The sequence below is a fragment of the Gavia stellata genome, chromosome 1 (assembly GCF_030936135.1).
Source record: "Gavia stellata isolate bGavSte3 chromosome 1, bGavSte3.hap2, whole genome shotgun sequence".
NCBI lineage: Eukaryota > Metazoa > Chordata > Aves > Gaviiformes > Gaviidae > Gavia > Gavia stellata.
In genome coordinates, this window is record NC_082594.1 from 70868952 (window position 1) to 70941040 (window position 72089).

The following is a 72089-nucleotide window of genomic DNA, read 5'->3' on the forward strand; positions in this document are numbered from 1 at the left end:
ATCATCCACCTTTGCCTTTCCTACCTCTCCTGCACCAGAAAAAAATATTTTCTGTTCCTAGATGGCAGACAGTCAGAAAACAGATCTGCCTCAGAAATAACCGGCCAAGAGGAACAACAAAAGTACAGTTATTTTTTAGCTGGTTTCGTTCTTGGGTAGGTTTCACAGACAGGCAGCTGTGCTGGCACAATAGAAAGGGCAGCCTTGGAGCGGGTCTGGGCAGACAGAAAGAGCAGGACAGTCCAAACTAGTGAGGACAGGGAATAAGCACCTGTCAGACCATGCCAGAAGAATAGAAAAAAGGTCTCACAGCTCTCCTGATATCCAGCTGCACTGGATGGCCACACTAGCATGGTGCCTGCAGACCTTTCTCTGGTAACTTGTTGCATGCATGTTTGCTAACCAAGAACCGGTGAGGAACGCTATTTTCTTCAAGAGAAAAGTTGAATGTTTTAATACCTCTCAGAGTCCAAAGTCACCTTAATAAGGAAAGACATCTCTATTGTTTTTCTCGGGGAGGATGTGGTTAATTGTGTTATACAATAACAACAGACCAACTCAGCATTATTATATCTGAATGGAAATAAGCTCCACTCTGTGTGGTTTTCAAGGCTTACAGAACAGTGTTTGGGTTCTGACACTTCATCCTGGGGACTTTCTTTCCCACCAATAGCAACAGACTTTGCAGGAAGCACAGAAACCTCTTTTTCACTCTCAAGAGAGAAAGTCAACAGCCTACCCGAGTCTAAATATTTGCTGAGTAAGCTTGGTAAAAGCATCTCACTGTAAATACACAACTTCATTTGACACCTGTTGCTACAGGCAGTGGAAAAATGCCATGAAATACTGGAGCAACACAGTCCAAACAAGCTACACAAAACCCAGCAGGTTTTTGTTTGTTGCTACAGAGGTGAAAAGGAAGCAAGATACTAAAGAAACTTCAGGGTCCAGACACCAGAATGTTATCCTAATCCCAGGGTTTCAGTGGAGCTCAGCTTTCACATCTTGAGTGCTAGGGATAAAATCCATGTAGTCTGAATTAGCCATGGCCCAGCACCTGCAAATGTGCACAGCTCCCTGCTGACATTTGTAGGCAAACAGGCAGACAGGAGACGAAAGCACACTGAGAGCTCAGAGCACCCCAAGATCTCCAGGAGTGCTTATATGACCATGTCACTCGGTTTTGTTCAACCACGACTGCGTTCTGAAACTTCCGATACTAAAACAGCCCAGCTAGTCTTGGCTAACAGCTAGTGGGGACAAAACCCATTAGCCTGCCAGCACAAGGTGTCTCTACAACCAATGCTGCAGCTTGGTAAGGCCAGATCAAGCAAGAGAAACAAGACTTCATGGGGAAGCATCTCTGGTCTACAGGAAAGGCTCTTTTTAGGGACCTGCCTGCTGTTGGCTCCATTCCTTGGCCTTGAGGGAGTGCATGAGGAAGCCCTAAGGATGACAGGCCCAGAATCAGACCTGAGACACTGCCTGAGCAGCCTACAGGATGGTCACAGCACAGAAGTGACACGGCCATGGCACAGAGCCAAGCTGGCTTGAGCTGATAGCAATGAGAGGCGCAGCTGGAGCCAGCACCCTTAGCAGGCTGTTCTTGCAGAGGTGCAGCACCAGAGCAAGGGTGGCTTCTGTTTGAATGCCAAACCGAGTCCTCAGAAATGTCGCGCAAAGCTGGAGCACACTGAGGCTGCGCAGAGAAGGGAGAAGGTAACAGCAGCAACCTACTTGTCTGCCCTCCCTTGGGGCAGCTGCCAGGGCTCCTGTTGAGATATCGGTCAGATGTTCAGCAGCTCCTTTTGCTGTTGTGAAGACAAAACGCCTGGCTCAGCCGGCTGCTGGACTGACTCTGCAGAGCATTTCTCGTGCTCTTCCTCAGCGTTTGTTGTTCCTCTTTTTTCCCAGCAGCCCTTGTAAGTAAACTGGGTCCTTTGGCTGTGAGACAGCTCTTGGCCCAAGGAATTGGTCAGCTGGAGCTACTGCAGCCGGCACGTCTCCCTCCAGCCCTTACGAGTTGCTAGCCAGAGGAAAACGCAGACTTGCAGCGTCTGTAACCAAACTTCATCACATGTCAAAAGCCTTGTTTTCCTCCCCAAGGCATTTAGGATCACCTGCAGGTGGGTACATCCTGCACTCCATTATGAAATACAGGTGCAGGTTTTCAGTGTAGGTCAAAAATGACTGCTTCCACAGCTGAATCCCTGCACAGTCTGTAAAGTCTCTGCTCCCCTCCCCCTCAAAAGTGCTCTGTACTCACTGCTTGAAAAGACTTTGCTGACAACAAACCAGCAGCTTTCAGGGGAAGAAAAAATCTGCTCTGCATCTAAGGCAAAGGAAGTTCCACAACACCGGATCTTTTGAGAGGAACATGGTGATCCAGGAGGTAGTCTCACTCAGGAAATCAGAAGATCATCAGACTTATCTTCAAAGAGAAATGCCAAAAGCAGTGAAATATGCCTATAGTAAGAACATTTGTGGTTAGAGAGGTACATACAAAGATAAAACAGCACTTTGCTGCTTCACATGTCTCACAAGTAGCTCAAAATGCTACACATGATCTTAATCAGTAATTATGTAGGGTGCTGCTGGCTTTATTTCTTCTCACCTCCTCCCTTCTCCTCCTCCAGGCCAGGCCAGGCCACAAAGACTTTATAATTCTGCTGGGTCTAGGTCAAATCAGCTAAACACTTTTAAAGCACTACATGGATTTTTTTCCAATTAGCCTCTTACTCAGTTGAGATGGTATTTAGCTGCCAAAGAAAAAGTTGTACAGTTATTTTTAAAAATGGCATGTTTTCTTTTGCAAAATATGCACTTTGATTTACCCCCCCCACCACCCCATTGCAATATGGCCAAGAGCGCTCTTTTTATTTCCTGTGAAAGACCATCTCATACCACCACCAGGACCCTACTCTGTAAATGGAAATAGCCACTACACTGTATTATTCACATCCTTGAGAGAAATGCATTAGTAACTGCCTTCTCAAGAGCTCTAGCCCAATTCCAGCTAGGATGTGTTGTAACTGACAAGTGCAGCCGCATGAGTAAGGTTGTTTTTTGTGAGAAGCAGCTGTGTGCCACTTGAGTACAAGGTAAGTAAGAGGCAGCCTCTTTTGCTGGGTTTCACGGAAAAGAGAGAGACTGAAGAAGAAGAGAAACAAGTACATGGCCTGACTCCCAGATACCTGAAGCCCCACCAAACCCACTGAGCCCCACTCTTCTCGTAACTCCCAGCCTCCCGCAGGATACCAGTGACTGCTCGTAGCCTCCCCACAGCTGGAGCAGAAAATTTCAGCTTTGGCAGCACTGTACGTTTGAGGACCACACAAAGCGTGCCTGGGGCTGCTCTTTGACCCTTCGGTCATTAGATGACCTTCGTGTATCCTAACACATATACTACACTTTAAGAATTGTGATCTGAGTGCTTGCTACAAAATCCAACTACTACGGACAGCTCTTTGAATTGATGATAGCATTACGAACCACTCTGCCACAGACAGCCTGTCCTAATTGCTTTAATCGCTTTCTGCAAAGTCTCATCTTCACCATGAGTTCTGGAACTCAGAATCTATGTTTTGCCTGAGCCATGGCAGGATCTTTTGATTTGGCTGCATTTTTAATTCTATTATTGTTAAGACAAGCATTAATCCAAGTAAAAAATTTTGCTCCACAGAGATTTTATCAAAGGTTCTAGATAGGCTTTGAAATCACCCAATCACTTCCATTTTGCAAACTCGCTTCAACTTACAAATCATATGGTTGTAGATTAAAAAAAAAAGAAGAAAAAAAAAAGGCTATATACCAGCAGTGAAAAGAGGGTTTGCTGGGTCCCTTGAGACCTGGGCACATCCTCCAAGGAAAGCATTGGGGATTAATCATTTCAGGTGGCAGAGACACTGCCTGGGAAATTAGAGTCCCAAATCTTCATAGCCAGGGAGAATTGGACAGTGCTTCCTGCTCCCAGGAGCGTTGTGATGTTTGGTTTTGGAAGGTCTTCATGATGCACCCAATGGCTCATCTCTGATGGCAGCCCTGAGCCAATTCTTCTTCAAGGACTCCAGGACCACTGAATCTTGCCTACTGTCCATGTGCAGACCAGGATCCTACAAACACTTCAGCATCCCAGACTCCAAGATTTTTTCACCATTGGATCCATTTGTTCCCAGCTCAGTGGGCTAGATAGTTAAGTTAGGCACAAATTCTCCGTAGTTCACTATGTCAAGTGAGCTGTGGGACTCTCAATTGCCTGGGGAGCACACAGTTGGTAACGGTCCTCCAGCCATCACGCACGGCTGATCTGCTGGAATACAAATCCCAGAAGAAATGGTCTCCATTCATAGTCTTTTTCTTGGAATAATCAATGGGAAGTGTCGCTCAACATAGAGCAGTCAGGTCTAACTGACATGTGCTGGAGGCTGATAAATACAGCTCTACGGAGGACAACTCCTCCCAATTCCCAATTAATTCTGAGGCACTGAATTAACAGATATACAGATTCAAAGGCCAAAAACCTCATTTTCCACTAAATTCCTTGCTAGTTCCTACAAAAGACAGGGAAAGCACTAAAAATAGTAATTACAGCATAATTCAGAACAGCAGTCATCAGAATATCTTCTTTTTTTGACTCCCTCTTGGTGGTGGGTTGTTTGGTTTTTTTTTAGTGTTGTGGCTTGGCATTATTAGCAACAGAACTTCGTTATGATCTTATGCAAACAGAGTGGCTTTTTTTAAAAGGGGAGAGCTTCAGTCTCAGGCATCACTAGGTGGAGGCACCGCACAGAGCAATGCCAGTGCAGCTCACTGCTTTGGGGTTTAGGGATCCCCACAGCCACTTTCTATGGCAGATGTTATTACACCCTCACCAGCCCTCGCCCTGGCACCCCTGATCTTTTCCCATCCTCAGTTGTTTGCTCTCTTGCACATGACCCTTTCCTCAATAATAAGCTAGTTCATCTCCTAAATTAGGTACCCAACTATTTGGCCCAACCCTCCAAAAACGTCAAACATGCCAAAGTTAGCGGTTTTTAAAAAGTGACAGCAGACGGTGCTGGCACATCCTTGGCTCATTTAAATACGTATGTGTACCAAGCCATTCAGATTTAGGCTGAGGAGACATATTTTTATGAAAAACTTGGCTTTTCTTGCAGAAGTCAGCATGTGTTCTATTCTTTTCAGTCTCTGAGGAGAATCAAGTCCCGTGTACTCTAAAAATACAGGAATCAGAGCCAGATATCAAGCAGAACCAGATGTCACGACCCAGAAGACAGCGTACACAGATGGTAGGGATACATATGGCACACAAGTTCTTTCCCACTGTGAGTGTCCCTGTCAAGGCAGCTCTTCAGCTTTTTCGCTATTTGTTCGTGTAGGCAATATGGAGGGGAGTTAACTGCCTTTTTTTTTTCCTGTTTTAAAGGGACAGATGAATCCTATTTCTTGTAACTCCCAAATATCCTGCTTATTTACTGTTTCAGAAGTGGGAGAATTTATAACCTTCTTTACCTGTCTGTAACGTCTTTACTCATACAAAGATGCATTTGTCCTGCCACTTCTCCTGTACTCCATTTGAAGTGATGTGGTTGTGGCACACCTTACCCAGAAAGTACAGACCAAGTTGATACAATCTGAGTGTGCTTCCCTAGGAGTGAGAGGTAGGGTGAGAGTACATAGCTCAAATTTCTTTCCAAATCCAACTGCTTGTCCAAGTCACCCACTTCCATGGCACAGAAGAAATAGTTACGCATATTTGAAAAACAGAAAACAAACGAAGAGTATGGGTATTAGAAACAACGTGCTCAAAGAGAGAAAAAAATATCTTCTTAAGGACTTGAATGTGGCCCTTCCCATCTTTCAGGAAATTTGTATATATTCACAGTATATAAACTGAGCACAAAAGTGCAAAAGATCAAAATCAGCATTAGAAATTGGAGGAGACACGAAGCAGCACTGGCGTGTGTTACCACGGACAACACAGAAGGAAGCACTCCCCTGATACATATTGCTGGTGAGATAAGGGAAAGAGAAAACACGGATTTTAATAATTGCCAACAGAAATAAAGCCCATCAGGGAAACTGCTTAGTGGGGAAAAAAAAAAAATTTCTAATGAGACAGTGTTTAAAATTCCCCTTCTACTACAGCCACTGCTGTGCTCAAAAAAAATTTGGGGCAAGATCAAATGAGTGGCTAGGGGCAAAAATGAACCAGAAGAACAATTTACACATCTAGGTCACCTGATCTGGAGCAGCAATTCAAACCCAACCTTCCTGGAGCAGAAAATTCACCTTAATGACTTGGTGAGCTTTCTACCATTCTTCAGGGTGAAATACCAACTCCTGATAGTCACTGTAATTGCCAAGCAGGGCTCCAGCTTCAGCTGTAATGCCACAGTGACCTGGGTGCTCTCTCAGAGGAAGTCACACATGAACTGTGCTTTTTAACTGTGCCCCCTGATGTCCAGCAGACATCAGATTCCTTTTTCCAATTGATTTCAACACGGGAAGCAATCTTAGAGCGTGCTGAGGACACAACTGGTTTGTACTACTTTCTAGCTCACTTTTACTAACTAACTTTCAGTTTGTCTCAACAAATGCATCAAGTCCTGGTTAATATCATCCCATCTTGAAAAAGAACAAGCATACATGTCAAGTGGTGTACTTTGCCTTTACTCGCGGGAATAATGAGTGTAGGGATGAGATGAGGAAACTCTATGGATCCTGTGTTCATGTGTTGTAGCATCTATGACTAGAGACCTGGGAGTACTCTGGAGTAAAGCTCCTAGCCACTGATTTTACCTACATGTATTCTGAAGCTTTACAATGTAATACAACCTTAAGTATTTCTAGGGAAAAAAAGTCTCTCCTTAGCCCAGATTTTTATAAACATTAACTGTACTCTGCCTGCTTCATCTTCAAGCTGACTGCAGCTATGGAAGGAGGTACAGTAGTTAAACCAGCATAGCCTCTGAACAAAAGGCAGAATGAGCTTCCTCCTCTAGCAGAAGCTCAAGGCAGCAAGATAAAGGGGAAAAATGTGAAATCACCTTTGTGCTTTTCTACCTGCTAGGATGCAATACAGAGGTAAATTAAAAGGAAAAAAAGAAAAAGTCAGTCAGGGCTGTCCTGTCTGGGGCCATCGTATAGACTCCACCAGGTTGTAAGAACTCGTTCTGGGTTTAGGCTCAGAGCTCATGATCTTCCCCATTACATAAGCCTCTCTATCCATGAATTAATACAATCATAGATGTGTACATTAAAACATGAAACAGGCTATATCTCAGCACTAGCTGACATAAAGGCAAAGAAGTGGGATATGGCAGCAAAATTTCCAAAGGAAGAAAGTCCCACAGAAAAAAAACTAGCCTTACAGTATGGATGGAAAGATGCAGTGGAATTAGAAAATCTCAGACAAGTTAATCACAAGGGAAGAAAGAGAAGGGGCAATCTGGAGTGCCAAATAAATTGACAGGAACAAGCCAACAAAAGAAGTATCACATAGTAATAGGTAAAGTAAGTAAAAAATGGTGCAGAGAATGTTTTCTATGTATCTTACACCACATAACATTCAGACTGTTTTCTCTCTCAGCATAGATACACAATAAACTGAAATATATCTACCACATTGAGGTGAACAAATACTTTTTCACGGATTACATTGCATTTGCCTTTTCCTTCTGAAGCTACCAAGTTCCCAGAAGCAGGCCTCTAGCCAACTAATAGTTGGGTTTTTTTTTAAATAAAGAGCAATCAGCACATCTGTTTCTATGGGAATTCTTTTATTGTACCACAAAAAACAGTTTGTTTTCCCATGTGACTTGCAAAAAAAGTTTCCAAGGGGAGAAAACAGACAAAATTCAGCTTCAAAATAAAGTCCCATGATAAAACGATAAGCTACTTTGTGTCATGCTATATTCAAGTAGTTAGCTAACAATTAACCACCATAACTGAAACCTTTCTCCCACACTCATTTTCACACCAGAAAACTAAAATGCCTAAATAATCATACTAAATGTGGTTGTTTAAAAGAAAGTATCAGGTAGATAAATGCTGACTCACAATCATCTGTCTTCACTTAGGAGTCTTTAGGAGTCTGGTTTAGTGGGAAAACGCTTGTCTTGAATATTGTAGCAAACCTCTGAAAAGAGCTATGAAAAAAGTGGCCAGAAATCATAATGGCACTTTCACAGAAGAAACAAAAAATACCAGCACAACTCCATGCAAATCAATGTACTTATCTGTACTACTGCAAAACCTAGAGTTATTGGTATTTTTTTTATTTCAAAGCATATGAAATTAGGAAGTTGAAAAAAAAAAATCTACGACAGTTTCAATATCTTTTCTTTATTATTTCTCTCATTCTACATGGAAATAAGAGGATTCTGTTTTTAAACGCAGTATCTTTGCAGGAAAGTATATTTTTCAACACTTTTCTGAGCAAATCTAAGTCTAAACACATTTAAAATTTGACAATAATGATTAACTAAACTCTCTGGATTTCTAGTTTATTTTTTTAAGGTTCCAGCCTAAACATTATGCATCTCCAAAGAAGACTGATTCAACATCTACTAGAACAATAGTACCTCATCTGATGGATCTATCCTGTTCTCAGTTTTCATGGTGATATCTCAGAAGTCTCTAGTCAATGGAGGCTGTGGAAAATTACACAGCTGTGAACCCCACAGCCAGGAGAATGACACACCACTCATAAGGAGTATTGCTAGACCTTCTCAAAGAAAAAGGTACCATGAAATGCTATTGCAATTTTTTCAGTTTAAATGTATGTTCCACTCCTGGACCTTGCTTTCTCTCCCATCAATACAGCCCAGCGAAGAATATATTCTACAGCATACACACTTCTGAGAACCAGCTGAAAGGAATTCAGTGACAGATGATATCCTGGCAATAAAGATAATGTAAGAACCTACTTAACTTCAGAAAAGAACAAAAAAGCAAGCAGAAATCACATTTGCATTCAATCACATTTGCTCTTCAAGGCTGGAGACTGAAAACTCTTGCCACTTCAGCCTACCTTGAAAAGGAAGCAGCGTGTCATTTTGTCATGGTGGTGCACACAGAACAATGGATTGAGGTCCAGAAATACCAAGCTACTCCCACGCAGGCTGATATAGCCACATGCCTCCATTTTTTTCTTTCACAAGTAGAGAAAATGTTATCTCCTGCCATTAGCACCTGGTCATATTTCAGAACTGGCCATTTTCCACCCTCTCCAGGATACCCAGCCCAAGCACAGTCCTTTGATAGATGCTTAGTGAATTTCTGTGCTTGTAGTTAGCACAGTTGAGACACAGAATGAGAACATCTGGTTTCCAGAGTAGCAGCACAGTCTAGAAAGCTTCCAGTTTTACAGAATCACAGAATCATTAAGGTTGGAAAAGACCTGTAAGATCATTAAGTCCAACTGTCAACCCAAAACCGCCATGCCCACTAAACCATGTCCTGAAGTGCCACGTCTACACGTTTTTTGAACACCTCCAGTGATGGTGACTCCACCACCTTCCTGCGCAGCCTGTTCCAATGCTTGACCACTCTCTCAGTAAAGAAATTTTTCCTAATATCCTATCTAAACCTTCCCTGGTGCAACTTGAGGCCATTTCCTCTCATTCTATCGTTAGTTACATGGGAGAAAAGACTAACACCCACCTCACCACAACCCCCTTGCAAGAAACCTGAAATATTTTCAGTTTCCTGACCATTTCAAGAGACTAAGTTTAGAAACACCCCATAGACCAGATATCACAGAATTATTCAATAAATGTCTAAAAAGCCACGGATTCCATTCCACTTGCTGAACACATTTGGTACGAACTGTTCAGCTGAAATACATTTAGTGTTGTGAGGAGCTTTAAATATACCTGCCATGTCACATATTTCCTCAATCCCTTCAAGAAGCAGGGATAAGGCATGTTGCTCAGGAGAGGACCACATAGCTTGCACAGTGCTGATTCTTGCAGTAATGAGGAAATCAGACAATCACAGAGAGGCAAGAAGAACTGAATGACTAAGAAAATGCTGACAACAGAAACAGAGTTTTAATTTATCAACTGTAGTTTCAATTTGAAAAAATGGACTTCACAGCTGCTTCTTCAGTGGATATTCTATTTATGTGGACCATGACTATTTAATAGCCTACCACCATCAGCAACGTTTACTTCTCGTATCTGTGTGAGACTAACATAATAAATTATGTCACTATCCAAAACCCAGAACAGAAATGAAGTTGCACAGAGTTTTTCTTTTAGGGTGTAATTTGGGGAAGGAATGAGCAGTTTTTACTCCTTGAAAAAAAACATTCACTTTGTTATATCATGAATTTGTGTAAAAAACCACCACATTTCAGAATTACATTCTCAGTATTATTTTAATAAGGGCATCTTAACTTCCCTTTGCTGCAGAATTGTTCAAAGTTAGGGGCAACAAATACACTTCAGAGTAAGATACCTTTTTCCTGGATGGCATTTGATAGCGCACTTTTTTCCAGAATCTTGTATTTGCTGAACAAGATTTCTCTGAGAAGTCCCCTTTCCATTGGATAGCTCCATGTTTTTGCTTAATGTATCTGATTGATTCTGGCATGTTTGTGTAGTCCTGTATTTCATCCATTTCTATAAGAATCACTTGAATCCCATCACGGATGAGAGCATTATACATAGCTAGTTGTTGTTCAGAGGTGTCTTCTAACAGGCAGCAACTAGATGTTTCTGATCCCAAAATAATCATCAGTCTTCTGCTTTGCTTAAGGGTTTCATCAGCAACACTGACCACAGCTGTAAGTAATGAAGGAACAATCAAAGTTTGCACAGAAACTTTACAACTGATGTAAAATATTTCTTAATTTTAAAATTGCATATATATGGAGCAGTGTCTAGCTCAGAGGACAGGTAGGTTTAAGATCTCCCAAATGTCATTCATGATTCATGATCCATTGCACAGAATTCCTGATAAAAATTGTCTTCTTCAGTCCCCAGGAGCAGATACCATTTGAAGAACCTCAACAATATTAATGCTGCTGAATCCCCATTCATTCATCACTAAAAGATAAGTGCAGACCCTCATAATAACAGAACAGAATTTTTTGTAAGAAACAAAAAAAATTAAAAATAAAAAAATTGTCCTTTGGACAAATTATCCATTAAAAATAAACAAATATAGCTTTGTTTTCCAAAAATAGGTGGTTTTTAATTGTATATATAATCTTCTAACCCAAGAACAATGTGTCAAAAGACAACCTATTAACTCTACTAATTAAAGCATACCTTCTCCCGGTAAATCATCCCTTCCTAATACAAAGAGATTATATCCACATTGTTGTTCTAAAACATCAGGAAGTATTCTACGAACAAAGGTTTCCAGATGATAGAAGCTTCTGCCTCCGCTGCTTTTTGTGTACAGGACGTACGCATCGTAAATTTTCCCATCTAAAACAAACACAGAAGTTTCTATTAAAAAACTAACAACCAGCAACATGCCTTTATTGCAAGGTTTCATTTTGGACCGTTTAAAAACAGTAATGAGGGGCTGATTCACCTATCTGACAAAATAACGTCATAGCACTAAAATGCTCTACAAATCAAAAGGAAGATGATCAGCCACAGAACCTGACTTCTTTTCCCAGCATGGAGATGGTGCCAGCAAGTGAGCTGGATGCAGGACCTGGGACCTCCAGGAAGAAGCGCCCAACCCCAGAGGTGCCAAGACATTAAGAAAGTGTCCTCTTGCAGGACTTTCTTCACCACCTCTCCTGAAACAAACTCAACAGCAGTTATCTCCACTTCTGACTAACCAAGAGAGAGGGTGGAAAATGGCAATTCTTTCTTGTAATAATTCTGTGAGGGAAAGGCAGGTAGAAGAAAAAGCCAGAAGGCAGCTGAGGTTTTGAGAGTTAAAATAATAAACAAGAATGAAGAAACAAACCCAAATCAGATTTAACTCAACAAGTTAAGTTTAGCTCAACAAGCGACAAAACATAGTTTCTTTGATTTTTTTTCCCCCCCATTAGAATGCTATTACAGTGTTCTAGGAAAACTGAATTTTTAACCAAAAGCTGCAATTACTTTTCTTTGAAAACATTTAGAAAAGCCATGAGTAAATGTTAACTATCTCAATGCACGTAATCCATTTACTTTCAAGCTATGGGGAACTTCAGACAGTCTAATTCTGAGGGCGGCCACACAAAATATCCATAATGTTGCAAATTCCAATTTTTTCACACCTGTCCAATGTATTTGTCTACACCACAGCAATAAAAACACATAAGAATCACAGAATAGAGAACTAGTAACATTTTTTCCTCTTTGGCATGTAACCATCATAATTGACAGGATTTAGAAGAAAATGAAAAGTCTGATTTTCAATATCAATATTTAACACATACCTTTAAACAGCTAGTTTACAGGATGTAGCTCTGCTGACACCTATTGATCATCATCAGAGTGACCATAAATCTACATGTAAAGAAACTACTCTACAGAAAAGCAAAAAGCAACATGCTAATTTGGGAAAACACTGGACTTCTTTTTGATCTATCTCACCATGACTGCCTTCAATATTATGCAGTGTTTATTACCTCAACTGTGATTATATATTTCACCCATATGACTGAAAAAAATACCCCCAAAAATGTCTTTGTGTGTATCTGAAAATTCCTCAAGTAAATTCCACATACATTCTACTAAATAATCAATTATTGCTTAGAAGTAATGGCAAGTGAAAAAATCAACAGGCTAGTTACACTAACATACCTGGTCACACTCACATACCTTCCTTACTTGCAAAGGCACAGACAGAATTACGGTACCAAAGCACCAAGTCAATCTTGAAAATCTTGTAGATTATTAAAGTAATAAATGTTAAAATTAACAAAGAGACAAGCCCTCCAGTCAGCCGTCTTTGTAGATCAGGAACTGCACAAAAAGATAAGAAGATTTTTTTTTAAATGTTGAATTTGTCCAAATCTGACCTTTCACACAAATGTAATGCAAATTTGAGTATCATATTTTTCACTTCCATCTACCTATTTTTTTAATAATGATAAATACACTGATACAGTGACTCCTTCCAGATGCACTGGTACATGCATACATACTACAAACTGTAATCCATCTGTCTTCTATCAACATGATACATGAGCATTTGGTATTAAAACCCCTTCTGAGGAAGTAAAGACAAACACAGGCCTCAAAAATAACAGTATTTCTTACCTCTGTGTTTTAATATAATATAGGATGCAACCTGCCCAAAGGCATTTGAAGCTTGACAGACAAACGGTTGTTCATAATCTTCACTATTCACTTCTGAAATTATTAGCTTCACAGAATGCACAGGGCGTCCATCATAAGAAGTTTCATCCCTATCCAAAAGGTAACAAATAGAGCCATAAAACCACAGCTGTTTCTGGAATGGCTTCATCACTAACAGCTGCAGCACAACAATGGTTGTTTCCATCTGCAAATGTCAACCACACTTCAGAATAGATGAGCAATTACATTATGTGAAGGAAACCCGAACAACATTCGGGCCTCTTACTGATGTTTAGCACAAACATTGGAAACATAAAGACATTATCTTACGTGGAGCTGTGTTTCCCCAAAGGAATATAAGGTTTTTATAGGCTGAAGTACAAAAATACACCTTATGAAAGCTAAGCAAACCCTTGTTGCAGGCTTCCCCGCCCCTGTAAGAGTAGGTGGAGAGCCCCAGTGCTTGGTGAAAGAGAAATTCCAAAATGTGAAGTGACACAGAAAGAGGCCCCGGTACAAGGGCGTCATCTTGTGGTAAGCAGCTCTGAGACAGGGAAGACATCAAAAGGTAATGACCTGCAGCAGACACCACCAACTCACAGTGTGATTCCAGCTGCATGGAGTGGAGTCTAAACTGCTGCTTCACCCCATGGATCAGAACAGACCTGTAACAGCTGAAATGTCAGGCTGCATCATTAAAAGACATGGGTTATCTCCCATGCATTGTACAAGGGCACAAAAATGCTCATTACACTACACATTGTTAGTCACGTGTACCATGATATGTGACTGATGTGTGAGCTAAACAACTTTTTAACCACCAGCAAAATGAGGGATACCGCTACGTTGTTAACAGTAGATCTCAAATGCAAAATTAACTAACTAGTCTACTTAGCCAAGCACTATTCTTTCCTGAAAACATATTCTAGTTACCATTTAAAATGCAAAATAAAAGCTTGGAATATATCATAAAGGGCATATATAGGACCACATGAATCACTTTCTGAACAAAAACTTAGAGTAATTTGAACACTGTAACAAGGAATTAATGAATCAACATCATTAATGAAAATGACTAATGGTTGCAAAGATGACTATTTAAGTGCTAGGAAGTACAAAAAATAACATTGCTTTTATGATATCAAGTCAGTGACTGTGTGCCTCTGCATTATGGCCCAATTGTTTATAGCATTACAATTCTTTATGACAGTACAATATATTACTTTTGTATAGGATTTTCTCTTGGTGAGGACTCAGCATTTTATTTATTTATTTTTATTTTTTATTTTATTTATTTTATTAGAAGTCAGCATTTTATTTCTCCCATTGTTTTACGATGGGGACTTATTTCTCATAACTACATTCTTACTTTGAAGATATCATTCTCATTTCTTCATCATTTTCTTGCTCCTAGGTAGTGCTTGAGAATTTAAAAAATGATCACATTTTTTCTTCATCGCACCACCATGAGATGAGGGCTGACAGAAAACCTGCAATTTTTAGTTCCCAACCTGTCATATCTAAGAAACTTTCAGATTGCCTTCTGCTCCAATTTTAGTTGCCTTTTCAAGTCAAGTCTAATTTCTTCTCTCCTAACTCCATTTAATCTGCTTTTCATCCTCACCTTATCTCCCAGTTGCCTTTCTCATGCTTTACTCAGTCCAAGTCCATTTTCCTCCCAAACCCCAACTTATCAATGGAAATCTGTCTCCCTTTTCTCCTCTCATCCCACTAAGCTTCAGTGCAAATGTCCTCAACAAAGTCTTCCATTAGGTCTTCAGCTGATCTCAGTTACACTTCTCTAACGCAAGGCTTTTAAACCTGGAAGTCTCAATTTCTCCTGTAAAGCACAGGACCTCTTGCAACCTTTCGGAGGGCAGATGTGAAGGGAAAGGAGAATGCAGAAGAAAGAGACAGTCAAGATCATGTGCCTGGACATGCTTCATCCAACTGAAAGAGGTCTCTGCTAGGCCAGAGCCTGCTCAGTAGAAACCGTATTACAATTATGAGACTGTAGGTCTACAAAACACCTTTTCCCAAGGTTGGAAATTAAGGCAGATTTTTACAATGACCAAAAAGCGCACAATCACATGTGAAGTCCATGTGCCTCCTGTTTCAAGTTTCTACTTCATAGCAGAAAGTGAATTGGAAAAGGCAAGCATTAGAGTTTTTAAAAAGAAAGCTATTTAAGCAAGTGAAAAATGTTGCTAAATATTTTAATGTCAAAGTGAGGAAGTTCCACTTTGGTTGCCAACACAGTATTTGCTAATCTGAAAATATACTTACTCATAAGGACTTGCAAAAATTCTGCTCATATAAAATACATCAATATACACACCGTTGCCTGTCCAAAACACCTCATACCCATCAGCACCTGTTGTATTGCAATCCACTGTAACCTGTGAGCCTATAAAATTGTGTTACAAAGTGAAAAGTTAATTTCCATACTCCAATTAAAATCTATACAATTCTGTTTACAGACTCCCACACAGACCAGATAAGGATGGTCCCACACCCTTTCAGAAAAGTTACTCTAACAGAGGGTCTATATCACTCAGTGATCTGCAGGTTCAAAAAGAGACTGGTAGGATGGAAGAGGCTAAATTCAGGAAAAAGATGCCTCTCTCTGGGGCATCACTTTCCTTTCCCTGCAGATTCAAAGATGGATCTGTTCTCAGAACCTCTTCCAGCATGATGGAAAGCAACAGATGTGACAAAGAATCATCTGGGTTCCCTGTAATCTTCTTCGCATCTGAGAAATTTCCATACATGTTTCCAAGAACTTTGGAAGCAACATGCCTTGTCTCTTTCCCTCTCACCCCCAAACACTCCTCCTTCAGGAGATCAACATAGAGAAACTGAGCTGGTCACTGAACTAGTTTTTGTCAAAAAACAAAACCAAAAAAAACACAGAATAGGGCACTCCGTGGGTGTAAATTTTCACTAGGATACAAAATCATATTTCCTTATAGAGAAAACTACTTACCGAGTTCCACTTCAATGGAGTTGTTTCTTGGGTAAGATATTTCTGGGGGCTTTTTTGGTGGGCTCACTAACCAAAAGAAAGAAAGTTCTTTTCAGAAAACCTGGGGCAGCTGTAGCCTGTTCCATGCTCTATAACCCAAGTACAACCTAAAAAAACCTGTCCTATGGACAAGGTTGTCAGCAATTTTATAACAGACATCATTCAATACTAAAAGTACCGTATCTCAGATAGCTGTTACTTCTGACTTGAAGCTATAATATTCTTTGCTCCACCTCTTCCAAAATGTCGTGCTACAAATCTCCACACGCTCATGGTGGACTGGCTGTTCCATGGCATAAAAATCACGTAATATTGCATGCACAGGTGCTGAGAACAGTACAGGTAAATATCTACAGTATTACCCCTCTACAATCTGGACAGCCTATCACCCAGCACCCCACAGATACAAACTGGAGCCAAATACTTAGGAGCGCAATTAATCTATTTTAGACTTTTACTATTATAAAGGGGAAATTTAATTTCTGTACTCTAGTTAAAGGCCTTACAAGTCCTCCCACAGCACTGCCCATAGGAAGTGTAACACCAGTGGCCCCTTTTAAATGTTTACATTAGGACTAGATATATGACACTCTAGAAAGCTTATTTCTCTCTACAGGCTACAAAGGGAGAGTAATCAGCAGGTGGATGTCTAGACATCTACATTAGAAATGTCTCAGTAGGGCTAAATGAATACCAACTTAGAGGGTCCCTCACTGAACACACATACCATTTCCAGCTGTCTCAGGCAGCTGTAGGACTTTTTAGAACATTTCCTATCAAAGTTCAAGGAAGTTTCTCCAAGAGCACAAATTAACAAAAAGAAATCATACAGCATCCCTTTTGAGCGCCCTAGTGAAGCACACAGGATTGCCTCAGATACAGCCTTCCCCTTCTGAAAACTGGGCCTGCACTATTGTTTGAACCTCAAATCACACATTTTAGTGTAGACTTGCTCAGCTGGAGCCTTTAAAAACAACTGAGCTGCCTTCAGTCATTTACGGCAAAGGAGTGATATGATTTTGCTTCTACTGAACAGTGGAAGCTAAAATTACATTGAAAGAAGTTCTAGGGACAGATTTTAAGACCAGAATGATCATTTCATCTGATCTGACCTTATGTTCCTCATATTTTGTTTATCCACATCATATACCTATGACATAATATGAATATGATACATATTCATATCATCTATATACATACACACATATACACATATATACATACATATGTATGCATATACATACCCACACAGACAAAACAGACAAGCACAGAAAAAGATCATTAAATAGTAATACAATCTATTAGTATACCTGAAAATGTCTTTCATCAGCCGGAATGTAAAATCAGTATTGGCATTTCATACCTTGATACAGCACAGCCTTTTCAGTGATCCAGTATCAATCTAGCAAAGGAGTTTGCATTTTACAGCTAGGCCTTCTTTTTTTGTTGTTGTGCTGGTGGCCCCCCCGACATAAATCAGGGTCTACTGAGCTAGACACATGATTATCAGAGATCAGCAGTTCTTGTGCTGAGGAGCTTAAAACCAAAAACAGAAGACACAAAAGTTTGAAGGAAACAGATAGGACACCCAGAGTCAAGATACTGTTACAATTTGGGCTGGTTTAGTTTGTTGTTCTTGCAGCAAGAGGATAATGTAAAAGACAGAAGTAAGATGGGCAGGACAGAGGGTGCAGCTACAGCAGAAATTATTGTGCCTACCAAGCCTTACAGGGCACCTGTTTAGGGACCTTGGCAGCTGGTCCAGGCAGCAAAGCTTTGACATACTGCAACTTTGAATGGGGGAACCAATCATCTTCAACACAGTGGCAACAACAGACAAAAAAAATATAAGCTCTCAGTCAGCATTTCTTTCCCTCATATTCAGGTGAGGGAAAGTATTCTTAGTAGCCCTAAGCATGTCTATCCACCAATTGGGTCTTTTAGCTTTAGTCTTTAGAAACTTGGACAAAAGTTTGGAGTCATCGTTACAAACACAAACCCAGTGAAATTATGTACTTACCTTCTACAGTCAGACTGATGTCTCGTGAAATGTTATATTGTTTTCCATTGTACGTATATGTTGTTTCGCATGTATAGTTTCCTTGATCATGTACAGTCACATTGAAAATTATAAGATCACTGTTTGAGAAGGCAAACCTTTTCCCTTCCAGCAGCTGGCAGTCCTAAACGTTTGTAGAGAACTCTGTCAATTCATATCACTATCTCTTTCCATGGTTTGTCTCTCTTTAATGCAATCTGAACTTTCAGTGGACTACAACATAAGGACAGATGCCTTGCAGAGGCTGAGGAAGAGCGAGGGGGTGGAATAAAAAACAAAACGTACTTCATTTTGGCTCTGAGTTTTTAATTCAGATACTCCAGTTCATCTCCTATAGAAAACAACTTTCAATTTTAGAGAAATAAGCAAGTGAAATGCCAATGTCAGGATTTGTAGAAGTATTCATTAATGAAGAATCAGTCAATAATTAGACTTAATTTCTTAAACTATTTAAATACTCTTGGTACCATATGGACTGCATAGGCATAAGGCAGGGATGCTGCAGAAGGCACTACGTTCTTGTAACAGAAAGAGCCTTTAAATAAGTGTGAACAAGAGGAAATGGCATTTATTTAATGGAACAATACTGAGCACATAATGGATATGCCACCTCTCACAAATGACATACTAAATCTGTTTCCGCACAAAAGAAATTCAGGACAGTGTGCTTCTCTAGCAGGTAAACAGATGCCACCTGGTGGATACGTGGGTCAGCGTCTCTCCTACTGAATCCAAGCTGAATTTCTACTCTGTTCATCAAAAAACCTGTATACAACTTTAAAAGATAAAAAGTCTTAATCCTCTCCCAATTTGTTTTAAAAGCATTTTTCTCCCATTTACAATAAATCTTCAGTTTTTCCTCTTAAAATTCACAAACATCAGTGATTTATATTTTAAATAATGGACAGTTATAAGACAGTACAAAACACAGCATTCTCACCTTATACCAATGAACAGGCTGAATATTCTTCTCATTCCTGAAATAATCCAAGTGTGGACACACCACCTTTGCAGATGATAATGTGAATATCACCTCCTCTACAGCAAATTTTTCATTTAAGCATAAACCATCAATCCTCTCAAAAACTGTTACTTTTGTACACATTTTCCTACAGCTTGTCAAATTCCTGCAATTAATATAGCATAATTAAATTAACCTATGTGGCATATTTTCCAACTCAAAAATATATGGTATTCTTTTTGGAGAAGAAAGAGAGGACGAGAAGTTTACAGTTTCACTAATAGACTTATTTTTGCCTACTAGGAAAAAGAACCAAAACTAAACTTACTTTCCCCAACCTAAAGTTAGTTTTTGTGAATGCACTCTCCATTCTTCATTAGTATTTCTCTTACCCCCCAAATTCTACTTGCTTTCTAAAAGTTATTCCCTTTGCAACTCATTTCTGTAACAAAGTAATTTTTTTTTAAACTTTCACCTTATGACACATTCATAATCTCCGGAGTCTTCTAACATTGCAGGGAGAAACCAAATTAAATTCTTCTGCTGATGAATTCTAGAAAGTTTGTCTCTAGGCACAGCTGTCTGGTTACCAACTTTATACCATGTTAAGTTGTAGTCTCCACTTTTCAAGCTCTTTTCCAGTGAACATTTAATAGCAAGGGGCTGCCCATCAGGCACAAGACTTTGCCTCAACATCACATCGTAGGCTTCACATTTCTCTAAAGGAAAGAAATGATAAACATTAAAGAAAACCTCAAACACTGTAAAAGGATATACTGAACTAATTTCTTGAATGCATTTACAAAGTTCATTAGAGTTTTCACCTCCATTCTCAAGTCATCTACTAAAAATACAATTATAATCCCTTATCTTTACAGTTGAGAGTACTACTTAGTGACAGATATAGTTAAGCCATTGAAATGAACTGCCATTTTTTGAATGCAAACTTTACACTCAGTAGAATCTCATTTGCAGCAGACTGTCATTTGTATGTTTTACTTCAGATGCAAATTACTAAAGTGCTTGTATTTCTCCAGTCTGTTTCATGTGCATGTACACAAATATACACATGCACACTCAAATTTCACATTTAATGTCTTTATTTGTTAACTTCACTCAACTGTAGTCAAAGTAAGTCTTCAAGACAGACTATGCTTTCCGTACCTTAACGCCCTAAGAAGTTAAAGTTACTGTTGTACAAACATCAAGTTTGCTATGGAAATTTCATCTCACCCTTCATTTTATGAGCATTTAGAGAAGAATTATTACAAGCACTTACCAATGAGCTCATTTTCTTTCCTCCTGACCCAAGGAGATTCATACGGGAAGAACAACACCATGAGATTTTTTTTTTTTTTGGTCAATATGACAAAAAAGGCACCAACTCTGGATACCATGGTCACATTCCTGAGTCAGTATTATATTTACCTAGAATTCCTTGTTTTGTTAGAATATAAGAACAGCCACATAGAGTCATATAAGTGTCTGTCTAGCCCAAAACGCTGTCTCTGACAAAAACCAGCAGCAAATGTGTAACAAAAGAGAGTAGGACACAACAAGTAGAGTAATACTTTGCTTTCAGCCCCTTTCTTTCCTCTTATGTTCTGCACGAAAAACCATTCACTGCCTTTTATCTGCCACGGGGTATCATTCATTTCTTGTTATGAGAAATGGCAAAGTAAACTTTCCCTCATCTGCCTAATCTATGGTATTTACAGTTTTATAGACCTCCATCACATCTTGCCTCAGTCGTCTCTTTTCTTCACCTCAGAGTCCTCATTCATTTAATGACTTCTCATATGGAAGCCATCCCATATCAGACAACACTGTCACTCATCTCTCTACCTCTTCTGATACAGTCTTTCCGAGATGGAATGACCGGACCTGAAGAGTCCGACTGAGGCACATTCACCATGGCATTACAGAGTAGCATAATGAAGCTGTTTTCTGCTCTACCGCTTCCCAAAAATTCTGCTTTTCTGACCACCGCTGATGACACAGCTAATGCTTCCAGAGAGCATCCAGAGATGTCAAAGCAGCATTTTTCCGAAGTGGTTATTAACTAACTTAATGCTCACATCACGCACATATAGCAGAAACATGTATGCTGTATCTACATGATCCTTCCATGCCCCTCCACATCCATTTGATTTTACTTGTTGACAATCTATCACTAAATCATTCAGTATCCAGAAATCCTTTTCATAGTGAGCATTAGTTTTGACCACCAGGGATAATTTCATATCATCTACAGTTCTCATCACTTTGCTATAAATCTTTTCCAAATTACTTATCAAAACACTAAATTGCTCAGATATCTGTATTGAATGCCCCATAATAACTTTGATGGTTATGAAATATTGTGGCCACAGGAACTGACAAGCTTTTTCTGCCACTAAATGCTAATACTCTGAAATAGTGTCTTTTTTTTTTTTTCTAACACACTTCTTGCCTCAGTTTCTCTCAAATCCCCCTCCCCCAATGCCCTCCATTATTTCCATGGAGCAGGAAAGAATTATAAGGTACACACATAACTAAACAGACAATAGAACTCTCTGCTATTGCGGGGAGGGCAGCCAAATAATCACCTTTCCATATGATTACTTAGTTAGCCAAAAACCAGACTATCCAACAGATTGGTGAACCTTGCAGCTTGTCCATCCATGGGAAAAAAAACCCAACCCAAACCAAAACCAAACCATTTCCAATCAAATGGCTTGCTAGAAACTCAAGGAATGGGAATTCATGAAGTTTTTCTTTTAATGGTCTGGCACTGCTGCAAGGTTCCAGGTGGAATGACAAGATTATGACAGCAACTCATATGAACCCTTTGAAATGTTTTAAACATGAACTGGATTGTTGGTTGACAGCTGAAGGGCAGAAACAAGCAGTTGCAACTGAGTAGCCTAGCAATTTTACAAAAATGTAGATATTATTGTCAAATGGCTATATGTTCCAATATGAAAAAATCCTAAGGACACATTCTGTAAAGTTAAAACTACAACTCATTTCATCAGTTTATACATCAGAGGGTCATGCTGCCATCCAGATGGACCTCAACAGGCTGGAGAAGTGGGCTGACAGGAACCTCATGAAGTCCAACAAAAGGACATGCAAAGTCCTGCATCTGGTGAGGAATGACCCCAGGCACCAACACATGCTGGAGACCATTCAGCTGGAAAGCACCTCTGCAGAGAACTCTGGGGTCCTGGCAGACAACAAACTGACCACGAGCCACCAATGCTCCCTCACAGCAAAGAAAGCTAACGGTGTCCTGGGCTGCATTAGGACCTGCCAGCAGGTCGAGGAAGGTGATCCTTCCCCTCTACTCAGCAACGGTGAGGCCACATCTGGAGTACTGCGGACAGTTCTGGGCTCCCCAGTACGAGAGGCATGAATTGACTGGAGAAAGTCCAGCACAGTGCCATAAAGATGGTTAAGGGAGTGGACCATCTCTCACATGAGAATAGGCTAAAAGAGCTGGGACTGTTCAGCCTAGAGAAGAGAGGGCTTGGGGAGTGTGTGGGTGGATCTTATCCATGTGTGTAAATACCTGATGGGAGGGAACGAAGAACAAAGAGCCAGACTTTTGCCAGTATTGCCCACTGACAGGACAAGAGGCAATGAGCACAAATTGAAAGACAAAAAATTCCATCTGAACACAAGAAAACACTTTTTTACTGTGAGGGTGATCAAACACTGGAACAAGTTGCCCAGAGAGGTCGTGGAGTCTCCATTTGTGGAGATATTCAAAATCCAACTGGAAATGGTACTGGGCAACCTGCTCTAGCTGACCCTGGTGGGGTCAGGGAGGTTGGACTAGATGATCTCAAGAGTTCCCTTCCATCCTAAATGATTCTGTGATAAGATAGTTTTATAGGTTCCTGCTTTTAGGACTGTTTAAAAGAACTCATTGGCATGCACATAAATTTGACTTTTACAGCCATTTTCACAGAAAATTAGTATTACTTGTGTGAAAAAGTAAGTTTCAGAACAAGACTTTCCATAGCCACCAATAAACTTACCTGCAATAATTAAAGACAGAAATGCTGTTGTCATATTACACAAAAACAATGTTCTTGCTGTCATGCTTCCCTGCAGAAATGGAAAGAAAACCTTCAATTAGTGGTTTCCAATATTAACTTCCACAATTTAAAGTCAACATTTGCATTACACAGTTAATACAGGAATTACACAGTTAATACAGGACACAGGAAATGTGTCCTGTATATAACAGGCATTGTCTTTGGCTTGTTTTGAGCCTGTTACCTGCTTGTTTTACCTGACAGCTCCTAATTATCACACCAGAAGAAAAAAAATGAGTGACCATTTCCTATTGAGCCTGTCAAGCACTCAGGATTTTTTACATCTCTAGCATACTCCTCCCCAGTTCTTGCTTTCCCAAGCTACAGTCCTAGTCTAACTGTCCCTTAGATGGAATCCGATTTCATATTTCTGACCAACTTTGCCACCCTCTTCTGGACCGTCTCCAGTTATGCTACAGCCTGTCTGACGTGCAGAAGGGAGAACGGAACTTGCACACAGTCTTCAAAACATAGGTGCACTATGGATTTATAAACTAAAACAATGTGGGGGTTTTTCTGTTTTTTTTTCCTAATGATTTCTAACAGTCTATCTGTTCTTTCTGTACTAAGTATCGACCTAACATTTCCATTGCCCTATGCAGTAAAATCCCAAGATCTCATCATTAAGTGTTAAAAATCAGGTAAACCCAGGCAAGCTGCTGAGTACATGATGTTAGGATTTTGCCCATATGTTTTAATTTTAAGGTTTTTTTACATTTATCTGCAATAAATTTCTTCTGCTATTATTACCCAGTCATTCACTATCATGACATCGTTCTGCCATTCTTTACAATTAACACCTGTGTATTCTAGCCTGAATAGCTTTATATTGTTGGCAAATTCTGCCACTGCAACAGTTTCCCTCTGTCCAGATCATTAAAAATATATGCTGAGCAGAAGAGAGTTGTTTGGGACTCCAGTAGTGATCTTCCTCCACCTGAAATACCTACTTATTTATAACATGTAAGAATAAATACATTATGGCAGTCTGGCTTCACTGCAGCCTCTGCTGAATGCCTTTTGGAAATTGAGGCAGATTGTATTAACCATGTCTCCTGTATCTAATGTGTTCACATACATGTGTACAATTTTAACACACTTCTAGTATTTGAGCGCCATGACTTCCCTTTACAAAAGTCACTGTTGACTCCTTTCCTACATAATTTATCTTAATTTCCACTGGTTTCATTTTTTAAAGCAGTTTCTACCCAGCTGCCTGCTGCAGATCCCAGACTCACTGGTGTCTACCTTCCTGGCTCTCTTTTGATCACTTGGGGAGGATAAAAAAAATATTTATCACTTTCTGATCTTTTGGTCCCAAAGCTGCTTTAAATGAGACATTTAGAGAAAGAGAACACAAGAGTGAGTATCAGCCAGTCATGGTGCTTTGTTACAGATTATTTCGTTCTACAACTGCCTTTTACTGACTTTTCAATTTGAGATAGGTCCTTCCATGGAAGATTAGCCATAAGAAAAGGTACTAGCACTGAAATCCATGCTTTTCCAAGATGAACACAAATGCAAAAAATTCTTTCTTTTCTTCCCTTGCTATGTTCGTATCTTCCCACAGCCCATGCCATAGGTTTTTTTTTTTATACTTGAATGATCTATTGGCTCTCAGGACTCTTTGGTAAGCTTCTTATCCCTAACATGTTTGGAGAAGGATCTATTAGTTGCGTGCCTCTGACAAGTCGTTCCTTAACTTGGCCTGCCTTACTGCTTTCTTTCTATTCATCCTACCAGTTTTCACAGCACTGTGAAAGGACAAATGCAATTATTCAAACTGAAGGATGAGCAGGAGAACCCCATGCTGTGGTGGAGAATCTTTAGCTAATCACCAATTTCTACAATAGTCAATGATGACACTTCCACTGCTGTGTCTTAACTTCACCAAACTGACTCAGAAGCGTGCCATATATTGAGTCATCCACACTGCTTCTTGCAGTGCCTGCTTTCTTGCTTCTTCCCCTTCTCTCCCCTCCTCCCTCATTGCAAATTTCCGCTCAAATTACCAGGCAGGTCTTTTCTTGCCTAGCTGTAAGAAGGAGTGAGTCCCCGCAAGAATGCTGAGCATTAAAAGAAACACACAAAACTTTAAAATCACTAGAGGGGGTTTATGCGTGTTTGTACAAAAGCTCTAGCTTTCTTCACTAATTGTGATGGACAGTAACTCTTAAAATCTCTGGTTTTCAATTTTAAAGAAGATGAAAATATTATTATGGAAATAATTCAAAGTGAAACTGGGACTGAACAGACTCCACTTATGACTCTGAAGTTTTTTCATAAGCTCTGTTCCGTTACAGCATTACCTTACTCTACTGTTCTGTCTCACACATGCTCTCTCAAGCAGTTTTTTGCCCCATCAGTAAATTCAACAGATGCAGCAGTAGTATCTTGCTATGTTCTGAAGGAAAGTCTTGCAGAATCCTGCTTCTCTATGAATTCAATGTTCTTCCTATCTATTTAAATTTATAACTTGCCTTTTTTCCAACATGGAAGACCTGCAAATATACATAGCCCTGTGTAAAACCATAAACATGAACTGCTCTGAGGACACTCTTTCTTGTCTCTGACTTTTCATGATGAAAAAACTTCCATTTTTGTGGAAAGTATACCCAACAGCAAAATTAGGCTCTGCTCTGTGCATGCATTCACCTAATTCATGATGAAAATAACAAACAAACGACTGCAAGTGCAAATTTTTTTCCTGCCACATTCCGCCATGATAAACAGCTAAATTTCTCCCTTTTCCCAGCCATTTTGTCCACATCTTGAGCCTGCAATCAACCTGTGGAGCTTTACTACTCAGAACGGAATTCAGCTGAAGTTATCTTTGCCCAAATTTTCCAAGGGGAAAAAACTCCATGTATCCGAGGCCACATCCATAAAGTTTTACCCTGCAAGAAAATATTTGTATCAATTTAAGATTAAAAAAAAAAAAGTCTGAAAGACATCTTCAATGATACATGCACCTGAATTATAATTACAGCATCCATGATAGCACACAGTAAAGCATAAGTCTCATTAAAATCTGTCATTAAATTGGTACAGCCACCTTTTTCTCTGCTCTCTAGTCCTTTCAAAGTTGACCTACTCAATTAAAAAAACCCTAGTCTCATCCGAACTTTGAAGAATCATGGCTTTCACTAATTTTTGCACACTTGTGGCACTTTTTCTTTCAATGTCTTATTCAAAAACATGGACAGATTAAAACATGTAACAGTCCTGTTTTCAGAATTGAGAGAACTGACAGAAAGTCAGAGTATCACACCATTTATTTTACGTAAGCCCATGAACATTTTAAACCATAAAAAAATATATATATTCATATTACCTTAAACGCTTCTATTAACTGCAGGGTACGCCACACCTCTTCAAGAGAACTTAATCAAGCACCACACTTTTGATCTCTGAAAAATGATTACAACAAATACATACATTCCTTCGGTGTTGAGGCATACCTAACTGGTGCCTAAGAACTGGGTTAGCCCCCCCGGGGATGTAGTTACAGCACTGAGACCGTCTCAATAGCCATTTTTCTGCGAATCGCTGACATCCCTCACCAGGTATGGCAACAAAACATTTTTCAATATCCTGCATTTAAATTCTTATGTATTCCTGAGAGCATTGACTTGAAAGGGGCTGTAGCTCCTCAGCGGTGTAGGCACGGCGCTCCCAGTCACCGGCCCAGGCGCGCTGAAGGGACCGTCGGCAGGGTGAGGCGTGCCGGTGGCGGGGTGCTCGCAGGAGACCCACCAGGCTTGAGGGCCAAGATTTAACTTCAAAGAAAAGGTGCTCTCACGCTTTCTCTCAGAAACCGAGCCACGCCGCAGGCACAGCTTGCAGAGGAAAATCCCAACCTTTTAAAAGAGATTTCACTCCCACTCCTAAACTGTCCCCAGCCCTCAGTTCCCCCAAGAGACACCACTTTGGGCTCAGCCACCTCACGGCCCCAAAAACGGGGCATCGGAACAAGTACGACTACCGGCGCATCTCGACGGATTTTCCCCCGCATTATACCAAACCGGCTGACGCCGGACGCCCCGTTAACACGACCGACGGAGGAAAGCGGTCCCCGCTACCACGGACCGTTCCCCGCCGCTCCCAACCCGCTGCCGCTCTCAGCCATCCCCGGCTTTCGGGGGCGGGCGCGGCACCTCGGCACCCGGCCGGCATTGCCCTGGAGGTCGCCCCCACCCTCGCCGGCTGTCCCCGCCGCGGGCGGGCGGCGGTGAGGGGAGGCAGATTCCCTCAGGACGGGCCAGCGCCCAGGGGAATCCCCGCTGCTGCCTACCTGCTGCGCGGCTGCCGGCTCGGCTCGGACCGGCCGTGCGGCGGCGGAGCGAGGCGGGGGGAGCCCCCGCTGCCGTCTCCTAGAAAGCCCGGGCAGCCCCTGAGCCGCGGCGACGCTGCCGGCCCTCGCCCCGTCACACAGGCAGCTGCTGCCGGCGAGGCCTCACCCTCCCCCGGCTGCCGCTTGCAAACCTGGGTGCCCCCGCAGCGGTGCGGTGGCCCCGCGTCAGGGCTGGGCTGGGCTGGGCTGGGCCGGCCTCTCCCGCCGCCTCTCCCCTCCTCTCCCCGCCCCGCACCGGCACAGGGCGGGCAGGTGTCCCGGCACAGGCAGGCGGTGCTGATTAAACCTAGGCTGCGAAAACCAAGGCGTTTGAAGAAGAGCCACTTTCTGTTGAAAAAGGCAGGCGGGGGCGCCAGGCGGGGGCGGCCGCCTCACTTCAGCCACCGCTATGCCCCCCGTCCTTCGCCGCCGCGGGCTGGCCCGCTGTGCCGCGGCCAGGGCTCGGCCTGCGCCCCAGGGCAGGCCCGGGGGGAGCCGGCAGGAAATCCCCCAAGTAAGGACTGCAAGACTTGGGGTGACTGACTTTTTTTTCCCCCTGTAGTACGGGCAGCTGCAGACTTCCCTAGCTGAAGAGACCGTGTCACTGAAGAGAAAGATCCCCTCAAGGCTACGGAGCCTGTTGGCAGGAGCATCTCAGGGGCATCGACAGTTTTACTAGCTTCTTCAACAGGCTGCTCTGACAGCTTGGTCTCAATTCCCCAGTCAGCTGCATGTCACTGAGATACTTGGCTCTGAAGCTTGAACATAAAGGTTTAGTCCCATTCAGCCCCTAAGTTTTTACCTACAAACTTAACAGCTACTAAGTAGCCCTGATGGTTTTTAGAGGTTACTAAGCTTGTGGCTGGTCTGGGAACAGTATGTTCACTATATTCTGATGTTTCTTAGTTCTCCGTTCCGCTCGCACGTCATGGCTGGAGTCAGAGTTCTTCAAAGCAGAAGTTCTTCAAATGTAGCATGGTGTCGCGTTAAAGGGCAAGGCAATTTGGCAGAAAATAAACCCCCTTGCGTTCCAGCTTGTCCTCAGATATCAGAGGGGCTGGGGGTGGCTAGGCTTAGATTCTGAGTGATGCCCAATTTTTCTGTGTTACAAGTCCGGTCGCGTTCAATGTATTGAACTTTCACGATTACGGATGCACTCGTAACACCGTCAGGATGTTACAAGTCCGGTTGCGTTCAATGTATTGAACTCTCACGATTATGGATACACTCGTAACACTGCACACTTTCAGTCTAGTCGCGTTCCATGAACTAGCACGGCCACACTTAAGGGATTTGGTGGCGTTCAATGAGAACTCTCACGGCTAGATTAGTGAATAGTGCAGTTTATTGAAGCAACAGATACACAAGTTCTTTTGGATTGCCGGTGATAAAATTACTGCTTGCAAAGCATGTGCAAATACCAAGAATATGAGTAATATAGCCTGGCTACAAACGCATTAAGTTATAAAGCAACTCTATAGAGATTTCTAAATTTCCCAGGGAAGCACTTGGCATAACCAAGTCTTTGAATCTTACCCAAAGGCGTCCCTGTGGGGGGAAGAGAGGCACAGCCCGTCAACTGATCCCAGGTGTCAAAGGTGGTCTGCAATGGTATCTTCCCTGGCATCCTTCCTCTCTTAGGCCATTTTTATATTATTTGTCCTTACAGGTGGAGCTTGGGTGACTAGTCATACATACCTCTATTATAATTGGTGTAAAAGTTTCTCGTTTACTTTTAAAGGTATAGACTAAGAAAAATTCAGAGCGCAAGCTCAGTGAGGGGTGGTCGCACCTTGGAGGTGGGTAGCTTTGGGATGGAGGTGTGTTTTCTGGTATTATAATGAGATTATAATGAGCAAAGTTCACCCAGAGGATAGTATTTTGTCAAAAAATGACAGACTGTTGGCTCAGGGTGGTAAATATGCAGCTCAGGGTAGTAAATATGCAGCTTGTCAGTTCCATAGTACCTTCCAGTTCCCGTCTTATCACAGAGCCTGGCCGCGGTGTCTTCACTCCGCTCCACCCTCCGTGTAGTTTCTCTTAGAGTCAGCGCACCAAGCTCCCCTGGTGTTGCCAACATCTAAGGTTGCCTAGGGAACTTCTGCAGGATGGATTCCTTGCATATTCGCCACACTCCACCCTGAAGATTTCTTCAATGCTGTACCTTTAATATAAATTTAATTCCCAAATTACCTCCAGCAATTATTCCACACATGGTGAACATAGAATTGGATATGTGCATTTTTAAGGCTTTATTGTCACTTATTTGTTGACTAACTACTAAAATAGGTAGTAAGATAGAGGAAAGCTCTTTCTTAGGTTCATCCCAAAGTAGACAGCAATCATGGACCTTTTAGAATTGTCAAGGTAGATGTTCTCATTATTGTTAAAAATACATCATGAACACATTTACTAAGCAAATTACAAGTACCCTGCAAAAACTATGGAGAATAACCCAGCCACATCCTGCTCCTCCACCCTGATTTCTCATTCTACTTCTGGTACTTCTTTCATTCCACTTTCTGGTACTATTGTATTTACCAAAAGGAAACACATTCAACCGTCCTGCCCACCATGTGGTAGCCACAGATAAGCAAAGATGAGAGATTATGCCCTGCTATGCCTGCATATATTGTCCTTCATCAATGCAAGGTATGTAGTGCTGGCTGGATGCACATTGTAACAGCTCCAGACATTATGCTGTTGAGAGGAACACAGAGAATTAATTTGTTCCTGGCTCAGCAAAGACAGCAGGATTTATGCAGTCAGCTAGTCTCTCTTTGGTCAGCAATTATATCCATATTTCTTTTGGGAAATGTTTCTTATGAACTCACTGCATTAGGTCAAATAATTTTTATTCAAGATTTCTAGATTCTGTATTGTTATTTTGCACCACCAACAAACATCTATGAGTTTAAGTTTGGTTATCATAAAGGCAAGTGAGGTGTTCCCTGATGTGCTTTACTACATTTTTCTAGATGCACTGATTTAAAAAAAAATAATTTTTGAAGAATTCTTTCTGAGATACACACTAGAGGTTCTGCTGTATACAGTATTTTTTTTTTTCATATCTTCATTATAATACCACTAATAGTGAAAAAATGTCTCTGGTAAAAATGTTTATGGTAAAAAAGATGGTGTTAAAACATTACCAAAATGAATAGGTAAAATGAGAAATATTCAATCATTCAACTATTCAGTGACTGACGTGAATCAGAATTTAGAAAAACCACCTTATAGTAAAGCTGAAGGAATATCAACTGAAACGACCGTGTTTCATGAGACAACAAAATATACAGAATATGGCAGTCACAAGACAAAAATTGCATGGAAGAGCAAAGAAGTGGCTTGTCTGAGGAAAGCAGACATTGACCCCAGTCTGCTTGAACATTTGATGTGGTCACCAGCAACACTTCAAAGCAGACCAAGAACCACCAGCTCCAACAATGAAGGTGATGCTAAGCAAAGAGTTTTCCAAACATTCTCCTGATCAGATCTGTGCAGTGGAATTTACCTTTTTCATTTTAAATCTACATGAACATTCAGAAGTATTTTGTCTCATAAAGTTCTAAGAATGATCTGTTGTAATTAGCACAGGGAGGGCTCTAACACAACTCATCAGTGCCATCTTTGAAAGTGGGTTGCAGCAGGGCAATGATCATGACATGGCTTATCTTTCTGCAACTGAGGAGTTGTTCAAAGAAGGCTACTTCTGTGCAAATGAAGAGACTGGACTTGGGGGTAGTGTTTGGTATACTGCATTTTTCCAAAATGTATTTGCTAAATAAGGTATCACTGTGAAGTCCTTTCCCCATCAAATGGCCACATGCGTCTGCTTTATTTATTTGATGAACGTTATATAACCAATGAAGGGAGAATGTTACCTGCAATAAATAATTCAATCCTTTTGAGTTATGCATAGAAGGAAATCAGAATGAGAGCATTCACTTAGGTAGGGATGGGATGGAACTTGCCTGGGATGAATTTAGACCATTGCCTTTCATTACCAAAACCCTCTTGTTTTTCTACATCCTCCAGTAGTTTTGTTCCAGCTTTCAAGATGACTTGTCTTCCCCAGTTTATAATATTGACAACTTTCCCTTTTCACATTTATTTATCTCCTTTGGGTGTATGCATGTGGCTGCATTAGCATTTTTGTTTGGATCAGCAGAGCGCTTTTAAAGCTGATCTCCCTCTCAACCCTACCCCCCACATTTTGTATCATCAAACAATCCAGGAGCCCATGAAACAGATTCCTTTCAGAAGAGGCAAGACTTGAAGACAAGCTCCAACTACCTGGGCATGCTGTCAACAGTACGTGACAGCAGTTAGTCTGAAATAAAGTCCTTGAAACATGCATTGTGTGGACACTAGCTCCTCCACACCTACTGATTTAACCTGCAAAAATCAGGGCAATGCTTGCCCTGATTTTTTTTTAGGACAAGTGACAATGACAAGCAAACGTAATTGCTACTTTTGTAAAGGAAATGACAGAATTCAGTAATCTTGTGTTTTACCTGCTCCTGGTAAATCATCCTTTCTACGTGAAAAGAAACTGTAGTCACACCGTGTCTCTAAGACATCCGGAAGTATATTTAGGACAAAACTATGTGGTTTGTAGCCACAATCTTATTTTTTTGGTTTTGGCTGCAAATACGTATTCATCGTACATCTTTTTCATCTGAAACTGATCAGGTCAAGTAAAAATCTAACAGAATTTTAAAGCTTTTTATGTACATTTTTCTGCCATTTCTACTTTAAGCTTTGGTGCACAAGATAACTTTGATGAAGACATTAAGAATATTGCTGTATGTACACAATTTTTAAAGTTACAAGAAAAAATATCAAGAAATATAATTGCAGGTAATTATTTAGATACATTTAAAGCTGCATAAAACAGGCTGGTTTGATACCTATCATCCCAAACCAGAATACAAGGAATGTCAAGGCCATCTAAACGTGCTTGCAGTGCTGAGAATGTGTAATTCCATTTTACTGAGCAATCCCACTTTCAGTTTTAACACTGAGTGATTAGCTTAGCATTTACATCTTGCAGACATCCATCTTACAAGAATTCTGTGGACTTGTAAGTGTGGTAATCAAAGATCTTGCAGTTACAAATTATTCACCAGTAGAGCATAGGAAGTAATTTGTACTTCTAGCAGGTGTCTAGTAGAAAAGCCAGGCACACTTTTTATCGCAAAATCTATTCTTTTTTCCCCAAAAGAAAATGATTCATCAGTTTTCATGCTTCCAACAAATTTACTTTCTCCTACTTTACCTGCAGGTTGGAAGGCTTAAAACTCAGCTAGGGGAATCTGTCTTGGCAAAAAAAAAAAAAAAGAAATGGGACATGGGACTGACTGGTAAACAAAAATCTGTTTTCAAGGTCATAACTGCAAGCACTAGCAAAAGGCGAATGGAGTTTAGTTTCACAAGGTAAATTAAAACATTTAATAAAATATTCTTTAGCTATAAAAATGACCAATGAAATAGGAATTCAGTGCAATCAGAATGAGCAAAAGAATTACACATGGCCACAAAACCACACTAATCCTCCCATCTACTTTGCGAAAAGTAATGGCAATTATGGGAGGAGAAGGCAGCAAGGCTAATAGAAATAAAGATATGATCCAGGAAATTACAATAGCTAAGAAGAAAGCAAAATTCTGAAGTTTTCTGCATATTTCATTCAGGGAGGCCAAGCAGTTTCTGTCCTAAATTCCAAACTAACTGGTATATGAAGTTGCAGGCCCAGTAGCTAGCAATCTTGAAGAATGGCAAGAGCCGCTGCAAGAGGCAATATCTTTCTTTGGGCCATCTAAAATAGTTGGAGGAACAGACAAGCTTTTCTGCAGAAAAAACATTCTACAGTATTTTTTAAAAAAGTTATATATTATACAATTGGAGAACAGAAAATTTTCTATTGAGGAAGAAATACTAAAAAAAATCAAACTGTAAGCTGCAGGGTATGCAAAAAATTTGGATTCAGAAAGATTAAAATAGGAGTGGAAAATTTGAAATGGAAAATACAAAAGTAATGTTGCAGCATTTGGTTATAGCACATTAGTCTGTTGTCTTGTTTCAATATCGTTATCGCCTTCATCTTGGAAACCAATTGTCATGGTGCAGCAGAGAAAGTTGAGTTATATGGCAAAACCAGAATTGCAAGGCTGACTGAGAAGCCAGCTGGTGAAAGATGACAGCAGATGCTTGAAAAGGGAAGAGTCAAGGTGTGGCAGTAGTTACTGTCATGGAGGGAACGTGCCAGGGGATCAGCCATTGCCTTTATATCAATGTTTTCATCAGTGCTGTCAGCACAAAAAAATGAAAGTTTTCCTATGTAATTTACCAATAGCACAACAGTTGGCAGAGAAGTATGTGACCCAGAGGCCTGGCTCATAATGATGTTTACTCATGTGCTCCTTGTGCACTCAGAAATTACAACACTAGTTTTTGTTTGGGTTTTTGTGCTTGTTTTTTTTTTTTTTTACAAAATCCAGAATTGCAGGCTAAAGAGAAGAATTGGGTGTCAAGATTCCCATGACTCACCAGTATGTTATATCTATTAAAAAAAAGCAAATGCTGTTTTAAATGAGGTGAACTATTTCCGTAAGAGTTAGAGAAGTACCTAAGGCACCTGTAATGCACTGATGCAAGTGTTCATTATAGATCCCAGTAAGAAGAGTGCTCAGACTCCATGGAATGTTGATTAAAATTTGGTTTATTAAAGATAAACCAAGAAGGTAAAAGGAGATAGCACAGATAATCTTATGACTCTGCAGGTGCTGGGAACCCAGAGGTGTGCAGCATTGGCCAGACCTCTAGTCAGGGCATGGCATGCCATGCAAATCCCGTCTGTGGGGAGATTTGCCAGCACTGAAGCCTTTAGAGTTTTTATGAGGTGTCCTTAGAAATAGACAACTCTATTCATCATGTCTACTGTCAAGCAGAAGGACGTTGTATGAAAACAGGCTGTTTCACTTCAAGTTAAGCTGAGACATGCAGGTGGAGTCATCGCCAGGTGCCACGTGGGAGCTGCCTACAGGCTTCTCATTAGGGTGAGCTGGCTCAGATTCTCCTTCAGCCACGTGGTACGTGCAGCACAGCTCAGGCCTGCACCTACTCGCATCGGCTCTCACGTGGATCACCAACTCCTCCGTGCACACACATCTTCTGTTTAGGACCCCGACAACACTCTTCAGGGTACCAGCCCACCTTCGGCTGAAATGTTGTCCGCTGTCCTGGTCAACATGTTAACAAATTTGAAGAGACTTCTCATGGCAGGAGGACTTCTAGTATACTAGGGAAAATGAGAAGCTTACCTTTCACGAAGGGATTAATTTGGCTTGTCTAGGTTAAATTGAAGACAGACTACAACTGCTATAAATAATACATCCAGTAGATACCAATGAAGGAGAAGAATATGTCTCAGCTGTCAGTTAATACATTAAAGCTACAAATTTATAAGTTTCTAAGAATGAGATCAAATGAGATTCTTGGCAGCAATAATGAGGATGAGAAACTTAACTACTTTGTTAGGATTAAGCATGATAAATCGCAGAGAGAACAATATAACTGAACAACTGAGATGGGAATGAACTAGCCAAGGGGCAGAGGAAGCCCCTTACAATCTTTTCTGTGTGTAATGAGGGGATGGATGAAACTACCTCTCCCATGTCTTAGACAAGTGCCCTAACCAGCAGACTGCACAATGCAACAAAGTAATTTGGGTTTGTCCCCAAACTGGCCTTGATGATTTTAAGCAAACATTATATAGCAAAGCAAAACAGTACATTGTATGAAAGACTGAGACTGTGAGAGAATTTTACTAACAGGAAGAAGCAGGTTTAAGATAATTGAGCACTAGCATTACACCTCACTCTCTTTTTTTAATGATTAGGGATAGGCAAAGTCTGAAATTCAGTAAGTTTTTTCTAATGTTCTAAAAAATACGTCGTCACTCATGGACACTGTGATTAGTATTCAATAAGCTCCCACTTCATGTCTTCTGTACCCTTTTCTGCTGCTCTGATAAAATAAATTTTATCTATTCTAGGACCACAGTTTCTTACTCATCACTGCAGAATCCCTGTGTATCCCACATGAGCTGTAGCAAATCATCTAGCAGATTTCATGCATTGGTTGGCATATCTCTACTTCTGAAGGCAAAACTCTTTTTAAAGGAGAATGTGTAGAGAGAAAGTAATAGGTAAGATGTTTCAGCACATCTTCTGTTAATTTCCTTTCTACAGGATGCCAGCCTGTACTAACTATCCTCTACAGAAATCTTTTTGCATGTTTCCCATCAGACGTGCCTCTTCTCTGGCATTTCCTCCCTATGCTCCTCACTGCAAGTTTCCCAATGTTCCACTGAGGCAAAAATTACAAATTACTTCTGCTGTGCAAGAGGCCTACGCAAACCCCCTATCTTTGTGTGAATATCACAAGATACATAATCAAAGAAACCTTTTTATCTGTGAACACAAAGGGAAATCCAAGAATTTGGGGAGACTATGGAAAAGGTTTTCTAATATTAACAAGTCTGAACAATCACAATAAATGCATCAAGGGCATCACTGAAATAGATAAATTTAACTTATTATGACCTGCCAATGGAAGACATAAGTTAATTAGTTACCACGTTTAATTTCAATTATATGCGTTTTTTGAAGGAAAAAAAAAAGCTCCTTTTATTTTCTCAAAGGGGTGAGCTGCAAATACAAAATGCTATCTGAAAAAAGCACTAGCCTAAAAATATCTAGAAAAAAAGTGGGATAGCACTAGCCTAGAAATATCACTAGCAGCTGAGAGTAACATTCTATTTCGCTGACAAACTGCAAAAAAGCAGGTCTGCACCTGAATTCTTTGTTCATTACACCTGGTATAACCATTTCTTTTTAGTATTTTTTTACTTGTTTAGGCTGCTGTGTTTGAATGTAGCATTGACAAAAAAAAAAATCCCCAAGAGATCTAACAAAAGTATTATGGACTAGGGAAGAAGATGAGAAAGCATTGTTATGTTACTAGAAATACCTGAACAATATTATTTTAGATTAAAATAAAGCTTTCCTGTGAAATACCCACCCTGTATAGCAGACAAATATTCAAATTCTTCAGATAATAAAAAAATGAAAACTAAAAAATAGCCTTTTGGCTGGTTAGTACCTCATATGCTCATCAGTTCATCATCTCAACCCAGCTCCTGCCTTTCCATTATTTCCTTTTTAAGCCAGAAACAAGCAAGCACTTTTTCCATCACCCTTTACTGTTTGAATACTCATCTATTTTTAGGACCAGCATGGTACTGATACAACTTGCAGACCTCTGTAATTCCTTGTTGCCTTCTTCAGATGCATGTAAATAATCCAACTGAAAACATGAGTGCTTTCTGTAACATTAAGGAAGACTTCTGCAAACAGCTCGTTTATGTTAGTAATTGCTCAAAGTTTGTTGTCATAGTAGTGGTTTGTTGGAAAAAATCCACAATACTGGAACTGTAACAATATTTATGTTTATGCTGGTAGCCTAGGCAGAATAGAGATTGCTCAGGGAAGGAACAATATCCAGGGCTCCTGGGTTGATAAAGCAATAGTTGAGTCTGAAAAGAGGGACCAAAAAATGAAGCACCGGTAGCTGACAGAATGGGTCTTTGCTGCTTATTCCTTTGGGATCAGCGGGAAATGTGGACAGGCAGCTTTAACTCAATGTTAATCAAGTGTTTGCACTGGAACTTCTCATAATATTTCAGCCTCTTGAAGCACTGACCATTCGTCACCAGGTGCATGCTGGGGCTTTATCGGAGACCTGGGCAGAGCATGCTTGTGACTCCCTTCTAGCAGCAGACTGCGTTTTCTTCCAGGGAAAGCCAAAGAGCTGGTTTGAATCCACATTACATCCCAGTGTGGGGTCAGGATACTGCTGTGGTGTGCACCTAGACCCAATAGCACTGAAGAATTAACACACCCTGTAATACAGCTATTGCTATGGAGAGCTCTCAAAGGTTTTATTTGCCCTTCTGCATGCACCCAGAAGACTTACCTGACTGGACTTGCATATCTTCCATCCTGAAAGCAATGAGGGTGCTATGTCATGCTAGGAAGGTGTCCAAACCATCCACATTCACGCTCCACAGCCTGATGAACTGCCACAAACTATGACCTGCCTGGTCCTCAGCACACTTGCCTTGCAAGAACATACAAGTGTTGATACAACTTCCAGGCTGGTGATTTTCACCTCCAGTTTTCACTCTTCACTCATAACTCTTCACTCATAACCAGCATCATTTGACCAGGAAAGAGTAACTGCTGACGAGAGCACCAAATAAGGAATAACTGGGTAATGGCTGGGCTCCTGGGCTCTGAATTCGAAAATGAATATGCTTCTAAACACACAAACCACAAAATTATTAACAGATTGTTAATAATAATTCTATTATAACTTCATATTTTAGAAAGGATTACTATAATGGAAGAAACTGATTTTTTGGGTGTTTCAATTCAATATTCCTCACAAATACAGAAAATCATCACATCAAACTTTTGGATTTAGATAAAGAAATTATAGAAAATCCATAGAATCCCACCACCTTTTTTTTTTTTTTTTTTCTTCTTTTCTTTTTTTTTCTTGCAACTGCAAGAACAAACCAAAGCAGCTTTTCACAGGGATGAGCTCTGGACTGGCTCCCTCTCATCACAGGCATTTGGCTTCTACTTCTGTACCAAGTCAAGCTAAAGTTCATTTGATAATGAGACATTTCACTACCTAACTGTCAGGATGCCACGTGGGCTAGCAGCTCCCTCCCAGCCAGGGTCCATCCCAGTGTGCCCAGCAAGGAAGCAGGGTGGGCTAAAATGGGTCTCCTGGGCCCAAGGTGTGGTTGATCAAGGACGGTAAGGCTTATTAGCACCTTCGCGGCCCTGGTGTTAATAGACAATTTGTAACAAGAGTGCCCTTTCTGTGCAAACACGAAATATGAATTATGCAATGCCTTGTTCGTATCATCTATATATATATTTTTAGAGAGTGCAAGTATCCATTTCATGGGAAGAAAACCAAAGAAGAATTTTTAAAAGATCAAGCAGAAAACTACAGAAAAAAGTATGCAGGGGCTGAAGAGTTATCTTTAATACTCTTGCAAGACAAACATTCAAACAATGAATGTGCACAACCCAAAATATAATAAAACTTGTAACTTTTACATCATAAGCATCATGACCTCTCTTTAAAATCCTATTCCTGAGTTCATTTTACATGCAGAAATTAGACTGATTCTCTGGATGTCTGCTTTAGTGTCCTCCTGAAGTCAATGGTTCTTTTTTTCCACCCTTTTTTCTTTCTCTTGCTTCATCCAGGGGCTTAGAGTTTTGTTAACTTGCTTCTTTTTCAGTTCATTACCAGTGAAGACATCCAAGAACTACATTAGCTTTACTTGCTTCACATGGAGATCATCTTTATTCTCTTTACTGAATAGAAAGCTTTGCTAGCAATGGCTTTGAGGAGGATGGGACTAAACTAATGTAGAAGACTTGAAAAGCCCACATGGGAGGGCTTTGTCAGAGTACTGGCCACATTCCTACCGTTCCTCTAGTCCAGGCAGGAAACCTGCTAGTCAGGCTGGCTTCAGCTCTCACAGTAAAATGTGCTGAGTCCCGTTACCAGTAATTTTCTCCGACTTGACTCTTTCTACCTCAATCTTTTAATCTCTAAGTACGCAGACTTAGTTCAAAGCTGCTGCATCTTGGAAGAGGTGGGGAACAAAGAGCGCTTTCGCAGAAGCAAATCATCCACCACCTCCTATTTAAAAAGAATTTGTGCTGCGCTGCTGTCAGCATGGAAGTGATGCTTATAGTGATCCCCTTCCTAAGAGGAAGAAACAAATGCATAGGACCTTCAAACACACATTAATTTATAGCATGAACCCTTGCCTGGGTTTTGGACAGGTGTATAGTATACATTAGGCCTGAAGAAAAATCAAAAGCATTAACAATACAGGTCTTGAAAATACTTCATCTGGGAAATTTCACATGAAAATGCTGATACAGTCTAAATATAGAATTAGACTTATTGCTGCTGGTTATACAGAAGTTAACAAAAGTTCTTAGAGTCTGAAAAACAACTACTGTGAGTCACACAGGTATATAAAAACTCATTTCAGAAGAACTCCTCTAATGCCTTTCTTACCTGCTTATCTATCTTGCATAAAAAAACAAGCCCAGGATTAAACTAGCAAGTAAACAGAGCTGGCATTACCTTTATTAGAAAAAGGGTCAGAAATGGTATTCAGTAACAGCTTTTGAGAAGAAGTTCAAAACAATCAGAATGCAAAAAGTACAGACCAAATTTAAAACTCATACTTTTCTAAGCTCCTTTTATTTACTAGGATTGAAAATTATTCTGTAAACCTTATGTTAAGTACATTAGCCTCTCTGGAATCAACGTGAGGTCTTGCGCGAGACCAGCCCCTACAGCCCCACTGCCAAGGCTCTGGCTTTCCTGGAGCAGATTAGAGAGTCAGGTCTTGCCCAAGGAGCCAAACAGAAAAGGCTGCCTCTCCACTACTGACGAGAAGCCCTTCATATCTCCTCCGTTTGAGGTCATCTGCATTTCCCCCAGCTCTTAAGGATCTGCAGCAGAAAGTTGCTCAGTGGGGCACTGTTGGGGACTGTGCTGGTCCCAGAGAGCAAGGCAGCAGCCTTGGGGCTGCTCTAGCTTCACCTCACTGCAAGGAGAGTACAGGACAGAGCAGAGCCAAGCTCACAGCTCCCGTTTGCCCAGGCAAGGCAAGGTGTTTAGTGTTAATGTTGTGCCAAGACCAGATTAACACAATGGTTAATGAGACCCTTTCCCCCACACACATTCAGCCTGAACAAAGATCTAATCACAGAATCACAGAATCACTAAGGTTGGAAAAGACCTGTAAGATCATCAAGACCAACCACCAACCCAACACCACCATGCCCACTAAACCATGTCCCACAATGCCATGTCCACACGTTCCTTGAACACCTCCAGGGATGGTGACTCCACCACTTCCCTGGGCAGCCTGTTTCAGTGTTTCACCACTCTCTCAATAAAGAAATTTTTCCTAATATCCAGCCTAAACCTCCCCTGGTGCAACTTGAGGCCATTTCCTCTTGTCCTGTCACTCATCACTTGGGAGAAGAGGCCAACACCCACCTCACCACAACTCCCTTACAGGTAATTGTAGAGAGCGATGAGGTCTCCCCTCAGCCTCCTCTTCTCCAGACTGAACAACCCCAGTTCCCTCAGCCGCTCCTCATAAGACTTGTGCTCCAGACCCCTCACCAGCTTCGTCGCCCTTCTCTGGACACGCTCCAGCACCTCAATGTCCTTCTTGTAGTGAGGGGCCCAAAACACAAATGAACACAGCACTCGACGTGCGGCCTCACCAGCGCCGAGTACAGGGGCACGATCACCTCCCTGCTCCCGCTGGCCACACTATTTCTGATACAGGCCAGGATGCCGTTGGCCTTCTTGGCCACCTGGGCACACTGCTGGCTCATCTTCAGCCAGCTGTCAATCAACACCCCCAGGTCCTTTTCTGCAGGGCAGCTTTCCAGCCACTCGTCCCCAAGCCTGTAGCGTTGCATGGGGTTGTTGTGGCCAAAGTGCAGGACCCGGCACTTGGCCTTGTTGAACCTCATACAACTGACCTTGGCCCATCGATCCAGCTTGTCCAGATCCCTCTGAAGAGCCTTCCTACCCTCAAGCAGATCAACGCTCCCACCCAACTTGCTGTCGTCTGCAAACTTGCTGAGGGTGCATTCTAACCCCACATCCAGATCATCGATAAATATATTAAACAAGACCGGCCCCAAAACTGAGCCCTGGGGGACTCTGCTTGTGACCAGCTGCCAGCTGGATTTGACCCCATTCACCACAACTCTCTGGGCTCGGCCATCCAGCCAGTTTTTAACCCAGTGAAGAGTGCATCTGTCTAAGCCACGAGTCGCCAGCGTCTCCAGGAGAATGCTATGGGGGACAGTGTCAAAGGCTTTGCTGAAGTCCAGGTAGACAATGTCAACAGCCTTTCCCTCACCCACTGGGCGGGTCACCTGGTCATAGAAGGAGATCAGGTTGGTCAAGCAGGAGCTGCCTTTCATGAACCCATGCTGGCTGGGCCTGATCCCTTGGTTATTCTGCACGTGCCCTGTGAGTGCCCTCAAGATGAACCTCTCCATAGTCTTCCCCGGCCCTGAGGTCAGGCTGACAGGCCTGTAGTTCCCCGGATCCTCCTTCCGGCCCTTCCTGTAGATGGGTGTCACGTTTGCAAGCCTCCAGTCATCCGGGACCTCCCCTGTTAACCAGGACTGTTGATAAATGATGGAGAGCAGCGTGGCAAGCTCCTCCGCCAGCTCCCTCAGTACCCTTGGGTGGATGCCATCAGGCCCCATAGACTTGTGAGTGTCCAGGTGGCATAGCAGGTTGTTAACTGCTTCCTCCTGGATCACGGGGAGTTTATTTTGCTCTCCATCCTTGTCTTCCAGCTCAGGGAGCTGAATACCCTGAGGATACCTGGTCTGGCTGTTAAAGACTGAGGCAAAGAAGGCATTAAGTACCTCAGCCTTTTCCTCATCCTTGGTGGCAATGTTCCCTCCTGCATCCAGTAAAGGATGGAGATTCTCCTTGGCTCTCTTTTTGTTGTTAATGTATTTGAGAAAACATTTTTTGTTATCCCTTACGACCGTGGCCAGACCGAGCTCTAGCTGGGCTTTTGCCTTTCTAATTCCCTCTCTGCGTGACCTAATGAGATCTTTGTACTCTTCTTTTTTCCCCGAGTCCCAGCAAGAGCTCCCTCTTCAGCCAGGTCGGTCATCTTCACCCCTGGCTCTTCTTATGGCACATGGGGACTGCCTGCTCCTGTGCCTTTAAGACTTCCTTCTTGAAGAAGGTCCAGCTTTCCTGGACCCCTTTGCCCTTCAGGACCGTCTCCCATGGGACTCTCTCAACCAGTGTCCTGAACAGGCCGAAGTCTGCCCTCTAGAAGTCCATCACAGTGGTTTTGCCAAACCCCATCCTTACCTGTCCGAAAATTGAGAACTCTATCACTTCATGGTCGTTAAGCCCAAGACGGCCTCCGACCATCACGTCTGCCACCATTCCCTCTCTGTTCATAAACAGCAGGTCAAGCAGGGCACACAGCAGGTCAAGCAGGGCACAATATAATATAGCAGTCTTGTTTAAGACACTTCAAGTCAAGACTGCTGCTTGCTGTTGTTCATTCTCAGCATGCTTTGGTGGAGGAATGAAGAAAAAAAACAGGAGTGCTGTAAGAAAAAAATATGTAGTGCCTTTATTGAATTAAAAAAAAACGGACCTTTCTTCAAAGTGTCTTCACATAACACACATGAAAACTTTAGCATCAGTTGTATAAATATATCAAAAGGAACAAATATTTTTTCAAAAACAGTATTCTGGCTCAGTAAAATAACTTTCCTATCCCTAAAAGTAGGGATAACAAGTAACAGTTTTTCATTCATTGTATTCCAGTCATCAGAAATAATTCAGGAGGCCCAAGGTCGCTGGAACTCTGTTGGCTGGCCTGCATACTGCAAGCTGTCAAGGTGGAAGCACAAAGTCAGTATTATACCCTAGTCCTCAGAGTACAAATACCATACTTCCAGTGTCTAGTCTTCACATTTGACGTAGGGATCTTCTTACAGAAGAGTTCTGTGACCAAACTGTACAGCTTCTGTCCCAGGTTCTATCAATGTGAACCTTAACAATTGGCCTTGTTCAGACAGGTGTCAGTAACTTCAGATGGATCTCAAGGCCCTTTTATCCTACAACGGGCTGTCACTGAACACACATCATATTTAAAAGCAGACTATGTGCAACAACTAAGTGAATGTGACACTTCATGACCAGAACTGTTCTTCCCTTGACACTTCTGTCTTGACTAAAACACAGAATGAGAACAGAATATAAGCATGTGCATTGGTCTCTACATACATGACATTTATCAATAAAACACTCCAGTACCATGACAGTTTGAAACAGTCTGATGTTTCAAATGCGCTTTTTTCCCCTCCTATCCTGAAATGAAGAAGAGAACCTTACTCCATTCTGGTCAAACACACACTCAACTCACAAAGCTCAGAAGTCACTATCTCTCAGAAGCAGAGTTTCAAATTTCCAGCATACACTATGGTAACCAAAGCACGTTAGGTGGGAGAGAAACCTATTTCCACTGGTTTTGTCACTTATCAGGCGGAACACAAGGGTCACACCATCCCACGTTCACTGGGCAGTTCTTCCATGGGCTGGCACCTCACACTTATTGGTTTCACTTGGTTGAGGATGGAGGCATAAAAAGATAAACACTTGAGCCATGAAAGAAGAAAAAGCCAACACTGCAGTGTCAAAATGAGTAGACAAATTCTGAAGTATGCAGAGCATGAATCTTTTCAGATGAAAAAGTGGAGATATCAAAGAACCAACTCAAAGGAAAAATTTCTGCCTAATACTGTATTAGCAACAGCCTTCAAAGACAGCTTGGAAGGTGATGGAGTTTGAAACAATAGTAAGTTGCTTGTTCCAAGATAAGGGAGCTGCACGGGAAAAGATAGACTGGAGTTCTAATGGGAGGACAGCAAAGGGTGCTGCAAGAGAGAAGCTGATAGGACACAAGTAGGAATTCAGAGTTGCACACAGCAGTTACAGGCAGTAACAGTCAAATCCTGAAGCTTCCATATACAAATAGATCTCATAACTTAAAAATGTACCTTTCAAGCACAGACTGAAAAGCACATGCAATTTGGCTCTCACATCTCCTGCTCCTATAAAATTCATAGCTATAAGCATGGCATTAAACAGATTTGATTATTTCTTAAAATCAATCAAATCAATTCCCTCCCCCCCAAAAAAACCTGATCATTACAAACTACATCACTGCCTACACACAAGTCAAACATAACTTCAGAGTTAACAAAATTGTGTCATACATAATATTGTTTAAAAAAAAAAGGAAAGAAAAAGGATTCAACACGTACAGTAAGTTTTAACAATTTTCTTTCCCAAACAGCTGTATGGAATCTGCGACTCCAGCCTCAATTCATCCAGCCCCAGCCAAATTAGGTACGTAGTCACCTCAGATTCCTTACATCATCAGGGGAGAGGAAAAGGAGAAAAGCAAGCAGCTACAGGGGTAACACAGGGCATCTCTCTCTCACTTTAAGGAGTACTAGGTAACAACACTATTTTAGCTCTATTTTCTAAACCAATCTGGAGCCAGAAAGCATGGCCCCGCCAGCCCTTTTCTTCTCCCATTGCACTGTGAACCCTCCAGGAACCAGATAAACTCACTAATCTGAGAGAAAACTATCCCAAGGAAAAGAACGATTTCTGCCACATTAGTCTGTTCAGTCAGGTTCAGCTTTCAGAGCTGGCAAATGCTAGAGCCAGCACCCTGGAGGGAAGGGTGCTCCCAGGAGGGAAGACCTGCTCCCTTTCAGCAACAACCACCTATGAGAAGCACGTGCCCTGAAGCCCCTTGATCTGGTCCTTAAGGTGAGGCGGATGAGGCCAACCATCCTGTACTCCCCATGACAGAGTCCGTGTCAGTAACTAATTGTTCCACTTGGGTAAAACAAGAACAAATATATTAAGCCACTTAACTGGAAAAAAAAAAAAAAATCCTCTGGAGATTAATTTTTTGACTCAGTACAGCATTACAATGATGTTTTTACAATGTCTGCATGGGTGCATGCACTAAAAATGGTGCAATTCTTTAAAATGTAAAAAAGATCAGGGAAGAGTATTTATGCTTTGTCAGGTTCAATAGCACTTTCGAGGGGCTGGGATTGTCTCTTACCTTTTCTCTTGGACGATAACACACTGATGCAGTAACACAGAGGGATTTATCTTTCAGCAAACTGAACAAGGCAAATAAGAAACTTGTAACAAAGAAAAGTTTTGTGTCATTTCATTAAAAAAATTGAAACAAAAACATTTACTGGCATCAACCATGCCTATTACATAATATCACAATTATAATTAATATAGTTCCCTTCATATTCAACCTTTAATTGCAAAAAACAAGTTTCCTGGTTTTTTGATAGTTTTTTCCCCTTCCATTTTTAATACCAAAAGAATTCCACCAAATCACAGTGCAATTCTTGGAAAAGGCCTCATGTACTTCCTACGTGGTTTCCATGTCATCACTGTGCTACTGACAACATTTCAAGGCGTTCTGTTGATCTGACCAGGAGAAAAAATGATTCACATCTGTAGATGAAGTCGTAGTACCTTCAATCCAGAAAATTTGGATAAGATTGTCACAAAACAGATACCTGTGACCTTCAATCAATCCATCACCAACTATGTGAACTGAATTAGTCATTCAGTGTCATTTCTTTTCTGTTATTTAGGGAGAATTATAGCCTTTTGGCAACAAATGCAATCCTGATGAAGATCCATTTTTTCTGGATGGCATGTGGTAGCGCACTGTCTTCCAGAATCTGGTACTTGCTGAGTGAGACCCTTCCGAGAAGTCCCCTTTCCATTGGATAGCCCCATGCTTTTGCTTAATATATTTGATGGATTCTGGCATGGTTGCATAATCTTGTATTTTTTCAAGTTCAATGAGAATTACTTTAATGCCATCTTGGATAAGAGCATTATACACGGCCAGCTGCTTTTCAGACACATCTTCTAGAATATTGTAACAGGAGGGTTCTGGTACTAAAACAATTATCACTCTTCTACTTTGATGGATTTTTTCATCAGCAATGCTGATCACAGCTGTAGAGAAAAAGGTTGTGCAAAATTAAGGCTGCATGTTTCTATTTTTTGTTACTGACATGTTGCAGCTGGTTCATTCACTGTTTGATACTTGAGCCAACACACTTTAGGTACAGCATGCAAGCAGTTATATTGAGTTAGCCAATAAGTAGAGATTTGGCCAATGCAACATCATCTGACCCCATCAGACTGCATGTCTATATTCTTGTTTTGCATAAACAGAGAAGAGCTACCAACTACTTACTACTTATCTCGCTAATGCCATTTTATTACCATTACAGGTGCAACTGCAAAAAAACAAGTTCCAAAAACATAGGCCTAGATAAAACTATGACCTTTTTTCCTTAAACAGCTTGTTCTGATATGCTTAACTGTTTTTTGTTACAGGTAAGTGGAAGAGAAAGCAAAGAATCCTCCCTTCAGTGGCATTCCAGACAATTAATTCTAAAACAGCAAAATATGGTAAATACCACACAAAAACCATATGGGTTTACCCTGAGAACAGACTATTGCAGCACTTTAGATTCTTCTTGTCAGGGAACCCGTCCTTCTCAAACCACTACCAAAAGCCTTCAGATGTAAAAAAGTGATCCATGAACCACGCCATGTAGGTTTGTTCACACCCAATTTTTTTTTTAACAAAAACTTCTATTTAAGACCTACTCTGCAAATCTATTCAGCCTCAGTATTATCTTTTTAAAGTAATTAGACCAGGAAGGATTCAGAAGACTTTCATCATTTCACCCCACATAACCAGTCAGTGAGACAGACTTTGCAATTTTCAGTGTCAGATGCTAGAAATTTAAAGTTGATGCGCACATGCACACAGAGGAAGCCTCCACACGGATTTTAAAATTTAAAGCCTTGCAAGGTAGGCAATGCTTTGTAAGAACCTCCACTAGGGGCAAGTAGTCTTTGATACAGCTGATTGGTTTTGATAACTTAGTGTTACTTTGTATACTTTTTTTCCCACCTGCACTGTCTAAGCATCCATTATATCCTTTATTGCATCCCACTGGTTTGACAGCAATCCTCAGAGCAAATAAAAATGAAGGAGTAGAGAGGTCATCCTGTCAAATGGCACCTCAAAGCAACGGCCTTTTTTCCACACCACTGGTGAGACCTACTTTTCCATGTTTCCTGCCATTAGTCATCATTCACAACCACAATTTCAACTCCTCTTCCACTCAGCATCCTTCCAGCTCCAACTGTCTAGGCTAGCCAGACATTCAAAAACCCTGGAAGATCTAAATAATGACAAGGGAAAGGCTGAGATAAACAGACTTCATGGGAGCACCCAGTGCTCATTCTCCATCAGAGATAAGGAAACCATAGCTCATTTGATGGTGGGAGATATTTAGAATCACATCTAATTGATTGCCTGTTTCTGAGTTGTATTTGCAGCTGCCAATGAGAAAACTCAAGTGTAATTTGTCTTCAGATAGCTTACCTTCTCCTGGTAAATCATCCCTCCCAAATATGAAGAGGTTATATCCACACTGTCTTTCTAAGACCTCTGGCAGTATCTTCAGAGCAAAAATATCTGATGAATACAAGCAGCTTGCTCTGTTCTTTGGATACAGAACATAAGCATCATACATCTTCCCATCTGAAACTAAAGAGTGAGCAATAGGAGTAATATAAAAATGGATTCTAAAGACACAAAAGCAAGCAAGCAAACAAACAAAAAATCTCTAATCTCTGGTTTTTTCCCCACTTGATTCATTGTTTTAGGTCCTAATCCTGCTATTATCTAAGCGTGTATAATTATACTAAGCCCGAAATATTTGCAGAATCAGGCCTTCTAGAATTCAGTATGCTGGATCTGAATAGGCAAAAAAGACCTGCAAAAATAAGTAAGCTTGAACATTCTTTTTTGAACTCTAAACAAAAAAATGTTATCACTGAATTATCTGGAAAACAGCTGTTCCAGTAGTACAACTGAATACTTAAAATTCCAGCTGCCATATAACTCATAGGTCTTTTTTGTAATCTGGAGTTTCAAAACACAGCAACCATTTAGACATGAAAACAAACCCAAAGTATTTGGCAAATTTCAAGGTCTGAATTTTATTAGATACTTTATAAAACACTTTTCAGAAAGACCAAATTTAAAAGACTTCAAAGAAATCTAACAGCACCTCAGTACTTCTAGAAGGTATTTTCTGTTTCTTTAGTACTTCCTCTCAGATGTTTGGAAAAGACCCACACTTCAGCATACTCTTATAGACAGCATTCCTATCAACTTTTTTCTGAATGCCAGGAATTTACAGAAAGTAAAATAATCAGAAATGTCTTCAAATAGAAAACAAAAGAAAGCGAAATTTGTCCTGGTTCATCTATGGAAAATAAAAAACACCCAACAATTCCACTGTATTACTGCCTTCTGTAACAACAGTAATTAAAAGAAATCTGAAAACTGCTGTCAGAACAGCATTCAAACCAGTGAAGTGGGTTTTCAGGGAAAGGAATGATAGAACTGGCTTCCTGGAAAGTTGCAGATTTTTCCCCTGTAAATGCTTTTGTTATCTGAACTAATTCTAAACATCCTAAAAAGGATCCCAAGGAAGGCCACTCACACTCCATGAGGTTAACTCATTGCTTTGCAAGGGAAGGTGGCGGCTCATTACAACACACATCACTGTTACACAAAGGTACCTTTTTTACTCAGGAAAGGATGGCAGGAGTCCCGATACCAAAGCACAATATCAATTTTGAAGATCTTGTAGATAAAGAGAGTTAAAAACACTAAAAATACCAAAGAAACTCCTCCTCCAATTAAGTAACCCTGAATGTTCCGAGCTGGGGTAGAGTGGAATAAGAAGAGAGAAAACAAACAAAAAACCCAGTTATACACTAGAACCAGAGAAAGACAAGAGAGATATTCAAAACTGTCAACTTTTCCTCAAAAATTATTTAGTCATTAAAGGATTTAGAAAAAAAAAAAAAAGCAATGAATGAACAAGACTGAAAGTTGGTATGCTTTCTGCAAATACCGTTATTTGACAAGCCTACTTTTATCTTTCAGAGAAAAGGTACCTTAGCAGTGTGACAAATGAGGCTATTCTTCAGCTGAAACACCAAAATATTGACATATAACCCAGTGCAGCAGCAAAAATTTGTAAAAAATTTGATCAGTCAGAAAGCAAGAAAGTCAGAGATGGGGAGGTGATTTCCTGACCATGCTATTCTTCCCAGGCCAACCAGCTTTCCATTGTCTCTAGGCTCTTTGAAGATCTACCATTGAACCTACTGATTTGTTGTCATTAGTAGAGTTGCTATCCTTAAAAAAAATAAACAAAAAAACACCCCCACACTATGCAAACTGCATTTTTAGTTCATGCATCTTAAAGAATTTCTGAGGTTAAATCCTACCCTGACAATCTTTGTGAAGACCTTAATTTACAGTACACAAATAGTTTGTTTATAGTTATGTAACAAACTAGAGCTCAGATACACTTTCAGTCAATTATTTGTTTACAATGTGGCCAGTTAAAGGTAAGTTTGAGAATAACATTGTCAAAGGATTGGTTCACAGTTGACAAAGCCAGCTCAATACAAGCTCAACAGACCAGAGGCTTTTCTGCAGCTATATTTAAAAAAATGGGCACTTACAACTTCTGGTAATTTGCTTTTCTGTGTATCTGTTTTTAAAGAAAAATAATTAATTTCTTCAGCTTTGCATTTGAGTTTTTAAAGCTCACTTTACCTTTAAATTCATCTACTAAAAAGAGAATTTCATGCTAGCCAGTAATAGGTCAAACCTATCCTTGTCTCTGAGCACAAGACTGGGGTCTCCAACAAGTGGCAGGATGCTCCCAATCAACATGCATGAGCCTGTCTAGAAGGTGATAACACAGCACATGCATCAGTAATGGAAAGTCCATAACCTTTCTAAGCAATCTATTTCATTCCTTCACTATCATCACTGTTAGAGTTTCTCCTACTATAGAAATAGATTTACTTTTTTTCCCCTTTCTCCTGGCAACCTAAGCCCAGTATTTGTTAATGAAGGATGGGACAACCAGGTCCACATATAGATTCATGTCCTTTTGACAGCCTGTTCCACACTTAGTTATGTCTCCCCTCAGCTCTGTTAGAGAATTGGCCATTTTCACTGCTCTTCTAGACACACAATCTCCTCTGATCCACATGCTTCTTTAAGTACAAGTGTGTAAAATGAAGCACAGTATTCCACTGAGGCCTCATACTTGCTTTAAATAAATTGGAGTCTTTCATTAATGTTTCCTAAAACACTGAATGAGAGAAGACAAAGCAAATTAAAAGTCCTACTTTCTTTAATTTTGCTAAGAATAAGAATATGACAAAAATTTCACAAAGAAAGGTACTGAGCTGCATTGCCCACTTTGCACAAAGGTACATCACACAGTTTTAGCTCTAATTTTGGTGCTGTCAAACTAACTGAGAAGTAAGCATCATTGATCACCATTTTATCAAGATGAGATCTCTTACCTGGGTGTTCCAATTTGATGTAGGCTGTAAATTGTTGAGAACCATATATAAAGTGACAGAAAAATTTATAAGCATAATCCTTTACTTTCACTTTTGAAATGTTAAATTTTGTTCCAGATACAGCAAGTCCATGAGGCATCCCCTCTCTGTCATTAAAAAGGGCAAAAAGGAAATGTCTGTAGAGAAACTGAAATATCAGTGCTTAATATGGGATAGATTCATCTATCCCCAAATACAAGAACATTCATTTTTTACGTAAACATTCATTTTTACCTAAACCTAAGAAGCCAGTGAAGCACAGTAAATATCACCGCGGTAACAAACAGTTTCATGACCAGAGGTGACTTGGCATTTTCCATACACATTGGGTTATTGGGTTTTTTTGCTGGGTGGGACAGAGTGCACCATTAGTTTTTTTATCATCTGCAAAACTGATCAAAGGGATGGCTGATACACCAGAATGTCATGCTGCCATCCAGAGGAACCTTGATAAGCTGGAGAAATGGTCTGACAGGAACCTCATGAAGTTCAAAGCAAAATACAAATCCTGCACCTGAGGAAGAATAACCGGTCCCCAGGCATCCTGGGCTGAATTAAGAACGCTACCAGCAGGTTGAAGGAGGTGGTCCTTCCCCTCTACTCAGCACTGGTGAGGTCACACCTGGAGTAGCAGGGACAGTTCTGGGCTCCCCAGTACAAGAAATGTATGGATTTACTGGAGCAAGTCCAGCACAGGGCTGTGAAAATGATTAAGGGAGTGGAGCATCTGTCATATGAGGGAGCAGGGACTGTTCAGCCTGGAGAAGAGAAGGCTCGGGGGCAGGGGGTGGATCTTGTCAATGTATGTAAATGCCTGACAGGAGGGAGTGGAGAAGGGGGAGCCAGGCTCCTTTCAGTAGTGCCCACTGACAGGACAAGAAGCAATGAGCATAAACTGAAACACTTCCCCATCTGAAATTCCATCTGAACACTTTTTTACTGTCAGGGTGGTCAAACACTGGAACAGGTTGCCCAGAGAAGTTGTTAAGTCTCCACCTGTGGAGATATTCAAAACCTAACTGGACACAGCCCTGAGCAGCCTGCTTTATCTGACCCTGCTTGAGCAGGAAGGATTGGACTAGACAATCTCAAGAGGTCTCTTCCAACTGAAATGATTCTGTGAATGAAAGATTATTCAAACCAGTAAAAACTATTAATAAAAGTGTCAAGAGAAAAGTGATCTTCCAGAATTCCTCATACTGATGACAAAGCAGAAACCTTTCTAAGGATACTAACAGACTCCCCAAGCCCACAGTGTCCACAGTCAATGGCACCAGCCAACTTAGGAAATGATGATGAACAATATTCACAAAAGCTGTGTGACCGTGGTGTCAAATGATAACAAACATGGTGATACTGCCTTTATGTCTGATGTCTATTGCCACAAGAGACTTGGAGATATAATATGCTATCCTGCTAAATACCATTCTGCTCTAAGGTACATTTACAAGTATAAGGAAGGAAGGTACAAGTATAAGGAAGGAAGGTACAAGTATAAGGAAGGAAGGTAAAAGTATAAGGAAGGTACCTACAAACTGGCATCCTACCCTATACACCAAAATGACATGACTTATGTACTCAAGGAGGAAAACTCCTTTTGCAGAACATCCTGAAGAACCAGTTTCTATTACATAAATAATTGCCAGCAACTTCTCTCTTGCTACGTGTTCAGATTTGTTCAAGTCAGTTTTAACTTTCCTCCCAGCAGAGGAAGAGTTACCTCCTAGGTCTAAGCCCTCAAGTCCATAATGCTGGCTATGCCTACAGTGTGCTTTGCTACTAGCAAATGCTCCACAAATTTAATTGCTGAGAAATTGCTACTATTTTTTAAAATAAAACATTATTATTGCAATTAGATTCACTTCTCTGATACTGGATAACTTACTTTGAACTATTAATCCTAATTAGAACTTGCACAGGATATATTCTGCACATCTCCATCTCCGGCATGGGAAAATTATCAGGCAGGGTAGTGATTAGAAATGGACATCACTTCCAAGCAAGCCAAAAATCTTAACAGAGAATTGCTTTAAGCTAAATACATTAAATGCTTTTCAGGAAGATGTGTTGAATAGCAACACCAAGTTGGTTTCAGAAGAAGCTGCAATTATAGTAACTTTAAACAAAAGACACGTGCAGCTCTGTGTAGCTAACTGGTGAAGCTGAGAAACTTCATGCCCTAAAGAATAATGGACTTAGTTGTGCCTTAGAGACCATAGGCTGGGGCCCTAATATTTATAGGCAAACAACCAAGTACACAGATCTATCATGAAAGTAGTAATTCCCCCTAAAGGAACTTGGGGACAAAGTAGAACTAAGATTCCTTCTGGAGGCCAGATACAGCTGAATAAAAATCATTTTAAAAGCAGTTTGCAACTTAACTCTCTAGCCATATTTTGCACTGATGATGGCACTTCGTGGAGACAGCAATGCTTCCGCATAAGTGTGAACTGATCAGTTGAGATTGTTTTTTCTTTCTTCTTTGCACTACATTTTAAGGGTTATATTAAACAGCACTGGTTGATACAATGAGAAAGCAATCAGTGCATCCACAGTCTGCTACAGCATAGACAAGTCACTGAGTTAGAAAGGTCCTGCTCTCTCGAAAGAAATTGCTGGTTTTATCAGCCTAATTAGTGTTTAATTTTCCTGAACATAAAAAACCCCTAAATGTCTTGCAACAAGAGCTTCTGCTTTTTGTTCTTGAGGATTAGCAGCTGTGCCTGTACTTAGAAAAGGACCAACGTCACAAATAAAAGTAAGTGGGGTGATTTTTTTTTCTTGGAATAATCTGTCCTTCCCATATTAATGATAGAGGGCAGGCTTTAATCTATTAGCAAAAAGGATTGCATAAGAACAAATGCATAAATAAACCTTACAAAATTATGTTTCACAACAGCATTATAGAAACCTACATATGATTGCTTCATTGCATTTGTATCAGATACATCAGCATTTATAATAAAATGTTTATTTTTTTAAAAACCAAGCAATAAGAATATAATGTACTTGATGCAGACTTCTAATCAGTCTTTCAATGACTACTGACATTTGACTAGTAGTCAACTTCGTGGTGAATTCACTGCAAATTACTGCAGATTACTTCACCTAGAAATGCACTTACAATTCAATGTATAAGGATACTTACTCATAAAACTGTTCCCTGTAGGTGCTATCAAAGCTATCAACATCCTCATCATTAACTTGCCAGAATGGAATCAAGCCATTTATGCCACTTGATATATTACATTCCATAACTACATGAGAGCCTATAAAAAACATTTAAATATGGCAATTGAAGGTATTGTAACAGAAGCAGGATCAAGCGATTAGGGAACAGCTGGGAAAAGGAGGGATATCGAAAAACCCACTTACCTTATGAAAAGCAGAGTCCTTAAAACCCATCCATTTGTAATCCACACTTGGGTGTCTCCAATCTGGATATAAATTCCACCCTAAATATAGGTGTCTAAATGTTCATGTCTACGTGTGAACTAGATGTCTAAGCTAGTAACAGGGTTCAGCTCTGCTAGAGTCCACTCACATTAAAGTAGACACCTGGACCTTATCTGAATGGCTGAATGGCTCTCCAGACTCCACTGAAAGATCTCAGGGCTCAAATCAGTTGCATGTACACAGTATGGTGACATCTGAGATGCTCTCCAGCATCCAAGGCATCCATATGGAGCTGGCAGATAGGACTCCAGATCTTCAAGAAACCTGTACTGCTAGAGTAGCCAGACCACCCAAAACAGCACTAGACATCTATGTGTAGGCAACTGAATTGAGCCCCTGTTGATAACAGTATGAATTAAGGCCCCTAGCTCATCTGCAGATACCCATGTGTAGACAACTATACCCTGGAGCTGAATCCCATTCTTAGTGACCATGCATCTTTACTCCAGATCAGAGTCTTTTGGCCAACACTGTCCACTGGGATGGTTTCTGAATACCCTCACACTCTTCTCCAAGAGCAAGCTCACCTGTCACTCAGCTCCTTTGCCACCAACAGTCCAGATCCTACAGAATGCCTCAGTATTAAGAAAGCAAGCCAAGTTGCAGCATATATTTATTGCCAATGTACCTCAGAAGGCTCCATTTACAGGAAGGTAAGCAGCTTTCTTAGAGTCCTTTCCTTCTGTATTTCACCCATGGAAGTTATGATTTGATAGGAGAAGGTGGGCTCTCCATTCACTAGGTAAAGATCTCAATGTTCTGTTTCCTAGAACCACATCAGATGTAGATGCTTCCACCAAGGGACACTCTCTATCAAAAGTATGGAATAAACCTGTAGCTCACATGCAAAGCAGTTACTTGAATAAGAGTTCACATAGAAGTCACATATGCTCCCCAATCTCTTTCCTCATGTCCTTCCACCACAATAATGATTTTTTTCTAAAGATGTGGTTTAGTTCATTGCACAGCTCTTCAAAAGGAGAAAACCCCGTAAGTGTTCCATGCCCTCAACTTCTATACACTCTTGAATGTACTGTTAAGTTTCTGCACAACCTTTTCCGGCCATTTCTCATCCAAAAATACAGGTGTTTCCAGGTTCATACAGATTTTTCCAGGTTCTGCCCCACAGGTAGGCATTTAACAGGAGCAAAGATTTTTTTTCCAGCATCACATTAAAGGTACCAGTCAGATAATATTACTTTTGAATGTGTGGTGGGTTGACCCTGGCTGGACGCCAGGTGCCCACCAAAGCCGCTCTATCAGTCCCCCTCCTCAGTTGGACAGGGGAGAGAAAAGTATAATGAAAGGCTTGTGGGTTGAGATAAGGACAGGGAGAGATCACTCACCAATTACTGTCATGGGCAAAACAGACTCGACTTTGGGAAATTAGTTTTATTTATTGCCAATCAAATCAGAGTAGGGTAATAAGAAATAAACCCAAATCTTAAAAATACCTTCCCCCTACCCTTCCCTTCTTCCCAGGCTCAACTTCACTCCCAATTTTCTCTATCTCCTCCCCTCCAGTGGCACAGGGGGACGGGGAATGGGGGTTGTGGTCAGTTCACCACACGTTTCTGCCGCTCCTTCCTCCTCAGGGGGAGAACTCCTCACAGTCTTCCCCTGCTCCAGCATGGGGTCCCTCCCACGGGAGACAGTTCTCCATGAACTTCTCCGACGTAAGTCCTTCCCATGGGCTACAGTTCATCACAAACTGCTTCAGAGTGGGTCCCTTCCACAGGATGCAGTCCTTCAGGAACAGACTGCTCCAGCATGGGTACTCCATGGGGTCACAAGTCCTGCCAGCAAACCTACTCCAGCGTGGGCTCCTCTCTCTCCGTGGGTCCACAGGTCCTGCCAGGAGCCTGCTCCAGCGCAGGATTCCCACAGGGTCACAGCCTCTTTCAGGCATCCACCTGCTCCAGTGTGGGGACCTCCACAGGCTGCAGGTGGATATCTGCTCCACCGTGGACCTCCATGGGCTGCAGGGACACAGCCTGCCTCACCGTGGTCTTCACCAGGGGCTGCAGGGGAATCTCTGCTCTGGTGCCTGGAAGACCTCCTCCCCCTCCTTCTTCACTGACCTTGGCGTCTGCAGGGCTATTTCTCTCACTTATTCTCACTCCTCTCTTTGGCTGCAATTGCTGTCACACAGCCACTTTTTCCCCTTCTTAAACATGTTATCCCAGAGGCACTACCACCATTGCTGATGGGCTCAGCCTTGGCCAGCAGCTGGTCCATCTTGGAGCCGGCTGGCATTGGCTCTATCGGACATAGGGGAAGCTTCTAGCAGCTTGGGTGGCAAGGTTTTGGTAGCGAGGGGGCTACGAGGGTGGCTTCTGTGAGAAGCTCTAAATCAATGATTCTGTGAATCTGTGGTTCTGTGATTCTCACAGAAGCCACCCTCGTAGCCCCCTCGCTACCAAAACCTTGCCACGCAAACCCAATACAGAATGGCAATGCCTTTTTAAAAAACACACAAACAAACAAAAAAAACTTCACCAACTTCCTTTAAAGGGTCCCCCTGTAGTAGGGCATCGTCTGCAGTTGTTCAGCAGCCACAATAAACCCACTTTGTGTGTGAAGGCTTTGTGTCTCTTTTTAGTCTCATGTGTGACTGCTTTCTTAACGTCTGTATGGTAATCAAAGCTAGGTTTGTTCATCTTAGCTGGTCTAAGGCATCCAATAATATATCAACAACTTCTAATTAGTGCAGTGTCCAAACCATAACAAATATGGACCAAATGCTATTCTAAAGTAAGGAGTCTAAATGAGTTGTCACATAACACATCTAATATAGGCTGAGAGTCACAGGCAGCCCCTGGACTAATAATTGCTCTATTCTCCATTTTCTCTGCAACTACTATCAAGGATTAAGAAAATCCTTGATATCTTCATGTAAATTGATGTCTTCAGTAAATTAAAGAGCCTTTTAAGGGCCTATGCAGATCAGACCCCTTCCAAGTAGAGGCTGCATTGGTAAGAGTTTTTCTGAATTAATTGGGAAGTCATAACTAATTACCAGTCAGAACTGGGGACGAGATCTATACGATATTTTAACGGGTAGAAGATGCAGTAGAGGGAAGCCCCACCGTAATAATGCTTCATTTCTTCCACAGTTACAATTACAAAGGAAAAGGAAAGTTTAGGGTTGTGTGCGGTAAAAAAAAAATGACTGTGGCAAGTCTCCCTATTTCAATCTCAGATATGGTGAACAAATTTCCTTATTAGTGGAAGAGCACAAATAAAGAGCACAAATAAAGCTTTTCAGGCATGTAATTGTAACGAAACCACAGAAGATGTAATTACTAGAAAAGAAGAGGCTGCTGAGCCATTTCTGAATATTTCCAACAGAATTAAATAACCGTCTGAGGACTGCAGGACTGTAAGTCTATAAAATAATACTGTTTGTATCAGATCCTGAATATTCCCACTGTTTAAAAAAAAAAGCCTTCTGGACTTCAGAGGAACATAATTTCTATGAAAGCTCATTCATTATTCTCGTCAAAATCTACTGATCCTCCCCAGAACCTGGCAACTTCAGAATGAGATATCTTTCACAAGTTGTTGAGGTCAAAAAGAAAAAAAAAAAAACAAACAAAAAACCCAACTGCACCAAAAAACCACCAAACAAACAAAACCACAAAACCCACCACTATTTCAGTGCTGTTCACTTTAGTTTAATACCATATATCAAAGTTTTAATTTGGGCCAGACAAAATGATTCACGTAATGTGAAAAGAAGCATGAAGCCTCAACGTGAGAAAAGATCACCTGATAGACACAGTATTTACAAGCTCAATGTCAGAAAAAGCAGCAGCAGAAGCCGCCGTATTATGCGGGACTACCATCAATGTGGCGTACATAAGACTAATCCATAATGCTCTGGCCTCAGCTCCCGTACGGTGCCAGCGCCCCAGCGCAACCTTTCCTCAGAGCTTCTCTAATGACCTAATGGGTAATAATCCTTCCTCAAAAGATTACAAGAGAGCTTAGATCCTGTACTAGGAAATTCTAGTAAATAGCCAATCACACTTCTCCAAAATCAGTTAATGCCCTTTTTAATCAAATACTTCAAAACAGTTCTCCTTGGTGCAAAACAAGAAAGAAAAAAAAAAATACAGTTGAAGCAGCTCCAAAATTCATTCTTCTGGGCTACATCAGTAGAGCACAATTCTGTCCGATACATGGTGCAATCTAAACATGTATAGGTTTGCTTAGGAAAAGACTTGCATACCATATATTTGGCCCATAGAATCACTGAGTAATTGAGGTCAAAAGGGACTTTGGGAGGTCGCTATTGCAATTTTCTGCTCACAGCAGGGCCAGCTCTGAGGTCAGACCAGGCTGCTCAGAGCTTTATCCAGTCAGGTTCTGAAACCTCTAGGGACGGAGACTACACAACTTCTCTAGGGAGCCTGCTGCACTGCCTGACTGTCCTCACTGGGAAAGTTATTCCTTATTTCCAGAATCTCTTGTTTAAGAAATTTCTAAGATAAACAATACCCGGGATATCCATCAACTAGCGCTCACTGTTTCACAAAAGTTCAGTATCTGAAGCCTTTTAATACCCTAGAACGAGGAATAAAATCCAGGTTGTGGAGAGGGAGGGGAGACAGGGAACATACAGGAGGAGGAAAAACTACTGAACTGGTCAACTGGTAACTACCCTAACATGTTACATATATGTGACCATATTTCCACAGATACCGAGGGTATGTCAAGACATAGACACTGAGAAGTGGTAAAAAGGACAGATGGCAATAACAAAAAAAAAAAAAAAAATGCATCCCACCCGACATTGCTGGTCAAGAGACTCCAATCTTAGGCACACAGTTATTCCCCTTCAAATTATTTGCGAGAATCACATTCTATCATCTGTCTTCCAGATATCCTCAATCCACATGCGTATCTCCCACTCTTGCTGAAGTCAGTAGAACTGTTCATGTGTTATTTCAGAAAAACCAGGAGCTTATTTGTTTTACTGAATGTTAATGACTCTTAAATAGTCACTACTTACCAAGTTCTACTTCAATTGTATTGTTCTTCGGATAAATAAATTCTGGTCTCATCTGCAGTGGTCGCTCTAACAGAAACAAAGAGAAAAATAAAATCTTCAGGCAAGAAGAGTTCCACAACTTCAACTGATAGTTTTACAATCATTTTGTTTTATTGTTTGGTACTACTGTAGCTCCATACTTACTACCAGTTTCAAATTTACAACATAAAATATCTCATGAGATTTGCTGTACTCTATCCAAATTATTCTATTTTAGCTTCCAGGTTAAGAAAAGGCTTTAGCTTATCTTAAAAATACTTTTTTAAAAAAACAACCTCAAATTTACTGGAAGTTGATATAAATGTAATACAAAACCAGAAAACAAAAATAAAACCAAAAAATGCGATTTACTTTGTCAGAGAGATGTATGAGAAAGAGAAAGAAGGATTGTATCAATGACCTCCTAGATCAAGTGAATATCTATCTAAGCAAAAGAGTAAACAAGCACACACTTAAACTGGGCTGGAATTGTATCATTCTGCACGATATATAGACTCACTGTTCTTGTATCACCTATATGAAGTCAGAATTTTGATTTAATCTAAAAAGATGGACACTCCACCTCCACCCAGCTTTTCTGATAGGACTACTATTATGGTACTGGTCAGGCCATCAACAACATTGCCTACAAAGACGCAATCACAACAATCACAGCAATAAATGACAGCAATGTGAGAGTGAGACAGCCAGATCTGTGTCCTGTTAGATGCAGAAAAGCACAACCATGCGCCAACAGTAAGCCAACCCTCTCCAGAGGAAGATTTATTAACTTTATAGTATTTATACAGCTTGTCACATCTCCTTCCCCATCAACTGAGATTCTAGTGAACTTTGTAAGCAAGTTCACCAACAGGGCCACAAGCAGGTGTTTTGCTGTGATGGTCTCAGCAAGTAGTCCTCTTTTTTCTTTTTTAAAAAAATGTTTTTAATTTAATAGTGCATTATTTGTTTAAGCAAAAACAAACCCCTCCACCCCAGCAACCACTGCTTCCTTCTAATTCTCATTCCTAACCCTGCATTTCTCATTTCTCCATGACAATTCTTCCTCAGAAGCAATGCTCAAGGGTAGCAATATGCATTATTGTATTTTAATTTCAGCATTCAGGAAAAAATTAAAGATTTGCAACTCTATTTCACAGAGCTGAAAAGTAACATGCCAGATAGCTTATGCCTGCATACAAATATTTACAGCAGAGCCAAAAAGAGAAGAGAATAACCTCAATGCACTCACCTTTAACCTCTAGACTCATGGTTCGTGAAACATTATATTGTTTTCCCATATATGTGTATACCATACGGCATGTGTAGTTTCCTCTGTCTTGTACAGTTACATTGTGAATCAAGACAGCATTTTCACCCACTGCCAAAAGAAGTCGCTTGTCTTCAAGAAATCCAGGCTTACACTCCTAAATATATCAAAAGTACCTGTGATTTAAGGGAACTAATAACCTGATAATTAAATAAGTTACTGAACTCTACTGATTATTAAAATACTTGCCAAATACTGATTTTTTTTTTTGAAAGCCATTATGTGGGTTTATATCCAAGCATCATTACGCTGTAACACGAAGCCTGATGACGTCTTGCTGCATTTGCACTTTTTAAAAATCACTGCAGCGAATCCTTTAAGTTTTCAAATGCTGTCGTTTAGTTCACTGCCTTCATTTAATAGCTTGACAGTTATCTATCTCAGGTGTAATAAAAATTACTATCCATGTAGCAGAGTTTATGAGAATACACGCCTGCTTTCTTGCTTCACTAAGATGAACAATAGCTGCTGTAGCAGTGTCTTGTGCTGTTGGATGTACTACCGTTTCTTCAGCAATGCAAATACAGTGAAAACCTTCCTTCTCTTCCCTGACCTATAAGCAGTTTAGAATCACTTCATCTCAAAAGAAGATGTATAGGTGCAGCACCAAGGTAATTTTACGTGTACAGGCCCATGTGCTACTTTAATACCGGCATCAGAATTAAGAGTTGAACTGCTTTAGAATTTTACCTTAACATGGACAAAATACATGTTTCTAAGCTTGCATAGTATACAAGAGTATTTTGGCAGAATCAGAGCAAGAAGCATAAGAATACCACACCATGATCAATAGACAGGACAAGCCTAATATTCTGCGAAACTGAAATAATTATGCAGACCCTTGTGTTTAAGGAAACAAACAAGGTAGACGCCTTACTCAAACTGTAGAGAAAATAAACTTTCCCTTCCAAAAGCAGCTTTTCACAGTTACTTCATGACACATTTTAAATAGAATATTTCATATCTTGTGCACAATACCTTATACCAGTGTACTTCAGGCTGATTATTGTCTTCATCTTTAAAATGTTCTAGATCAGGGCATATAATCTTTCCAGTATTTGTGCTCATCACTTTTTGTTCAAACTTCATTTTTCCATTAAAACACAAACCGTTATCATTCTTAAAAACTGTTAAATTTATAGTTTTTTTGTTAGAGTGGTTAAGGCTCCTGTAATGAGAACAGCAGACAAGTTAGGTCATTAACTACAAGGTTCCTTGTTTCCAGCAAGTCATGGAGTTTATGGAGAGAGACTTCAGCATCTCCACCAGTCTTGCCTCTAACACCCCTACTTCAACCTGCCCCCCTGCTCTTAAACACCATCCTCAGCTCCTCACCCCCCTGTTCCAGACCGAGATAGATGGGAATAAGCCCTGATTTTGTGTTGTGAACAGAAGTGGAGTCTGCTCTGGAAGCCCCACAGGGGAAGCCAGGACTTCTCACAGCTGATGGTCTATGGAGCCCACAGCAGCAACCCAACCTTGCCATTTTCAGTGCTCTGTTTGCCAACACACAGTAGTGCAGGGTAACGCAAAACATATCTGTACTGGAACACCCTTGGTGCCAAATGAACAGGAGAAGACAACAGGTTCATCTCAGTGTTCCTTGGAGTGACATATCAAGAAAAAACAGGCTGTAACTCTTAGCTGAAGAGAGACAAAGCTTTTGAATAACATATACATCAAGGTGCAATATCAATGTGAAACCACTTCACACCAAGAGCTTGCAAGAACCAGTGGTACAGTAGCTCTGCAGAGAGGAGATGGCACTAGAAACCAGAAGCCTAAGCCAGAAGTAAAGGAATACTCTCTATTAATTCATTGTTCAACCCTTCATTTTTCAATGTTATGCTAATGGAGAAGTTTCCAGAAGAGTGAACTGCATGTTTTGACACTCCTGGCTTCAACTTCTATATACTGCACCTTGACAAGCTCTGTAATTAAGGTTTAAGTGACTGATGCACAAAATTTAGCCTACAGTTAACACAACTGAACTTTAGCAAGTTTTTTGTCCTGCTGACGTTATGCAAGCCAGAGACATGAGGTGCCCACAGGAACACATCTCATAGCTAGAGTAACTAGAAACACAGCAGGAAAGACTAAATTGAAATTATTTAACTGGGTAGCTTTGAAAGGATTACATTTCTTCTGACTTCCAATTTTAGCTTCATTATCGACTCTGGAGCAGGAAGATGCAAAGGCCTGCAACCTGTGCCTACACTGAAAGTTTTTGCTTATCACTGTTACTACATTCACAACCCAAACCCCTTCAGCATAACTGGTGTACTGTATGCACACCAGTACATGTAACTATACACTACTAAAACAAATGTGGGGTCACCTGAAAAGCCTGCATTGGCTGTTCTCAGCGTACTGTGGCAAGACCATGAGGAAAAGAACAACTCCTGTGCACCTTCCCAAAATTAATTTCCTGTTCAGCACACAGTGAATTTCAGCCATTACAAATAAGACTTCACCTGAAGTAGTCAAGTCCAGTACACTAATCTGAGCTTTAAATACAGCAAGAGCTTTAAAGTGCCAAAGAATATTTCTTTTTTCTTCATCTCTGTGCACTCAGATCTTTTGAACAGTACTGAGGACACATTACTCTCACTGTCTCTAAATCTGTCTAGCACATTGCTTTGCTCTTCACATGCATTCTCATTTTTGACCAGTAACATCTGGCAATGTTTTAAAATAAAACATAAGAACAGTTTTCTGCCTTTTCATTTGTCAATTTCCAAAAGGAGTCCCCAAAAACTTGCTAAGGTCTCCAGAAAGTCTGTATGTGGTGACACTGCATAACACACAGAGTTTGCTCCTCTCAGATCCTTCTTCCATTTAACCACATCCAATGAAGAAACCAAAATGTTCTTCTGTCAGTATCAAACAGCAATTTGAACACAGAAAAAGCTGAAGCAGTTAAGACTTTTCCCTGTGACCTTACACTTCATCCAAAACAAACGAACGAAACAGACAACCCACACAGACCATTGTTAATATTATCACGCTTTAAGATAGAGTCTTCTGTATGAACCACTTTTGCAATGCTACATGTGTGGAAGAGGAAAAAAAAAAAAGGCAGCACACAGAAACAAGAAAGCATGGCCAAAACACTGCTTTTAACTAATCTAAGCTCTCTACCTAAACAAAACAATTCTGTACACTCAAATTCCACAAATATAAGCATTAGCAAGCCAGCTGTTTCCCTCCTCCTTTCCTTACCTTACATGACATTCATAAAGTCCAGAATCTTCCAACACTGCAGGAATAAACCAAAGCAAGCCTTCTCGCTGATGGATCCTGGCATCTCTCTCTGTGGTTACTGGTGTAGCACTACCATTTTTATACCACGTCAGATTGTAATCAGAGTGAAGCACTGGCAACGTAATTATTGGGCAACTAATAGCTGTAGGCTCTCCAACAAGCACAAAGTAATCACAAATAACACATTCTTCTATTAAAAAAAAAGATAAAAAGTTATTAATGCTTTTAATCTGTATACTTTTATGTTTTAGAATTATTAATATCCATTCCAAATTACAAAGAATTAGAAAATAAGCTTTCTGTAAGAATTTACCATTAAAACATGACAAGACTACCATTTTTTGTTTGTTTATCACCTTCTTGTTGAAGATCTAAACCACACATTTTACACAGCTTAAGCCACAACTTCCCTCTATTAAGGTAGTCAGCAACAAGCACATATAAGTCCAAAAGCCTCAGCGCAAACTAGGGTATAAAAAGATACATGGGATTCACCAGGCAACACAAGCTTCACAACTCACCTGCTGTGTCCTTGTTACTTGAGCATGTTAGTACTTTTTCAGAATTACCAGATTCTTAACGTAGATACTATCTATGAAAAGCATGGTGCAAACAGTAGCAGTGCAGAGCTCCTCACAGTACTCTGGCCATTATGACTGTGGGGCCAAAAACAAATCAGGGGAAAAAAAAAAGGGGGGGAAAAACCCCCAAAAGATGGCTTTTGAGCTGATGCACAAGACGGTAGGGAATGAGATCAAGACCTCAACACATCAGAGAAGTCTGTGAACCAACACGCCATAATATGAACGAAATTTGGGGAGGCGCAGTATCTAAATTAAGAAGTCTTGACTATAATGTATTCTTTCCTTACTACATTTGCAACTTTTGTCATCTTTATCCAGAAGGCCCTTTAAATTATGAACATTATTCTGAACATCACATAAAAGGCAAGCATAAACAGAATTTTTATCATTATGGCTGTGTAACAAGTTGACAAGACACAATCAGTTGACAAGACACAATCATGCAGCCTAGCAAGCAGTTTTTTTAAACATCAGCCAAAAAAAATACCAGAGAAAGAAGGACAGATACTGCAAGAAGTCATCAAGAACCCAAATATGCAGACAAAAACTACTTGGAGAATACCAGTTTAGCACAAAGAGAGCAGGGCATTTGGCTATAAAACAGATTTTAAAAGCTTCCAAACTTTTGCACACAAGTGCAACACTGAGTTCCTATGAAACTGCAAAACCTCTGACTGAACTGATTTTACAAATCTTGCTGAATAACTGTATAAATACAAAGCTAATGTATCCAATTTCAAAATAAAAAAAGTCTTCAGTAATCTTACCAGTCCCATCACCTTCTTATCACCTAATTTAAAGATTTCCAAGTAGGTCCCTATGGAGCTTAAACTCATTCAGAGACATTAACATTAGACTGCTTATGCCAAGAGCAGCAAGGCAAGCATCATTAATTTATGTAGTCCTAAACTTTACTGAAAAATTAGATCTACCATTAAAAATATTACTAATTAATTGTAAAGGAAACTGAGCCCTACTGCTTTCAGGACTAGAGCTACGACATGTCTCTTAAAGAAGGCATTCAACAGCTAGCTTTAAGTCAAGGAAGCCATTCTCTTTGGACTTTCTCCATAGGAATCAGGGAGAGGCTAATCAAAGCCTCAGTACCCTAAATTTATGTGTCTAGATTTAAAAATATTTATGTCAATTTGTCCATTCCATCCCCAGTGCAACTTCAACCCAAGAAGAGGTATTCAGCATATCTTCAATACGCTGAAGCAAAAACAAACCCCAAACCCACTATTTGCTCTCAGTAACTCTTTTCTACTAAATACACATAACTCATGTTTTGCAGGTTTTCTTTTTTAAAATGGTAATTTCAACAACATATTTCACTTACCAGCATTGAACAGAGGTATCAATAGAATGAGACGACCAATGAGCAAAAATGTAGATGTCATCTTTTGCTGCAAAGAGGAATTTTTTTCCATTAGTGTGGTAGGAGTATTCAAGCTGCACTGTCCTCTGCACCCTGCACTACTCCTTAAAAAATCAGGAGAAGCATTAGTCATCTTGGGGAGGGAAGAAATCGGTTTGGTAATTTAGCCCCAGCCTTTGAAGATTTCAACTACAGCAACCGTTGGCCTCCACAGAAGGCTGCTCAGTTTTTAACTTTCTACTGGAATTTTTCCAAATTTCTACTGGAATAACTCTTGCATAAAGTGTAATTTTCTTTTGCCAACATAGTTAAGCCAAAAACCCCCCCAACCCTCTGGCACAGACAAATTATGCCAGGATACAGTATTTTAAGCTATACTGTATAATTTAGAAACCAAGCTTGATTAACCTACTCCTCTTTCCACATGTTTACAGGAGACACAATCACAGAGATGTATGAGGTTTCATTCTTTGAACTGTTCTTGTACAGTTGAGGCAGCACTGCTTTTAAAAGCAGATGAACTTGTAGTTCCTTGCAGGAGGACTAGCACACTATAACTACAGTATGATCTGGCACTTAAATTGGCGTCTAAAGTCAAACGTGTGTGGAAACCGCAACTAATACGAATTGCTGCGGTCAGACACAAAACAAAGAGTTCAAGAATCGTAGTTTCACTTCACACCTCAGGTCTTCTTTGCAGCTTTCTCCAAAGACATGACTGAAGAGACACCCACTGCCCTCATAGCCCACAAGTGGCTTCCATGAAACCTCTAAATCTTAACAAAGTCCTGCTCCCCTCTCAGATGCGCCTGCTTTTCCTTGGCAAAATGTCATCAGAGCCCTTCCCAAGCCTTCTACTGTCAGCCAGCTGGCAAACACTTAAACCCTTTGCCTTCTGACAGCTCTTCGTAGGTTAAGGCCTGCATTTAGCTGTCTTGCCTTTCACAGAATCACAGAATCACTACGGTTGGAAAAGACCTGTAAGATCATCAAGTCCAACCTGGGAAAAAAAAAAAAAAAAAACCAAAAACAAAAACCCACCACACAACAACAACAAGCCACAACCCACCCAACACCACACAGCACCATGTCCATCAAGCTACATCCCACAATGCCACATCCACATGCTCCTTGAATATCTCCAGGGAGGGTGACTCTACCACCTCCCTGGGCAGCCTATTCCAATGTTTCACTTTCCTCAGTTCCTGACTATTTTGTATGCTGCTCCCTCTCACTCTAAAGCAATCTGGTTTCCCATGTAGAAGTCCATTGCAAAATTTTCATTGCACAGGTCCTAGTTAATATTTGCCTTCTACCCAGCTATAAATGGCTGGAAGAAGAGATGGTATTCCCTGAAAAACACACATGGCCTTGACTGACTGACTGACTTTTGTATCCACTCTAGTTCACTTCAGTGACAAATAAGCCACTTCTTTTGAAACATTTCATATGCAGCAGTGTTGGGGTAGTAGGGAGGCACACGTAGAGCAGAGTTCAACACTTTAATATAACAGCCTTCAAGTATGTACTTCTTTTGCACAGTTTATCTGATAAAGCACTCATACCATAGCCTTTATTTAGTTGCCTTGTGTGTGGTTTTCCTGTAACTTGCCAATGAGCTGATCACCATTCTTGTGGTTTCAATTTACCTATAAAGATTAGAGAAGAAGAGGAAAAAAGTATTTTAAAAAACATATCATTTGGACAGCAGCATACACATACGAAACCAATTTTTCTACAGACATTCTAAATGTAAAAGCAAGAACATCCCTTACCTACACTAGAGAGATGACTTAAAACAAAAGAGCAACAACAAAACTTGCAGTAAAAATTGACCAAGAATTCTAGCAAAGACCTTTGGAAAATGAAGTTTCTATCGAAACCAAGATGACGTTACACAGGTGTCAAGCAAGCAACAAAACCAGACATAAGTAGCCACTTTGTAAGACAGATTTAACCACTAAAAGGAAACAAAAAATACTTAAATCTAGGCAAGATAAGAATAACTAAACAACTTAACAGGTTAAGCTTTACATTTTGTACCCATTACTGGTCTCCAGTATCAAGGGTGGATGTCTTTCTAATATTGTATGCTAAGTCAACTTTTTTTGAGTTCTAGTCTTTCAAAATTCACACACACACACCCTTCAAATATTGCAGCGGTAAAGCTTAAAAACTCTGGAAAGAAGGGAAGAAGCCTCTAGCTTTTGTAGCTGCAATACTTCACAATATAGGGAGCATATCTATTCTGGTCAGTACGGTTTTAAGTGACCACACAAGGTTTTTACACTTTTTCTTAAGCAGAATATACAGAGAAACACTACCCCAAATCCACAGATGTGAAACACCAAACTTTGTTTAAAAAGCAGATGTTTGTTCACATACCTAACAACTTTATCCTTATAGTGCCTTTTATTCCAGTCTCAGCAATATGAAATGCCCCTGTGTTACAACCACAGAAGATCAAAAAAAATCTCACTTATGTAGAGAGAATGGCAATTTCACTGATGACACTGCCTACATACTTAGTTTGGAAAACTGTTTCAGCTCAAAGCTTGCTGGACTCAAAGGAAAAATGTATGTGAAGTCTTTTAAGAAATAAGGAAAAAAACCCCAACAACAACAACCAAACAAAACCCCACACCACCAACCAATCACATTTGTGGTTCGAGCTACTAAAAGAGAAAAGGTTTGATTTCCAAGTTACTTTCCTAATATTTATCTTCTCATAGTTAAAATACAACTTACTACTGCTCCTTCAGATTTCTAAAATTGCTATCTTGAAAACAGAAATAGAAAACATGCAGACCTAACTTAAGATACTGACATTTTGTTCTTTGCAGGATGTCTATCTTCACAGAACTTGCCCTTTTACTTGCCTTAGGCACGCTGCCAACTTTAAATGCCATAAGAGCAGGTTTAGACATATTGGGTCCCTAAGTTTGCATGCAATGGAATTAGCAAACTTGTCATTCAGGAAGCTGTGCAAAACACATAACTGTATCTTTGTTGTCCAAATTTTCTGTCTCCAATTTTTAAAATATTTTACTTGTAAATAATTTATAAATACATGGACATGACAGATCCTTGCAAAGACCAACACAATGAAAAAACACTCAAGACAGTAGTAGCATAGAAAGCATCTAAGCCCCTCAACTGCATATCAGCATGTCGTTAATTTAAGTGGCTTTCAATATTGATAGCTGTCTATGAGGACTCATTACAGCAAGGGCGACCAACAGATCCCTCGCCTTTGAGCCATACAGAAGAACAGAAATTGTGGTTCAAAGGCAACTCATCATCATCTCTGCAAACAACATAATAGCATAGAGGTGTAAAGCGCCCCAATTTAGTGGCATACCTATTTGAAAGAACTGCATTAACTTTTTAAGTAAAACTTTATTATAATGGAAATGGGGGGGAGAGGGTGTGGAGAACCAAACCCATGTATGGCCACTTGCTTCAAAGTACAACCACCAAGACAAGATTCAACCCACCACAACAATTCATACAGCTCACACCTTGTTCCTTGTTGTGCTTACTCCTGTCAACAGGAGTAAGCTGTTAAGCTGCCTACCAGGGTTAAACCACAACAGCAAAGCAAGACAAAATTTCCAACAGACTATACCTTGTCTCCAGTCTACCACTTTCCTGAGGTCCCAATTTTCCTGTCTAACATGCTCAATATATAAACAAAATGCAGCTGATCATTTTACAGAGGCATGCATGAATGCTGAGTCACACAAAACAATGCACAAGCACCCTCTAGAAGTGGATTTGGTTATCCACTGTGGTATTCTGACACTGAAGTGATGACCACAAACTTCAGTCCTTAAATGCCTCCTTTTCAGACAATACTGCAAGTTGCAAGACTACAGAAAAGTCACACCTTTAAGGAAAACCCATTATCCAAGATGTTCTATTGAAGCTACATCAAAATGAAGTCACAGAAATCAAAGAACATTCACAAAGAAGCCTGCAATACTTAAATCTTTATAAGCTAAATTCCAGTTCAACTTTGAGACAAAGTATTAACTGCTCTAAATCTGAACAAAGTGTTTGTTACAGGTACTGCCTCAACTTTCACCAAAGCACAGGAGGAGGAAAAAAGAAAAAAAAAGATGAGTATCTGTAGTTCTACGTAACTGGCCACCACTGGTTGATTCTAGTACGGTGAAGAGCTACCTATCCACACACTTCCACCTCACACCAAACTGGAAGCAATCAGAGCATTGAAACCACCTTGAAAGGAGCGATCTTACCAGTATTCAAATCAATTGAAAATAGTACCTCCTTTCAGCATCAAGTAGAAGGAGCTCATTTCGCAGTCAGTGCTTTGAAGACTTTCCTATGTCATTTCAACTCCTAATACCTGTCAATATAAAGTAATGTGGAATATTTCTTATTTAAGTCCAAAGTTATTACTTTCCACTAACATTTTCAAAGTACAGTTAAGAGGCATTTAAAAGGACCAGAAAGGCTCGTGCAGATAAAACTGTATGTATCAAAAATACAGTGATGCAAAGTATTAAAAAATTAATGTATTACTCTCAGTGGGAAGGGAGGAAATCAGTAATAATGTTTATAAAAAAAAGCAATGGGTATTTCTCATTTAAGGATTAATTTAACATATCTGAATTAAGGATTCTGCATTATAAAACAATTTTTGCACAAGAGTTTTATGTCAATTTCTCAGCTTTTACGGCACTCTGATTTCGCAACCTATATGAAAAGTGAGCATGTTCATTTAGCAACTCCAACCTGTTTTTTGAGAATCCAAGCACACACAAATGGTCCAAGTCAAACAAGCACGCAGTTGCTGAATTTATGAAGAAGAAAAACAAAACACATCCAGCATTCTGCTCGAGTCCCGGATGAAAACTCTCCAAACTTAAGAGCTGCTGCTGGAAACAAACGTGAACCTTGATTCAGCTCAGTAGCTTTTAATGGATAGCTCACTCCTACCAAGCTGTGGCTCCACAGGCTGCTGGCCAAGCACCGCCTCGGTTGCGCCCAGCACGGGTCTGGGATGCTCAGGGCAGCTCCTCGCTAGGTTTGATAGAGATATCTCTGCAGGCATCTCTTTCACCCGAAGCCTTGCTCTCGTCGTCATACAAACAGTTAAAAAAGAGCCCCTGTTTGATCACAGTTATGCAATAAATAGTTTCTGCAGTGTTTTACCGGGTCAAGAAGACTGACGCCAAGCTTTATCCTGCTTCCTGTTACAAGTACTTCAAAAAATGTGGTAGCATTCAGCACCCCGACAGTCTTCATTTCTATCCAAACCCAGGTAGGAAGTACGGTGTAACACGAGACAGAACGAGGAAGCACACACAAACGCAAAATAAAAAATTTCTTTCAAGGAAGCTATCTGCTGCCGTAAAAGCTGGAAAACCAGCAGCCACAGGCAGAGGTAGCGGGACTGTGCAAACACACCGCCCATCAAAACAAACGGCCCCCAAACACATCTGAAACTAACAGAAACGGGCAGGGTTGGCTTTTTGGAAACCACCAGCACTGCAGTCTACCTGCCGAGGAGCTGATCCCCGCCTTCGCCGCAACCCGCGGACACCCTCCCCGGCCTGGGGACGCCGGGTCGGAGGGGGCCCTCCCGCCGCCGCCCGCTCCCCGCGCTGCCAAACACGAGGCAAACGGGCCAAGGAGCGGCGGGAGACATGCGGAGGAAAAGCCCAGCTGCTCCCCAGCCCCCGCCGCAGCCGGACACGCCGCTGCCCTCCCCGTCACGCCGGCGGCGCTGGAAGCCGAGCCGAGCCGAGCCGAGCCGAGCCCCGGGAGGGAGCGAGGCGGCTGCCCCCGCGCCACACGCCACCCTTCCTCACCTCCGTCCGCTCCCCGCAGCTCGCCGGTCGCCCCGGCCCGCGCCACACAGCGGGCGGGCGGGCAGCAGGCCCCGCCTTGCCCGGCGAGCTGCGGCCGCGGCGGGCGCCTCGCCCCTCCCAGCGGCCGCCCCCGGCCCGCCCCGCCGTTTGCACCGCCCGGGGCCCGGCCCGTCGCGCGCAGGCCGGCCCGCTGCCCGCCG

The 72089-nt window shown here is 40.9% G+C and overlaps 2 protein-coding genes across 2 annotated transcripts; both read right to left on the bottom strand.

Annotated features, from left to right (window-relative positions):
- Positions 1-10398: 10398 nt before the first annotated feature.
- Positions 10399-26184, bottom strand: LOC104259471 (interleukin-1 receptor type 1). The gene is made up of 11 exons (XM_059824305.1): positions 26104-26184; positions 23333-23402; positions 19783-20026; positions 19287-19473; positions 18308-18470; positions 16249-16314; positions 15549-15669; positions 13224-13372; positions 12783-12926; positions 11280-11441; positions 10399-10790 (listed from the first exon to the last, which is right to left on the bottom strand). Exons 1-11 carry the CDS (start codon positions 26149-26151, stop codon positions 10399-10401), a joined length of 1746 nt encoding a protein of 581 aa, XP_059680288.1. The 5' UTR covers positions 26152-26184.
- A 19689-nt stretch (positions 26185-45873) lies between these two features.
- Positions 45874-66101, bottom strand: LOC104250733 (interleukin-1 receptor type 1). The gene is made up of 10 exons (XM_059820835.1): positions 66011-66101; positions 64046-64277; positions 61802-61991; positions 60746-60920; positions 59476-59541; positions 54151-54271; positions 50964-51109; positions 49149-49292; positions 47941-48105; positions 45874-46490 (listed from the first exon to the last, which is right to left on the bottom strand). The coding sequence occupies exons 1-10, from the start codon at positions 66099-66101 to the stop codon at positions 46114-46116; spliced, it is 1707 nt and encodes a 568-aa protein (XP_059676818.1). The 3' UTR covers positions 45874-46113.
- Positions 66102-72089: the final 5988 nt, after the last annotated feature.

Bases quoted from the DNA above. Each gene is read 5' to 3' on its own strand.
- LOC104259471 (XM_059824305.1), bottom strand. From the start codon at position 26,151: ATGGCTGGGAAAAGGGAGAAATTTAGCTGTTTATCATGGCGGAATGTG. The intron at 23,403-26,103 runs GCAGGAAAAAAA...CCATTTCTGCAG, and splicing joins GTTTATCATGGCGGAATGTG to GGAAGCATGACAGCAAGAAC. The intron at 10,791-11,279 runs GTATGCTTTAAT...CATTACTTACAG, and splicing joins GGATGATTTACCGGGAGAAG to CTGTGGTCAGTGTTGCTGAT.
- LOC104250733 (XM_059820835.1), bottom strand. From the start codon at position 66,101: ATGGAAAAAAATTCCTCTTTGCAGCAAAAGATGACATCTACATTTTTG. The intron at 61,992-64,045 runs GTAAGGAAAGGA...TTCTCATTACAG, and splicing joins CTTTATGAATGTCATGTAAG to GAGCCTTAACCACTCTAACA. The intron at 48,106-49,148 runs GTACCTTTGTGT...CTCACTCTTTAG, and splicing joins TCCTTTCCTGAGTAAAAAAG to TTTCAGATGGGAAGATGTAT.